Source organism: Ipomoea nil, unplaced genomic scaffold, assembly GCF_001879475.1.
Source record: "Ipomoea nil cultivar Tokyo-kokei standard unplaced genomic scaffold, Asagao_1.1 scaffold0019, whole genome shotgun sequence".
NCBI lineage: Eukaryota > Viridiplantae > Streptophyta > Magnoliopsida > Solanales > Convolvulaceae > Ipomoea > Ipomoea nil.
In genome coordinates this window covers 1353285-1425373 of record NW_017616447.1, presented here as the reverse complement: position 1 = coordinate 1425373, position 72089 = coordinate 1353285, and the positions used below count along the sequence as shown (strand labels likewise).

The 72089-nt window shown below is 34.3% G+C and overlaps 3 protein-coding genes across 3 annotated transcripts; 1 reads left to right on the top strand and 2 right to left on the bottom strand.

Moving 5' to 3' along the window:
- Positions 1-13582: 13582 nt before the first annotated feature.
- On the bottom strand, positions 13583-15089 carry LOC109174250. Its single transcript, XM_019323522.1, has 5 exons — positions 14829-15089; positions 14556-14719; positions 14021-14465; positions 13838-13932; positions 13583-13755 (listed from the first exon to the last, which is right to left on the bottom strand). The coding sequence occupies exons 1-5, from the start codon at positions 15078-15080 to the stop codon at positions 13638-13640; spliced, it is 1074 nt and encodes a 357-aa protein (XP_019179067.1). The 5' UTR covers positions 15081-15089; the 3' UTR covers positions 13583-13637.
- Positions 15090-17194: 2105 nt separating this feature from the next.
- Positions 17195-17680, bottom strand: LOC109172426 (F-box protein At1g61340-like). Its single transcript, XM_019321613.1, has one exon. It carries the CDS (start codon positions 17678-17680, stop codon positions 17195-17197), a length of 486 nt encoding a protein of 161 aa, XP_019177158.1.
- Positions 17681-30351: 12671 nt separating this feature from the next.
- On the top strand, positions 30352-42917 carry LOC109151506 (zinc finger CCCH domain-containing protein 37-like). Its single transcript, XM_019299543.1, has 14 exons — positions 30352-30750; positions 30857-30919; positions 31338-31606; positions 33065-33312; positions 37131-37184; positions 37287-37352; positions 37458-37520; positions 37645-37848; positions 38620-38657; positions 38796-38842; positions 40471-40565; positions 41828-41881; positions 42163-42306; positions 42396-42917. Exons 3-14 carry the CDS (start codon positions 31441-31443, stop codon positions 42576-42578), a joined length of 1362 nt encoding a protein of 453 aa, XP_019155088.1. The 5' UTR covers positions 30352-30750; positions 30857-30919; positions 31338-31440; the 3' UTR covers positions 42579-42917.
- The last annotated feature ends 29172 nt before the right edge of the window (positions 42918-72089 follow it).

Genomic DNA, 72089 nt, shown 5'->3' with positions numbered 1-72089 from the left:
TTACTTGTGGCTCTGTTTATGAATATCCGCACTGGCTTAGGGGGAACATAACCCAATCCTTTCCATTCATGCGGCTCCTGCTGATTTGACTTGCCTTTACCACCAGCTTCTGGGATGAGCTTCCCTAGATTTTGTGGCTCTTTAGGATCATATCCAGCTTTGAATAGAAGTTTATATGCATTAGGGTCGAAGCCGCCAGTGTGCTTAGCGGGCACTGTTTGACTTGCCCCAACTTGAGCTTCATCTTCAAGCAGTTTAACTGGAGCTGCTGCTTTTAATGTTTCAATCCTTGCGAGTGGGAAAACAAGTTCCTTGCCGCGATGAGCTTGGTCTACAACTTGCTTGCCTTTCCACCTCGGATCAAGAGGTGTGTCAACATTGCTTTGCTCAGCCTCCTCTATAACTTGTTTCTTCAAGTAAAATTTTGCATCTGCAAAGTATGATTCTGCTTCAATGAAGGGAGTTTCATCAGCGACTACCTTTTCTATCACCCCGCCTTTTTCAAACATGAGGCATTTGTGCCAAGATGAGGGAACTACTCCATTCTCATGTATCCAAGGCCGGCCCAGCAGCAAGTTGTACGACGTCCTTGCATCTATCACATAACATAGTGTACTTGAGTTTAGTGTTCCGATCCTGAGGTCGAGTCTGATGGTACCCAGTGCTCTTTGTCCGCCTTGATTAAATCCTTGAATCATTAAGCGGCTTTGAGAAAGCTCATCCGTGGAAATGTCGAGTTCCTTCATCGCTCAGAGTGACAGAATGTTCACACCCGACCCTTGATCAATCAAAATCCTTTTAATCTTTTGCTCACGGGCATAACCTTCAACAAACAACGGACGATTATGTGGTGTACCACCAAGCAACAGATCCTCATCTTTAAAAGTTATCTCGGCAGTATAAGACGCGGCTTTGTGGACTTGAACCTCGTCACCTCCCTCAATCACGGGGAATGAACATTCCTCCTCTTCAACATGTCTCTCTTTAATATTCAAGCGAGTTCCAGGAATATTTGTCCCATGCGGAGGAAGTGCCTTCGGCATGTATTGAGCCAAGGCAACTGGTGTTCGAGACGTGCCGGGACGTCCTCTAATCTTTGTGTCATAGGCGAGGTCCCTTGCTGGCTTTCTCTCAACCCATCGCTTCGTTATTCTCTTCAAAGATCTAACATGTCCAGCATTGTTCCTTTGTTTTTTGCGGGTAACAATTACCCAATCCTTCTCGCATACCGGGTTGACCTGTGGTAACTCCGGCTGTTGCCTCGTAGCATGTTTCACAATAAATGGAAGCGGGCGTTTGTATTGCTTGCCCCCATCCTCTTCATCACTCTCCTCAACTAACGGAGCGAACTTTCCGCATGAAATTTTGTTGGTGCTGGCAGTTGCATCAGTCAGCTCAATCTTTCCATCACGAGCAAGTCTCATCACCTTATCTTTAAAGACGAAGCATTTTTCAATCGGGTGTCCGAGGAGACAATGATACTTGCAATAGTTGGGGTCGTCCACCTTAGAAGCTTCTTCGGGACGCTTCATCTCTGGTAATTCAATCAACTTAAGCTTTAACAATTCATCAAACATGGGTGACACATCAGAGTCCAAGAACGGATACTATTTTTGCTGCATCTCTTCAATGATTCTAGTACCCCGAGATGGGCGGGAAAATGACCTTAGCCTGGGATTTTCAATTACTTTGGCGAAAACCCGCATTGGTGTTGTTTTTACGTTCATGGCCTCTTTCTTTTCTGGTTTCGGGAAGGGCTTGCCCCCTTTCTTGAATTCTTGTTTTACAGGTGTCTTGGATGAGCTAGGGATACTTGACATGCCGAGCCCTCCATTGGCTTCAATACTCAACTCCATGTCGTGAGCACGACTGGATAGTTCTTCAAATGTTCTAGGCTTGATTCCCTGCAAGATATAAGAGAGCTCGAAGTGCATCCCTTGGATGCACATTTCAATTGCGGAGCTTTGTGATATCCTCTCTTTACAGTTAAGGCACAATTCCCTCCATCTCTCGATGTAAGTGCCCGCACGCTCACCCTTCCATTGGTGGGTAGTGGTGAGTTCCAAGAAGCTGACAGTCCTCCTGGTGCTGTAGAAGCGGGTCAAAAACTCGCGCTCCATATCATTCCAGCTATCAATGCAACCATGCTCCAGATCTGTGTACCAATCAAAAGCAGTGCCCTTCAGAGAGCGGACGAACTGCTTGACGAGGAGATCTTCGTATGTTCCTGCATCATTACAGGTTTCAACGAAGTGGGCGATGTGCTGCCTCGGGTTGCCTTTTCCATCAAATTGCTGGAACTTGGGAGGTTGATAGCCCGGCGGCATCTTCATTTCTTCAATTCTCTGAGTATATGGCTTAGTGTAAGTATATGAAGATTGTCTTCCCTCGAGCTTCCCTTTAATTGCTCCCATGATGTAGTCGTTCAACTGCTCGACGGGTATCATGCCCTCAGAAATTGGAATACTCTTCTCAGCGGGTGGTGGACGAGAGATTGTCTCTTCCATTCCTGGCCTACTTTGATGGCGCGGGGACTCGACATCAATCTCATCTCCTTGGGTTTGAGGTTGCTTCCCGGAAGCCCGACTTGTTTCGCCGTTTCTTCCGCTTTCAACCTTTTCGCTGAGCTCATTGATCCGCCTTTCTTGGTTATGCATGAGTGCAGCTATCCCCTCGAGAGATTTAGTGATGTTTGCGAGTTGTTCCTCCACCGAAGCCGCGTTCGTTGTCATAGCGAGCATAACCGTGTATATATGATTCCATTCCGGTGAGGTTCTCCGCAGAAGTGACGACTGTGATGAACTTCCACTGCTTGGAGTTTTATTCAATGGAATAGGGCTCGCAGGACTCTTGTTGTTTGGAGCTCCCTCACTTGTAGGATTCTGGTCAACAACAGTTTCCTTTGTAGAGGATGATCCTTTGTCATGTGTAGCTCTCCGTGACATAGTGGAGTTTCTGTCAATCCTTTGGACGATGTGGCGGGCAATGTCCTGGGCCTCGTGGAGCTGCACCCCTAGGTTCCTCACTCGGCTTCGAGTCATTACTCCTCCCACGCTTTGGCTATCACCGGAACCGGCCGCAGATGATGCCCTGGAGCGGGTGGCCTGAGCATATGTCATCTTGGAGGAGGGATTTCTTGATGCCATTTAGATTCCTTTCCTTATAGAGCTCGCGAATCAACAATGAAGAGATGAGAGGCAGAGTTGTCCCACTGGGCGTGCCAAAATCTGTAAACACAAAAAAAGTAAACTTTGTATATATTCACAAAATTCCGTGTACCGCGTGTGTATAATTCAATGCAGGTAAAAAATCTCTGTCTAGTCCTCTGATTCGTCACTGACGTTATCTATGGAAGTGCCTCCGGGATTCAAATAGCGTAGCCTCCGGGATCTAAGTGGCGTGACTTCCAACAACGAGCGTCAAGAATTTAGAAGTAATCAACCCTGCAATGGATTCAAATTGCCTGCAAAATCAATAAAAATGCCTTCAAATCTTCAAGCATTCTTCAATGCCTTCAAGCTCTTCAAATACTCTCAACTCCTTAAGTCTTCAAGTTCTTCAAGCTTTCAAGTGTGTTTTGGAATGAAAACGAAGGCCCTATTTATACCAAAAAGCTTAACCAAAATTCCTCAACCAACTCCCCTTTTTAGTTAACTAATTAATTAATTAACTAATTAGGAAAATGAACATTGCCCAAGATCAAGTCCAGGTTCATTATTGTATAATCTAATTCAAATTCAAATTAAATTATAATTATCTAATTCAAATATAATAAAATTAATATTATATTTAAATTATAATTATAATTTAAATTCAAATATGAAATGGGCTTGGGCCAATTAATTAATTAATTAATTCAATGGCCCAAAATCAAATTTAATTGGACTAATTAAATTAAAGTAGTTTTATGGCCCAATTAAATTGGTCCAATAATCTGTCTCAACAGCGGCCCAACAATAACTTTATCTGTCCATTTATCGGGTTCAAATTTTGGTGTCTACAACACCAACAGTGTAAAGGAATCACATCACAATGAAATGCAAAAATACACTAAAAATACGCTACTTTATAATATTATAATAGAAATTTTAACATAGAATGATAGTGCGAATAGGAAAATAGAAAACAATATATTTTTATTCGAAAGAAACATTTTGTAGGAATTGGGCGCAAAGTTCAAGTTCATGATTTTGTTTTTATATATAGTATAGATTAGAATAGGAATTGTATTACACTATTTTATAATATTAGAATAAAACTTTTAACCTAGAATTATAGTACGAATAGGAAAATAGAAAACAATGTATTTTTATTAGAAAGAGAGATTTTCTAGGAATTGGGCGGGAAGTTAAAGTTCAGAATTTTGTTTTTATATATAGTAAAGATATAGATTAGAATAGGAATTACACTATTTTATATCATTAGAATAGAAATTTTAACATAGAATTATAGTACGAATATGAAAGTAGAAAAAAAAATATTTTATTAGAAAGAGAGATTTTTTAGAATTAGGCGGGAAGTTAAAGTTTAGGATTTTGTTTTTATATATAGTATAGATTAGAATAGGAATTGTATTACACTATTTTATAATATTACAATAGGAATTTAAGCCTAGAATTATAGTATGAATAGGAAAGTATAAAACAATATATTTTTATTAGAAATAAAGATTTTTTAAGAATTGGGGGGAGGTAAAGTTCAGTATTTTATTTTTATATATTGTAACACCCCCGATTTTCGTGCCATTTTAAACTTAAATATGCAAGATATCTAACCACAAAACGTAAGCAAAGCACAGCGAAAGTCTATATTATAAAACTGGAAAAACGGAGAGTGTTATGCCACGCTCACACCATCGTGAACGCACAGGCAAAAACACCATCAAAGGCAATCTAAAAAGTCTAGCAAAAGGGGCACACAGGCCCAAAACACAACTACAAGAGTCTGGGAGACTAAACTAGCCATCACTATCGCGCTCGCCAACTACTCGGAACCTGAAAAACACATAAATAAATGGGACGACGCCCGGTCAGCGAATGATGCTGGTAACCCACCAATACATGTCAAAAGCATATATAGATAGATAGTATATACAAAATCATTTCGAAACGGAATAATGTATATAGCGGTTCAAAACCAAAGATAAAAGTAATCCACAAGACCCTATATCACTCACAACAAGGACAAGGGGAAACACATCAAGACACGAGCAACAACAGAATAACTCAACAGATAAAGATAAACATCCACACACTGTCACTTCATGCCACAATGACACTTCATGTCACAAGATCAAGTACCAAGTTCCAAGTTCCAACCTTATGCCATGTTCCAACCTTATGCCTACTGTAACACCCCCCAAAAACAAGACCTAAAAACAAGTCTTAACACATGCAGATTAACAACAAAACACTAGCACAGCGGAAGATAAAAAGATAACTGGATAAAAGGAATCCAAAACGGGGTGTTATGCCACGTATACCACACTTGGCATATGCTACGGCGACAATCTGCAAGTGTATCACTATCCCAAAAACAACAAACTAGAACAATCTAAAGACATTGGCACACATGCCTCAACAACATTGTCTAAAGATACAGGTGCTAAGCTACCGGCTCTGGACATCGCGCTCGACTACGCATCACCTGAAAGATACAAAGATAAACATCGGGGCGACGCCCGGTCAGCGAAAGATGCTGGTAACCCACCAATACCGTTAAGTATCATAAATAAGTAGATATATAATATGAAAACCATTTTCGAAACGGAATACATATATATAAGTCAAAAGCCAAGATCAAAAAACAACACAAGACTAACCACTCACAAGGATAACACCGGGAACACGTCCCAACCACAAAGGTTAACCACGCACAAGGATAAAGACTCACCCAACGGCAACACATGCCAAAACACCACAAGACTCCGTGACTACACACGTCACGAGAGAAGAGAACTCACCACACGGCTACACAAGCCCTCGTGACATCACCCATCACGAGTTGATATGCCTTCCTTATGCCCTGTTCCAACCTTATGGCTACCCCCAACCTTGTACCTTCAAAGCCAACCATTACCTCCGGAAAACCCCTGTACAGCCAAGTCCAACCTTATTCCGCCGGGACTGTCGTCCCCCACTTATAACCACCAACGAAAACCCACCAATTCACGGCAACACATGCCCAGATAACACAATGTTATCCCCCAATCATGTGGACTCAGCCACAACTCCATAATCACGTCACGGCCACCACGAGGACCGCTGCAATACCTTGGTGACTAGCGTCCCATACCACTAATCGTGCAATCCAGGTAGAGCCACACACGCACCACCACTCACACGAAACAAGCAACGGATTGCAAAAGAGGTAAGAAACATACTCAATCAAGAGACGGGTCACCACCCAACGACAACAACGACGCTAGCATTAAGATAATAACTAGCAAGCTCAACAACGGGGAAACTCAAGATAGTTCCGAGGAACACACAAAACACCACACGGTTCAATGAAACACAATGTTGAACACTTAGCACGATACACAACACCAAAGATCCTACATGGATACCTACCATAAAGCTCTAGACCTACGAAACATCAAGAAGACGCTCAAATAGTTCCACAAAAGAACATCGGGAGGCCAAAAGATCAAAGACCGAGACAAACAAATCACGGGGAACAAATCTCATCTCAACACCATTGTGTTCCCCGCGGGTGGACCCACGGGTAGTGCCCCACCCGTGATCCCGCCCGCAGGTACAACACCCACAAGGCAACACGTTCCCGCGGGTAGGCCGGCGGGTGGTGCCCCGCCCGCCGTTCCGCCCGCGGGTACGCCCCTGTACCACAACAAATCCCTTCGGGGATTTTCTCCTCCAAACACAAATTCAAGTCCAAAACATGCCAAATCTCACCAAACACAACAAAATGACTTGAACCAAGGAAAATGTCAAGCAATGGCACAAAGGAATCCTAAACACAAGCTCTAGATATGCAATATCACAAGATAAATGCATAAACTCTCACATTTCATAGCAAAACACAAATAGAAGCCAAGAAATCATATATAGGTAAGCAAAATAGGTTTTGTAGACCATGGGTTACCTCTTGAAGACCAAAAGACTCTTCTTACACCACAACAAGCTCTCCACTAAGCTCACTAGCCAAACCCACTTCAAGATCAAACCAAAAGATCATAAAGATCCAACCTTTAAGAAAAAGACAACTAAGATGGAACCAAAAAGCCTAGACAAGCTTAGATCTTACCCTTCTAGATGCCAAAATAGAGGAAAGATTGAATCTTGGAAGCAAAACTTGGAATCTTGACAAAGGCTTCTTTTGGCTTGAAGAACAAGCTACTCTTCTATTCTAGAGAGAAGGTAGAGATATTTTCTAGGAAATGTAAGGGAATGAAATGAAGAAGTCTTCTAGGTTTAGGTTACAAAACTAGCACTTGGTGAAAAGACAAGGATACCCTTACTAACTCTTAAAAAGTGTAAGGAACAAGGGAACTCCTCTCAAAGCACAAGGTGCAACACCATTTAAAGATTGACTAGTCAAATACTAGTCCTTGAGTATCAAAAAATCAGGATTTTAGGAATCAATTCCTCAAAAGAAATAGAATTAATTACTCAATTAATTCATGGTTTGGAGTGTGGATTTTTGGGGTGTCACACCTACCCCCGACCTTATTACGGTTCCAACCTTTACCTCCGAGTGCCACCCTATACTTCCAAGTCCAACCTTTTGCCTCCGGGAACCGTCGTTCCCCCTCCAACAACCGCCAAACAAAACCGCCGAACGCATAGTACACGAGGGTACATTGCAAAGTCACATCACAAAACCGCCAAACCGTGTGAGCTATACTCACGATAATAAACCACCAAACTCATGCATGGCCACCACGAGGACCACATCTGTACCTTGGTGATTAATGTCCCATACCATTAATCGTGCAATCCAGATACAGCCAACACACACATTCATCATAGGAATCAATCAACGGATCACAACGAAGTTATGAAACCATACTCAACAAGAAAGGATCACAATCCGACAACAAAGATGATCAACACAAGTTATCATCCACAATAGGAAAGGACAAACCATACACGCTAGCATTTCAACATTAAACTAGCATGATTATCAAACGGGTAAACAAAACATAGTTCCGAAGAACGTACAAGACTCATCATGGTTCAACGAATCACAAGGTTGAACACTTAGCACGATTCAAGACACCAAATCCTACATGGATTCCTACCATATAGTTCTAGATATACGAAACATCAAGAAGACACTCATAAAGCCCAACAAAAGAACATCAGGAAGTCAAAACATCAATTACCGAGTCAAAAGAATCACGGGGAACCAATCCCCAAACATCACCACACACGTACCCGCGGGTGGAGCCACGAGTGGACCCCCACCCGTGGTTCCACCTGCGGGAACCACTCCCACGAACCACCTGTACCTCGCGGGTGGGGCGGCGGGTAGTGCACTACCCGCCGTTCCGCCCGTGGGTACATCACCTGTACCAAAATAATCCCTTCGGGGATTTTCAACTCCAAGCTCAAATTCAAGTCCAAAACATGCCAAATCTCACCAAATACAACAAAATGACTTGAATCAAAGGAATAGCCAATCATTGGCATACAAGAACCCTAATAACAAGCTCTAAATATGCATTCTCACAAGACAATGCATCAAATCTCACATTTGATAGCAAAATCACATGTAGAATCCAAGAAATCTTCATATAGGTAAACACTTCCCAAAGCCCCTACCAAGGTTCACCTTCAACACCCACTTCAAGAACACACCAAAAGATCATAAAGATTTCATCTTTAGGAAAAGATAGCTTAGAAAACACTAAAAACACAAAAGGAACATAGATCTTACCCTCCTAGATGCTCAAGAGTATGAAAGGTGGAATCTTGGAGACAAACTTTGAAGATCTTGGAAAGCTTCAACTTAGCTTGGAAGAAAAGCTAGCTAACTTTTAGAGAGAAGGAAGAGCATATGTTTTGAAAGTGTAAGGGAAAGAATGAAAGGTGTCTTCTAGGTTAGCTTGTAATACAAACATGAGGTGAAATGTCTTCATTACCTTTACTAAGATGAAGAAGTGTAAGGGAACAAGGGAACTGTTCTCAAAGCTTTAGTTACAACACCTTGACTTGGGTTGATTAGTCAATTACTAGTCCCCGACTATTGAATTTTCAGGAATTTAAAGAATATTTCACCAATTAGATTAGGATTAATTACTTAATTAATCCCTAAATAGAATTTAGATTTGCGGGGTGTCACATATATAGTATAGATATAGATTAGAATAGGAATTGTATTACACTATTTTATAATATATATATATATATATATATATATATATATATATATATATATATATATATATATATATATATATATATATATATATATATATAACAGAAAAATAGAAAACAATATATTTTTATTAGAAAGAGAGATTTCTAGGAATTAGGCGGGAATTTAAAGTTCATAATTTTGTTTTTATATATAGTATATAATAGATATAGATTAACCAGGACTATGTGGTCTAATGGTATCCAGGTTGGACTTCCATTTGGAAGATTATGAGTTCAAGCCTCAGTGGAGGCGTTATTGGTTCTTTGTGTTTCAGTCGGTTGAGAAAGTATATGAACAGATACTACAATGTAAAAAAAGATATAGATTAGAATATGAATAGTATTACACTATTTTATAATATTAGAATAGAAATTTTAACATAAAATTATAGTATATTAAAGTAGAAAACAATATATTTTATTAGAAAGAGATATTTTTTAGGAATTGGGAGGGAAGTTAAAGGGTCGTTTACTAACTGGAAATTTGGAAATTTCCGGAAACTGAAAAATAGAAAACAGAAAACATGTTTACTAACACAGTTTCCATTTTGAAAACTAAAAATAATTTCTGGAAATTTCTGGAAAACTGAAGCACACTTAAAAATTGTTTTCGAAATGGAAAACAGAATCATCTATCATCTATTTAGTTATATGTCACTATAACCACATTACAATGATTACATTCATTATCATCTTATTTTACTTATCACTATCTTCTATCTTTTCTACTTACTTTACTTATTTAAACATAATTTATTTGCTTACACTTTAAAGTTAGATATTATTACATTATCAAAATTAAGAATTAAATTCTATATAATGTTTTAGATTTTGATTGAACTCAATAGATTATTAGTTTCAATATTTTTAATTATGTTATATCATAATACAAGTTTGGTCCAGATAAATCTCACATATATTAGTATTCAAAGTAAAAGTTATATATATTTATATACATGTCATTCAAATGAATATATCCAAAATATATATATATATATATATATATATATATATATATATATATATATATATATATATATATATATATTAAATATTAGCTCAAAAAATATTAATATTATCTAAACTAAATTTTAAGTGAAAAATGAAAAATTAGAAAACAGAGAACAATTTTCAATTAGTGAACAATTTTTCTAAACAGAAAACTGAGAATGGAAAACAGAGAATGAAAACTGAAAAATTAGAAAACTGAAAAATTAGAAAACAGAAAACAGAGAACAGTTTTCTGTTAGTAAACGGACTCTAAATTTCAGGATTTTGTTTTTATATATAGTATAGATAGATTAGAATAGGAATGGTATTGGGAGAAGAATAGGAATTGCATGTATTACACTATTTTATAATATATATATATATATATATATATATATATATATATATATATATATATATATATATATATATATATATATATATATATATTATTAGAACTTTTAACCTAGAATTATAGTACGAATAGGAAAATAGAAAACAATATATTTTATTAGACAGAGAGATTTTCTAGGAATTGGGCGGGAAGTTAAAGTTTAAGATTTTATTTTTATATATAGTATAGAAGTATAGATATAGTTTAGAATAGGAATTGTATTACACTATTTTATAATAATATAATAGGAATTTTAACCTAAAATTATAGTACGAATATAAAAGTATAAAACAATATATTTTATTAGAAAGAGAGATTTTTTTAGGAATTGGGCGAGAAGTTAAAGTTCATTTTGTTTTTATATATAGTATAGATTAGAATATGAATTGTATTACACTATTTTATAATATTATAATAGGAATTTAAACCTAGAATTATAGTACCAATAGAAAGTAGAAAACAATATATTTTTATTAGAAATAGAGTTTTTTAGGAATTGGGCGGGAAGTTAAAGTTCAAGATTTTGTTTTTATATATAGTATAGGTTAGAATAGGAATTGTATTACACTATTTTATAATATTACAATAGGAATTTAAACCTAGAATTATAGTACGAATAGGAAAGTAGAAAACAATATATTTTTATTAAAAATACAGAATTTTTAGGAATTGGGAGGGAAGTTAAAGTTCATTATTTTGTTTTTATATATAGTATAGAAGTATAGATTAGAATAGGAATTGTATTACACTATTTTATAATATATATATTAGAATAGAACTTTTAACCTAGAATTATAGTACGAATATGAAAATAGAAAACAATATATTTTTATTAGAAAGAGAGCTTTTCTAGGAATTGGGCAGGAATTTAAAGTTCATGATTTTGTTTTTATATATAGTATAGAATTAAAGATAGATAGATAGATAGATAGATAGTATAGATATAGATTATAATAGGAATTGTATTACACTATTTTGTAATATTAGAATAGAAATTTTAACATAGAATTATAGTACGAATATAAAAGTAAAAAACAATATATTTTATTAGAAAGATAGATTTTTTAAGAATTGGGCGGGAAGTTAATTTTCAGGATTTTGTTTTTATATATAGTATAGATAGATTATTCATAGTTCAATGTAGGATTGTCGTTAGGCCAAATTGTTCATCAAACAAACCACCATTTTGAAGCAATATTGTCCAGAAACATAGTTTACAAAACATCATCCAAACCATCAATCTTTTTTTTTTAACTTTAACAATACTTTATTTGATCTTCTTGGCCCCCTTAGATGATGACAACACATCAAGCAAACACCTTTTGAAAGTTTCTGAATAGATCTCAACTACACGACTAATGACATACTGAAATACAACGTGTTAAATTTAGTTTGCTTAGGAATTTAGTTTTTGCATACTGAAATACAATATGTTTTAAATTCATATACCTCTACATCATGGAAGCCGACTTCTATACTCTTGATTTCGGATGACCATTTTCTTTCCTTCATCCTTTATTGTGCTTCTTGTTTTGAAGGTTGACAAATCATGCATGTCCAAGAATGAATAGACCCATGATGGGAGAGAAGATTGAAGAGCACAATAAGCTACTGGTAATTGTATTTCTAGTGTTTGTATTCCAAGTTAACGATGTATATATAGTGGGTATAGGGTACAACTGGAGAGTTGCGTCTCGATACGATAACCTTCAGCTTTTAATGGCCGCTTTTGGATATCGTTTCGAGTGACTAAACAACAGAGATGCATTGCACATATATTATTTCCTTTCACATTTACACTGTCATAATATAACCTAGATCTTAGGGATTCATCTAGGACGGTGGAATTAATATTTGATAAACCCAATGATTTTTAAAATCGACTGATAAAATTTCGTATGTCATATTTTAAACGGCACCGTTTTTTGTAGGCTGGAAGTTTTTGCAATTAAGCATTTACTGCTTCTTATTGCTATTTTATATTAGAAGACGAGTTATAAATTATTTATTTACATTTAGGGTGTTCTTTGGGTTATGGCATACAATGCAATAAATGTATTTAAAATTTAAGAGATTTTGATGTTAAAATATCTTTAAAATAAACATTATGTGTAATATATTAACATTTATAATAAAACCTATAATTATAGATTATTTAATTTGTAATAAATATATAAATAATAAACATTAATATTAACACATAAGTATTCATAATGTTGTATAAAAAACAATAATTATAGATATTAATTTAATAAATGTTGTATTAAAATTTTAATATAGTTTTTATTTGTAGTAAGATTTAATACCATTTGGGGTCATCCGATTATAATAGTTCTGTCACATTTAGTCTTAAATTTTCAATCCACGACATGATGCTATTTTTTGTAATTGTCATTATTGATTATCTTACAAAAATTGTAGGGAACAATGATAGTTTAAGTGTACGCAATAATGTGTATATGCTCCCATAAATATCATTACTCACCTTAAATATCAATTCTTATTTTAATTCTAAATATTTATAGCAAAATTTATAAAAGAATAAATATCATATTCCCTTTTTATATATGAAATTTAATAACATTAATAGTTCTTTTAATAATATAACATGATTTAAATATTTCAAATATTTAGTCCGTGCAATTGACATATTAGTTTTCTTAAAAAAAACAGAAGAAGATTTAAAACAAAAAAAAAAAAAACAAAACAAAAAAAACAAAAAACAAAAAACAAAAAACAAAAAACAAAACAAAACAAAAAAAAAAAAAAGATGTGGGCAATAGTCATGATAGGCAAAAGATACAATAATGGTCTAAGAGACAAATCTTCATGATATATTCCCACTACTAGCTCTAGATCCACACTAGCTTTCATTCACTATTACTTAGCTTTCTGCTTTTCTTGGCGGTGACGGAGACATACTCCGAATTTTTCAATTCACTCAATGACTTTCCAAGTTGTCTTTCATATTCCTTTACAAGTTCAAACCTGAAAAATGATGAGAGGCCGGTGAGATGAAAATATTTAATATCCTATAGAAAAAGTAGTTGTAATTGAATAATTTAATTACCAATATGCTAAGCAATGGAAAGGACTGTAAGTCTCATAAAGCATTTTGATATTGGATGCAACACTTGTTTTGGAGCAATCTTTAATTCCATGAAACTATATATCAAAAACCGCAAATTAAGTAATTATAGAATGCATTGTATTATTAATCTCACGTTAAAAGAATATCTAAATATATATATACCTCTTTCAAGTGACGAATGGTCTCGGTGTCACAAGGGATGAACTGATAGCAGCCAAGACACATCATGATATTGGCACTAGCAAAGTTGGAAACTCCTTTTATTGTTTCAAGGGATGCCATGATTTGTGTTATATTTTTGGTATTCTCATTTATCATCATCTCATATTTTTGTAGTGGAAGTTTCCCATTGACAATGCGTTGAGCAAGGCAAAAGATGAAACGGGCTCGAAACCCCAAATTGCAGAATTTGTTAAGCTCATCACTTCCACTTAGCCGTGCAATCTCCTCACAGCTTGGAAAGTTTCCTAAGCTATTGCATGCTTGTACTACTGATGATCGTTTCCTTTTCAATTTTCTTCTACCATTTCTCTTTACAAGAACACCTTTGTCAAGCTCATATTGAAACTTGCAAAGCGCTTTAGCCATTTCTAGTGATCGCCCCCAACTACATATATATAATATATTACGGATCGGAGTAGTATATATATATATATATTAAAGATCCAATTGAAGATCAGAATATATAATTACTTACTTGCAATTACAAAGAAGAAGAGTCTTGACAATATCTTCAAAGAGTGAGGGAGAGCGAAACAAACGACCAAATCCTTGGTTTCTTGCGTCTAGGTGTAACTTATGGAATTCTTGTATGGCATTTTCATCTCCAACAGACAATCTAAACATTCTCGCCACCTGAGCCTACATACACATATATATATGCACGTGATGACTACATATGTAAATATTGATAATATATATATGCATTATGTATGTAGCTAGGTACATAATTAAATATATGTATATATACCTTGATGGCATGTTGATCTTGAGGAGAAAGTAGAGTTGCATGATGAATTTTGAGAAGGAGATGTTGATTTTGTGTTGGTGGTTGGGAGACGGAAACGATGAGAGAGAGAGAGGTGGTGAGGCGCAATGGGCGAGTGAAGGTTTTGGTTAGAGTGTCCCAATGGTTTGGAGCCATCATGAAGAAGCCATGATTACATACTGCTTTCTCCAACTGGAACCTATTGCTATTCACCCCATAATCACTCAACCTCATATGCAAAAAACAACAACTACCCGCTGACCTTACCATCATATTACCGCCCTCAATCTTCACTTCACTTCACCTCGATCTATATATATATTGTAGAATCTAGCTTGTTAATTAATTAATGACCTAGCCATAATAATATATTAAAAGTAATGCAAAATCAGAGCTACACTTTATCAAGTAGTATTAAAAAATAGTAGCCTAGATCATAATAACTCACTCTCTGGATCGACCCATATATATAAGCATGCAATGTGATGAATCAACAATTATATTTTATCCATCGAAAAGATGAGATAGATTAAGCTAAGTTCCAAATTCGAAAAGATATATTATTAATGATGGAAGAAAAGCAACAGTCGTTGGTCGTACCAATACATGCAAATGATCTGTTTAGATTTGTAAAACAGTAGGTACAGCTCAAGAAGGGTGCCTAGCTTTCTACATAGTACATACATACCCTACGTAATAAGAATAATAAACTTAGCTTAATGGTAACCATGCATTTAAAATCAGTACAAATTAAAAGGCTTACCATTATTATTATTATTTTCTTTACCAAAAAAAATTATTATTATTATTTTAATTTTAATTTGAATTTTAATTATTTTATGGATATGGATAATGAATAGTTACCAATTAAAACAAAATGCTAATAACTAAGTAGGTAGAATCGGTAAATGGAATCGGCAAGATTTTAATGCAAATAAAAAAAGCCAATTCAAAAATGCATTAAAAGCAAACTATATATATATATATATATATATATATATATATATATATATATATATATATATATATATATATATATATATATATATGCGTCTCTTCAATTCCTTGGCGATCGAACACTGAAAAACGCATTGCATTGCATTGCTTGCATGCAGCAACTAATATTAATAATAATTAACACCGTATAGTATAGTACGTACCGGTAAACTAGCTAACTGCTCCAGCCCCAAAAAACCGTTCCATTATATTGCTGATTTCCCATATGGCGGCGGCGGGCGCTAGCAATCATATCGTCACAAACCAAATGCCGCGTGCATTCTATTATTATTATTTACGGTTACCAATTCCATGCATCATGGTGGAATTGAAATTAAAGAGGTGATGCATGGTACATACTGTGCTTCATCAGCTCTTTTATTATTATAATCCAAATAACAACTACGGAGTATAAATTACAGTTTGAAAAGTATTTAATTTGGCATGATTATTATGAATTTAAATAAAATCTTGGGCGATGCATGTCATGCCTGTACTCAAAACAATACATACCTCAACAGGGACATGGCCGGACAGCACCCACTAGTGAATTCCGGTGAGACACCAATATAATTAGACAAAAAAATATAATGCAAGCATTCAATAAGTGATTTAGTAGGCAGTGTGGGAATTGATTTTAAGAAATTAATATTAACAATCAATTTACACCATATCACCTAAAAAAAAAAAAAAAAAAAGTAAAGGCTTCCATAAACAAATATACACATTCACACAGTTAAAGAATATGATAGCATGCATTATTATGTAGTTAATTGTTAACTCTCTTTTTTTTTTTTTTAATTCTTTTGTAGGAAAATCCGAATGTTAAAGAATTTTAATTTGCAATCCACTATGAATCCTCACCCAAAGCAATTTGTGAATGATGAAGAAGGGAATAGAGACATTGAGGATGATGATGATGATAAAGAGAATATATATACAAGTAGGGAAGATGAGTATGTATGAAAATTATGATTCTATTCTTAGATGAGATGAGGAAATAAACAAAACATGCATCATATCGCTTCTAAACCGTACCCATTCATAAATAATTTGATATACATGAAAATGGAAGAGCCTAGCTAATAAATCTAATCATTTTGCTTACACACAAGCAGCAAGCTAAGCTTGCGGTAAGTCTTCAACAAGTACAGAAGGTTGAAGAAGAAGAAGAAGAAGAAGAAGGATCAGCTAGCTAATTAATTAAGCAGCACGTACTGCAGCAGTGGAAGTTTGGCAAATTAAAACAAGCTTGAATTGTCAGATCCAAATTAAAACAAAACATGCAGCGAGCTGAGCAATACAATTCTCGCTGGCTCATCACCTCACTGCATGCACTTAATAATTTGAATTCATGGAAACAGGACTACGGCAATAGAAGACAACTTCTTATGGCTTAACCGAAGCTCTGGAAGTCTTGTCGTCTGTCTTGGAGCATTTGGTGCTTCCAATTCAACTGAATCCTCATCGTCATCGAGCAGCTGGTGGTTGGTTTTTGTGGGTGTACTATACTCAAAATGCCATTTCTTAGCGATCATTGTCACTTCTCGAATGGTCTTGGACACATGAAACAGCCTGCTCAAATCATCATGATCAACCCCCAATATTATCCTAACCACAACATCTGTAGGCAAGGATTCCAGAGGAGACAACCACATCTCACAACTGCAATGCTTCTTTGTTTCTGTGCCTCGCCCTCCGGTATTCAAATCATCCATCTCCTCTAATTCTAACTGTAAACCACTTGGAATTGACACCACCACCCTTTTCCTCCCAAAACACTGCCTCTTCACTATCCCTTCGCCCTTCTTCTCCAAACTCATTATCTCTTCCAACATTTTCTTTACCCTCTCTGTCTTGGATTTCTTTCCAATTCAACCCGGCCCCTTTAAATAATTAAAACAATTCAATACAATCTTCGTCTTAGTTCTGTGGTATATATATATATATATATATATTTACTTTCCAATATTAACACATGCAATGCAATGACCCTCCTTTATTGTTTGAATTTATTTCAGACTTAAATGCTCTTTTTAGCTTCCTCACCACGTTTCTTCTTTAAATATAATCTTTAATCTTTATTAAATATAATAAAGCTGGAAATAAAAATGGGGAAAAGGTTCCCCACCAATATAAACGATCGATATGATATCGTATTGTGACTTATGGGGATTTGAAAGTGATTTTGTTAAATATTGGCGTTTCACAATACGACTTTTGGCTTTACCATCTCCAACATTTATTTGATTATCCAATTGTTTGCCATTTATTGTAAGATCCAATTGCATTAACTACTATATGGGCGGAGTGAAAGTCTTGATTAGGGGATCAAATTTATACTTCGTATAAAAAATTTATCATGTTACTTCACATTAATTAATACCCATCATACAATATTATTATATATATCATATCATATATGATTGTGCCCATTATTATTCATAATTATAATTAAGGTTATCAAATATTACTTTCGAACTTTTCACATAACACAAAATTTATATAATAGTAAAAAATAAGGAAAATTATAACTTTTATCAATAAGTTATAGGGTAATTGTAGAATTCGTCTCTAATTGTTGTTTGTTCTCACTCTTCGTCCCTAAGATATACTCTGTAATTGATGTTGCAAATTTCGTTACTTTACTAACAAAACATTAGGGATGAAATTTGCAATGTTAGTATAGCTTATGGACAAAGATTGAGCACAACTTATATTATTAAAATGAAGAAATTTACGACATCAATTATAACTTAGGAACAAGAAGTGAACACGACAAACAATTATATATGGACGAATTATACAATTACCGTATAACTTATGACGAAAATTTGTAATTTTTCCTAAAAAACATTTACATTTACTTAAATATACATTGTCACTCTTTTTATTCTTTTATCAAATAAAAAGTTGTCAATTGTTTGATCAACAACAATTTTTTTGATAATAAATTAATATTCATTTTACTGACTAATTGCATATATATTTCAAAATTTAAGCGATGAGGACAAAACCAATATCACAAAATAAAGAATCATTATTAATTTTTGTAAGGTTTAAAGCTAATCATTTAACCTAGCAAATTTACATCTTAAAAGTGTAAATAAATAATAAAAACATACAATAAGTTATCAACTAATTAGGCTATGTTTGGCAAATCTAGTTGAAAGCTGAAAAACTATAAGTTATGAGCTGAAAACTGATCGAAGAGTTGTTATGCTTGAAAGTGTTAGGTAAAATTAACTTTTTGATAAGTTGATAAATGTAAAAAGACAAAAAAGGACATCTTCATAAAATTTAGATTAGTTTGTTTACATATTAAAATTTAACATTTTGAAATAAAATTATTAGCATAATCATGATCTAACATCTCATAATGAAGTAACAATATTGTTGCGAATCTCCTTCATATAATGATAATAATAATAATAATAATAATAATAATAATAATAATAATAATAATAATTATTATTATTATTATTATTATTATTATTATTATTATTGTTATTATTATTATTATTATTATTATTATTATTATTATTATTATTATTATTTGACCAAAGTTTATGTTAAATTTCATAGGAATAAGTTTATGTTCCGGCCATGGAGACGAATAAAATCTTCGTCTTCAGCCATGGCTGTGGAGACAAAGAAATCGACCGAAGACGAAGAAGGTTTCTTCGTCTCCGGCCGGAGTCTTTTTTTTTTTTAATTTAAATATTTAATTATTAAACTTTATTTTTTAAAAAATAATTAATTTGGGATGATGACATGTTGACCTGTTGGAAATCTTCAAATTGAAATAATTGTTTGAAATTAGTTAGTTTAGTGACCTAATTGTTTGTTTTTTTAGGTTCAGTGGCCTAATTGCATTATCGTGTGCAGTTTGATGGCCTATTTGACCCTTATTCCAATTTTATATTGTATTTTTTAATATATTTTAACATATTCATAATATATGTTTAACAATCAAGCCAGCTCTAATTGGGATGTGGTTCGAACCTAAAACCTTTCTTATATAAATTAATGAGTATGTTGAGAATAATAAATAGTTAACGGAATATTCCGTTATTAAAGTTTATACTAACGGAATTTAGAGTTATTTAAGGAAATAAAATAATATAATAGAGGTTAAATAAGGAAAATCATTAAAAGATACTAAAATCAAAATAATATGAACCATTCATTTTAAGAAACAACTACTACCGACATTTTTTTTTTTGTTCCAGTTAGGGGCCTAACATTATTGGCTCTTATTAGATTTGTAGATATATATATTAGGGTTCCAATGAGAACACTTGCTTAGGTGAGAACGTGAGAACAAATCGTGTGCATCCATATAATATTTTTTAATGGATACACACGATTTGTTCACATGTTTTCACCTAAGCAAGTGTTCTCATATGATCATATATATATATATATATATATATATATATATATATATATATATATATATATATATATATATATATATATATATATATATATATATATGCATGTGTGTATTATTGATAACATTATAGTAAATTGATCAATACCTAAAATATAACCCTTAATTTAACAAGTGAATTGAATATTATATTCCACAATTCAAACCAAACACATAAGTTAATACCAAAAGCCCTTGATTAGTATATACAAAATGAACTTTATGTCACCGATACCTTCAAAGGTGGACCATAGTCAATAATATAATGATTGTCATTTGACGACTGTATTCATTTGAAGATTTTTATTCAATATTTAATTAATTAAAAAAAAACACTCGTACTTTAACCCACATGGGCATCTTAACTAGTCATAGAGGTGAAACTTTGGAGGAATGACTAGAGATCGAGTCTCACAAGCGGTAGTGTGGGAGCAACCTCGAAAGTGAGGGAGGGGAGTTCCTTGTGCGCAGTGAGCAAAGATTCAGTCACTGTCATCGAACGAAATTTCACCTGGCAGTTGAGTTGTGATTTTAATAGTAAAACGACGTGGCCACCCCATCGTTTAATTAATTCTTTTTTTTAATTTTTTCAGTTTTTTTAGATTAATTATTAAAATTTGTTAAAATTTATTTAAAAATTATTAAAATGCCAACTCAGCTGCCACGTAAGCAAGTAATATGTTAAAATTGATGGTAACCTTCTATATGGTGAAATTGCATACATTTGGAGTGTTCAGTGGCCTAATTGCACGTTTTTTGCGTGTTCAATGGCCTAATTGTAATTTTTTTCGTTCAGTGCCCCAATTGCATTTTCATGTTACGTTCAGTGGTCAATTTGAACCTTATTCCATTATATATTCTTACAAAATGGTGCAATTGTATATACTATTAAGGACAATATAGTAAATCAATCCATATAACTTAAAATATAACTCTTACCCGACAAACCAATATTATATTACACCATCCAAACTAAACACAACTACACAAGGTAATATCAAAAGGTCCCTTATCTCTACAAATCTAATAAGAGGCAATAATGTTAGGCCCATAACATGCACAAAAAACTGTTGGTGTAATTGTTTATTAAAATGTTGGCACAAATAAGGTCATATTATTTTGACTAGTTTTTTCTATGCTCGATGCGCAAAAACATATGCCTAATATTTATATTTTTAAAAATAACTAACAAATCCTTAGTAATTAAAATCTATATGAAACCAAATTTATTTGTTATATTAATCCAATATATAATATGTATAAAGAATATGAGAAAATATATGGTGGATGCAAGTGCATGATAACAATAATGGAAAATATAACGGAAGTTATATCGGTAAGGAGTATTTTTGTCCAAAAAAGTATATAGTACAACTCTAAAAGCATAATGTACAAAATGATTAGCACTAAAAACATTGATATAACTTTGATTGAGACTTATTATGTTTTTATTTTATTTAGATTTTAGTATTTTTTTTATGATTTTTCTTATTTACCCTCTCTTATATTATTTTATTTCCTTAAATAAAACTGCAGTCTGTTAGTATAAACTTTAGTAATGGAATATTCTGTTAACTATTTATTATTCATAGCTTACTCATTAATTTCTATAAAAAGGTCTTAGGTTCAGACATCTTCCCAATCAGAGTTGGCATAATTGTTAAACATATACTACGAATATGTTAAAATGTATTTAAAAATTACAATATAAAATTTAACATAAACTTTGGTCAAATAATTAGTCAAACTAAATACATAGCATTCAAAGTTGAGGTGCATTTTCTAAAGGATTGACAATGTTCGGCATCTCACGGGCTCCTATTGAACAAGTTTATACATTTCTTAGAATTTTATCAATGCATAAAAACTTCTAAATAAATTTGTAAGTTAAATTTTAATATATCATTATAACAATATCTATTGTAACCATATATTTCTAATTATTTATTATCATCATTTATTGATAGCAATTGTAGCAATTGTCATTGACAAACTCTCAAAATAATTTGTATCAACAACAAATGGAAGTAAAAAAAAAATTAATGACTTCATTGTTTTGGATGAAAAATATGCACGTCACTTATTACTCTTATTAAATTAAATAAATTAGTAGCTACAATACAAAATAATACATATATACATTTAATTAATTTATAATTAGATGTCTATACTGTCTTTATTCAAAAAAAAATTCATTATAAAAAATTTAAAAAGATATATAATTCCATTAATTATTTACCATTCAAAAGTTCATTACCTTCAACTGCATTTTTTTTTTGAAATACTCTGAATTATTTACAAGGTAGTATCTGTTCTGTTCTATATTTTCTCAAATATTTTCCATTATCTTCCTTTTACATTATCTTGTAATTAAATATCAAAGTTATAATACAAAATATACTATATATATATATATTTTTTTTTGAATGTAAATATACTATATATTTAATTACCAAGTATTTTATACAAATATAATAAATATTAATATTTTGTTCAATATTTTTACATGATAATCTACCACACATATCATAATACATGAAACATGTAAGGGAAAAAACTACTACTGAAGATGAAGACAATGACAATGCTACCCAAAAGAGAATTAAGAAGACTTAGATAATTTTAAACCAAAAGATGTATTTATTTAGATTATCGTTTTTAGACTAAGTATTTAGACTAGCGATATTACAAAGTTGTCAACATTTATTTTAATTACAATTATAATCAATATCTTATATATTAATTTGCATTTATATAATTTGAATTATCGATTTAAATAAACAAATTCAACTTCTAATTACCTATGCATGGACATCTACTATACTAATAAGAGCCCAAGAGAGTTAGGCCTATAATGGGTAGAAAAAATGGCGGCAAATTATGCTGTGCATCCGTATGCACCATGCATGGTGCATACGGATGCAAAAACGACGTCGTTTTAATAAAACACGCGTCTCCCCTTAAAAAAAAAATCAGGTTCGATTCTCAGCAACAACATATGAACTAAAATTCCATAATCGATGAACTATAATTCCATAATTGTTGAACTATAATTTCATAATCGATGAACTATAATTCCATAATCTAATCTATGAACTAAAAATTCCAGAATGAATGAACTAAAATTTCATAATCTATAAACTAAAATTTCAGAATTGATGAACTACAATTCCATAATCGATGAACTATAATTCCATAATCAATGAACTATAATTCCATAATCTATGAACTAAATTTCCATAATGAATGAACAATATAATGTTGTTGCTGGGAATCGAACCTGAATTTTTTTAAAGGGGAGACGCGCGTTTTTTAATAAAATGACGTCGTTTTGGCATCCGTATGCACCATGCATGGTGCATACGGATGCACAACATAACGATTGAAAAATGGCGGTCAAAATTTTTAATCAAATGAATGGCTCAAATTGATCATATTTTAATTTTTCCTTAATATTTTCTAATTTATCCTTAATGAATATGATTATCCGTTAACTTTTCCGTTAAATATTATCTTTTCTGTTAATTTCTGTTAGTTCACCGTTAACTTACTCATTGATTTCAATAAGAAAGGTCTTAAGTTCGAACCTCATCCCAATCAAAGTTGGCATAATTAATACTCTATTTTACTCTTATTAAATTATATAATAATTTAGTAGCTACAACAAAAAATAATACATATGCATTTCTTTAATTTAGAATTATGTGTCTACAATGTCTTTATTCAAAAAAAATTATTCAATATCAATAAATTAAATGAGAGAAATAATTTCATTAGTTATATTGTATTTATTTTTCTCAAATATAAAAATTCTTTACATTCAAATTCATCATTATATTTGTTACATTGTCTCTACAATGTCTTTATTAAAAAAAATTATTCATTATCAATAAATTGATTAAGAGAAATATTAGGACTATATGGTTTAATGGTACCCGGGTTGGACTTCTATTTGGAAGGTTATGAGTTTGAGCCTTAGTGGAGGCGTTATTGGTTCTTTGTGTTTCAGTAGGTTGAGAAAGTATATGAACAGATACTACAATGTAAAAAAAAAAAAATTAAGAGAAATAATTTTATTAGTTATATTGTCTTTATATTTCTCCAAAGAGTCCAAGAGAGTTAGGCCTATAATGGGTAGAAAAAAAGGTGGTCAAATTTTAATTTTTCCTTAAGATTTCCTAATTTATCCTTAATGAATATGATTATCCGTTAACTTTTTCGTTAAATATTATCTTTTCCGTTAATTTATGTTAGTTTACCGTTAACTTAATTACTCATTGATTTCAACCAGAAAGGTCTTAAGTTCGAACCTCATCCCAATCAAAGTTGGCATAATTAATACTCTATTTTACTCTTATTAAATTACTAGTTTTTTACGCGCATTGCGCGATTGGGATAATGCCCAATGTTTTTTTTTAAAAAATAAGTACTTTAAAGTATATTAAGGCAGGATTATATTGAAATTGTTCATGTATAGATAATTGAAGGTTGAACTTGCGTATTTAAATAGGTAATTCTTCTCCCAAAGGTTGAGTCCCCAACCCCAAGGGCCCCCCACACTCTGACCCGACAGAGCATTGTGGGAAGTTGTAAATCACGGTGACTCAATGGTTCAGCAGACAGGACCAAATGCCGGTGCGAAAAAGGAATCTGCCCACTTTGGACATAATTCCCGCACTGCCGCCACCGAGGTTCAAACCTTGGTCTCTTCTCCCAAATACTGCCCACTAAACCATTGAGCTAAGCCCGTGCGAGTTAAATAGGTAATTCTAAGTTTACAAATGCAAGATAATATAGTCAAGATTGATTATAATTGTCAATAAAATAATTGTATAGGTATGGTTGAAACCAAATACGGGACATAAGGGAGAACAAATAAAAATTAGGGCATAAAATATTAAATATATACTAATATTGTTTGAGGAGATTTCGACATTAGGATTTGTGGTTAAGTTCTATTAAGACTTTAATATTATAATTAGATTAATGGTGTAATTATAATTCTATATTAGACATTAATATTAGAATTAGACTAACGGTGAATTAACGGTATTTAACGGAAAAGTTAAATGGATAATCATATAATTAAGGATAAATTAGAAAAACTTTAAAAAAAATTAAAACCTGAACAATTTGAATCATTCATTTGATTTAATAATTTGTCGGTCATTTTTTCTACCCAATGTTAATAATTAAATAAATTCGTTGGTCAAATCCGCTAACTGCTGATTGTCAAACAAGGACATTGCAAGGTAGTTCTCACTTCAATTTGTTGTGTGATTTGAATACTCTCTTTGTCACAAAATCTCTCAAGTAGTTAATATGGTTGGCTTTATTAATTATATTTTTTTTTTATTTTTTCATGGTATTAATAAAATACTTGGTAAATAAATATATAGCATTATTTTGTATTATAACTTTGATATTTAATTAGAAAAATAGTGCACAAAAAAGATATTAGACAATGTAGTGAATATAATCAATTGATGAATTTGAATATAAAAATTTTTACATTTGAGAAAAATAAAGACAATATAACTAATGAAAATATTTCTCTTAATTAATTTATTGATAATGAATAATTTTTTTTTTACTGCATTAAGACATTGTAAGGACAATGTAGCGAATATAATCAATTAATAAATTTGAATATAAAGAATTTTTATATTGTAGAAAAATAAAGACAATATAACTAATACAATTATTTCTCTTATTTAATTTATTGATAATGAATAATTTTTTTTGAATAAAGGCATTGTGGACACATAATTCTAAATTAAAGAAATGCATATCTATAATTTTTTGTTGTAGCTACTAAATTATTATATAATTTAATAAGAGTAAAATAGAGTACTAATTATGCCAACTTTGATTGGGATGATGTTCGAACCTAAGACCTTTTTTTTATTGAAATTAATGAGTAAGTTAACGGTGAACTAACGGAAATTCTTAAAATTTTAACGGAATTAGTAACGGTGTGTGTGTATTTTAGGAAATTTTAGTGTAAAATTTAAATCTTATCAATCTTTTAATCAATCTGAGCCATTCATTTGATTAAAATCTGTGACCACCATTTTTTCTACCCATTATAAGCCTAACTCTCTTGGGCTCTTATTAGTATAGTAGATATAATAATTTAGTAGCTACAACAAAAAATAATACATATGTATTTTTTTAATTTATAATTATGTGTCTACAATGTCTTATTCAAAAAAAAATTATTCATTATCAATAAATTAAATAAGAGAAATAATTTCATTAGTTATATTGTATTTATTTTTCTCAAATATAAAAATTCTTTACATTCAAATTCATCATTATATTCTTTACATTGTCCCTACAATGGCTTTATTAAAAAAAATTATTCATTATCAATAAATTGATTAAGAGAAATAATTTTATTAGTTATATTGTCTTTATATTTCTCCAAATTTATCCATTGATTATATTCACTACAATATCTATTATTTTTTTACACTATTTTTTAATTAAATATCAAAGTTATAATACAAAATAATGTTATATATTTATTTACCAAGTATTTTATTAATACCATGAAAAAAATTAAAAGAATATAATTAATAATAATAATAATAATAATAAATGTTTTAAAAAATAAAAAAATAAAAAATATAATTAAGCCAATCATATTAACTACTTGGGGATTTATTAACCAAAAAGAGTATTTAAATCACACAACAAATACCAGGACTATGTGGTCTAATGGTACCCGGGTTGGACTTCCATTTGGAAGATTATGAGTTCAAGCCTCAGTGGAGGCGTTATTGGTTCTTTGTGTTTCAGTAGATTGAGAAAGTATATGAACAGATACTACAATGTAATAGAGCCAGTAGCTTTCCAAAAAAAAAAAAAATCTCACAACAAATTGAAGTGGGAAACTATATCGTAATGTCCTTGTTTGACAATCAGCAGTTAGCTCTTCAATATTTAATATTTTATGTCTTAATTTTTATTTGCTCTCCCATATGTCCCATATTTGGTTTCAACCATACCTATACAATTATTTTATTGACAATTATAATCAATATTTACTATAGTATCTTGCATTTATAAACTTAGAATTGCCTATTTAAATACACAAATTTAACATTCAATTATCTATGCATGAACAATTTCAATATAATCTTGCCTTAATATACTTTAAAGTACTTATTAAAAAAAAACATTGGGCATTATCTCAATCGCGCAATGCGCGTAAAAAACTAGTATCCTATATAATATTGCACTAATATACTTTGAAGTATTAATTTAAAAATAATCATGGGACATTGCGCAATGCACGTAAAAAGACTAGTATATTATATTAGTATATATACAAAATAAATTTTATGTCAACAATCTACTTTTAAAGGTGAACCATTAACATGGTGTTTGGTTGGAGGGAATTTAAATTCCATTCCCAGTCAATTCCAATCTAATTTCAAAGGCCACTAAATTTCTTAGTTTGGTTAAAAGGAATTGCAATTTCCTCAATTTCATGGAATTAGAATCCCATGACCCTCATAGGATTTTAATTACATGTATTTTAGGAAGAAAAAAAAAAAATTATGAGACAAAATTACCTAATTGATGTCTGACCTTCCCTTCTAGGCGTCGGTTGTGTGTTTGTTAATTTTGATTATAATATCAAATAAATATATGCAATAGTGAATGAGAATTTACATTGTTTATAATTTTATGTATAACAACTATAATTTGCATTATGAGTGACGTCAAATTTATAATTGCATTCTGTCATTCTTAAATTATGAATGACGTGAATTTTATAATTACATTCTGCCATTCTTTATATGCATTTTTTATATACAGCTGGTATGTTTAATAATAATAATAATAATAATAATAATAATAATAATAATAATAATAATAATAATAATATATTATTATTATTACTAGTATTTGCACCCGTGCGATGCACGGAATGAATTTGTTGTAATATATTAATAATATATGAATCAATATATAATTATTTAAATTAGAATATCAAATATAATATAGTACAATTAAAGATATGATTTGGATCGTTTATATATTTTGATGTTATCATTGATTGAATTTGTGCAAATAATTGCTCAAATTGATAGCTATATTTAGATGTACGCATGTTGTGCTATATTTTGAAGATTTTATTTATCATTGTTTAGTATTTTCATAAATTAGGCAAATGTGCCCGTTATCTAACAACTCAGTTATAGAAATGAATTGCTATCATTATTAGGGAAAATGACACTTTTTCCCCCTAAGTTATATACTTATAGCACTTTTTCCCCCTCAATTATTTATGTAAGCACATTAGCCCCCTCAATTATTTTAAAAGTGGTGGTTTTTCCCCCAAATATATTAAATTGACATTTCTACCCTTAAAGTAAACATTTTATTTATTTTACTTCTCCAACAAATTATTGCGTATATGTAGCGATTACCACGGTTCGATTCGAACTGAACCAGACACTATAGCAATCGAATTAAAAGTTTTCAGTTATGATTCAGATCTAGAACCCAATATTTGGATTTCAATTTATTAAATTTAAGAATAAAAAAAAACTGGATCATGAACCGTGAACTGGCGGTTCCGGATCCAGTTCGTGATTTTGAACCGTCTTTATTTTAAAATTTTATTTTTTATTTTAAAATAGTCTAAATTCAACAATAAATGTATTTTATTTTTTCAGTTCGGAACATGAACCGGTCATTCTGGTTCGCGATTTTAATAAACTCTAAATATCGCGTTTTGATTATAAATTGTAATTGGAATATTTTGGTTTGGTTGCTATAGTATCTGTTTGGTTTGAACCAAATTATAGTAATAATTTGTTGGAGAATAAAAATAAATGAAATATTTATTTTAAGGGTAAATATGTCGATTTAACATTTCAGGGGAAAAAAAGTCACTTAAATAATTGAGGGGGAAAAAGTGCTATAAGTATATAACTTAGGGGGAAAAAGTGCCATTTGCCCTTATTATTATTAATAAACATTTTAAATTTGGGAAAATGACACTTTTTCCCCCTGAGTTATATACTTATAGCACTTTTCCCCCCTCAATTATTTAGGTAAGCACATTAGCCCCTTCAATTATTCTAAATGTGGTGGTTTTTCCTCCTAATATATTAAATTGACATTTATACCCTTAAAATAAACATTTTATTTATTTTACTTCTCCAACAAATTATTGCGTATACGTAGGGATGACCACGATTCGGTTCGAACTGAATCGGACACTATAGCAATCGAATTAAAAGTTTCCGGTTATGATTCAGATCTAGAACCCAATATTTGTATTTCAATTTATTAAAATTATGAATCAAAAAAATTGGATCCTGAACCGTGAACCGGCGGTTCCGGACCCGATTCGCGATTTTGAACCGTTTTTATTTTAAAATTTTATTTTTATTTTAAAAATAGTCTAAATTCAACAATAAATGTATTTTATTTTTTCAGTTCGGAACCATGAACCGTCCGTTCCGGAATTTTAATAAACTCTAAATATCGAGTTTCGATTCTAAATTGTAATTGGAATATTCCGGTTTGGTTGCTACAGTGTTTATTTGGTTTGAACCAAATTATGGTCATAATTTGTTGGAGAAAAAAATAAATAAAATATTTATTTTAAGGGTAAATATGTCCGTTTAACATTTTAGGGAAAAAAATAGCCACTTAAATAACTGAGGGGGGAAAAGTGCTATAAGTATATAATTCAGGGGGAAAAAGTGTCATTTTCACTTTAAATTTTGTACTACTTATTTCTTTTCAATTGTTATGTATACTAAACATCAGAATTGAAATATTCAATAATTTTATTTTTGTAAACCATATACTGAAACTTAAACTTTCGCTTTATTCCCGTATTGTTCTTTTTTCATGAAATTACAATTCCTTTTCAATCTAATTCTTTCATTCCAATCAAAGCCATGTAAATTGTCATTTGACGGCTGTACTCATTTGAAATTTGTTATTTAATATTTAATTAATTTTAAAAAATTATTACTCCCTAGTTTTTTTTTTGAAAAAAATTATTACTCCGTAGTTTATTTCATATTTATTCTATTTTTTAATCGCATATAGTTATATACCGAACTATTTAGATAATTAGATTAGATTAGATGCGTCCAGAAAACTGAGAGGAAAACAGCAAAAGCCGAAGAAAAGAGATCGAGAAGGGCATCTAAGAACGACTTTGATGCTATCCTGGTTTTTGAATATATGTTTATAATAAATCAGAATTATCATTTTCATATTGCCGACAAATACTCATCGAATTAGATTTTGCAATTTCTTTGTATTCTGAAATTAGGGTTTAGTTATCGCCCTGAGTAAACAAAATCCCTATCGTATCAGCGTTGTCGTCCACTGCCGAAGTCCCATCCCATTGTTGTTTCTGTTCGTCTGTCGTCACTGAGTTCTGTTCATTTGCCGCTGGAATCTCCACAGGCCACAGCAGCAGCCTTTAAGGTCAGATTGAGTTTATCTTTGCTTGTGCAATGGTATTATTTGGTATCTCTAATGTTATATATTGTCACTTAATAAGGTTGTTGATACAATTATTTGTATGTGCCAGCCATATTCTGTTTTATCAGATGGAATGAAATTTGGGCTACTGAGGAAGTCTTAAAAGTTCAAGGTTGGTATTCTAATGACTTGAATACATTTTGTTAACATTAATTTGTTCTATTTTTTGTTTATCGGGCCAAAGTTTTGTTGCTTTGTTGGGTTTTTATCATTTATGTTGAATTTCTGATTTATAAGCCAATATTCAAGGTATGATAGACATTTCTATTTAGTTTTAAAATCCGAATAGATCAAATTAATCATTGCATTTTTTACTTTCATTCTAGGTGGATCCGGATCATGTATGTATCTAGTGAAATGAAAATTCACATAGCATCATATATTTTGTTAATTTTGACACTATCCAACTATCTTAATTCATTTAATTTTACAGCCTTAGATGGTTCTTATTACAGGCTGAAAGCTTGACTTTGTTATGCTGGAAATTTTGGAATAACTTGTTATCAATCATTTCTTTTTCTTGTTTATAGGCTGAAAACCAGGCACGTCATTGTTTGGCTATTATCTCCGTGCAACCCACTGCTTGAACCGCTCTCCGGCTACAAGTTCTCTCGTACTCATCACTGGTCAGCCATGCTATTTAATCGTACTAATAATAGTTTCTCCTCTGCTGGCACTAGAATTCCTACAGCCCCTCAATTGGCTTCTCAGTCATCGTGGTCTGGTCCTCCTGGTGTTGATATTGGACCAGCTGTTGCTGACCCATTTCTTTCTGGGTTGAAGCGTCCCTCGTCTGAAGGTTAGGTTCTTTCTCCCTTTCCCTTCTTGTTGTATTCATTTCTTAGGCTCTCTAGCTGGCTTTGTCATGTGATGAAATGACCAATCTAATTATGAACAAGTGGTGGTGCTTTCCCGAGACTGGTTCTTAGGGAGATAATTACTTTCTGTGGCAATGTAACTTTTTCCATTTTCTGTTCAGTTATTTCTCGGTGTAATATTTATAATTTTCAAACTTCTAATTATCCCCAATTATAATGATTTTATGGTTTAAAGTGCATTGCTGGTTTGTAGTTGGGTTGTCTCAGCCTTTATTAATTTCCATGTAATTGGAATCTGTCTAGTTGCATGTAGTAGTAGTCCATAAACTGCCTTACGAATCTACTTTCTGCACGCTGATTGAGAACTTCAGCTAGAATGCTAGCGTATTCTTCCTTCACTATGTACATTTAGTAAATGAATGTGGAGCCAATATAGGCATAATTTTTCTGTTCTTTTTCCTTTTCCCCTCTTTATTCTTTCTTTATCAAAGGAATAAGAGATGCCAAATTATTAAGTTTTGGAAGGAAAGCAAAGGTTTGGGATAATTCACTTGGAAGAGAAGATTTCAAAAAAATCATTTTCTTTTTATTTGACTAGTGACCCAAGTAATACCAGCAGCAGCCTAAATGGAAATATCGTTGTAACAAACCTTTTGTTGGTTAAAGGAGACTAATATTAGTTAATGTAATTTTCTATCAGATGCCTAAATCATTTGCCGAGTTTCTTTAGCATGAATGAGTGAATGACTAGCTAATGTCAAATTGTCAATTGCATTATGATTCCAACTGTCAAAGTAACATAATAAAGAGGAACAGGCTACTCCAAACGATTTGCATATAGCTTTTAGCATTTCATTATTATGAATATTTCAAACTCCCTGGGCACAGTCACTTCTTAGATCCATGAAATCTTCTGCTGGTTGCTTGGATACTGGATTTTAAAACATTAATTTAAGACTGCCCTTTTCTTTTCAGCACATCTATTTTTAAACCAAAACCTATTAAGATACTCTGTAGCGTACTGTAAATTGCTAGTCATCATGCTATATACAGTCAAATGCCGCCTCTAATATTGTAAGAAGATATGGGGCTGAAACTTCTTATCTTTGTCTTGTCAATATATTAATTCTTTCATACAAACATATATGTATGTATTTATGTATATGTATATATTAAAAAAAAAAAAAACTAAACTGCATTGTGCTCAAACTCAAAGTATCTAACAAACTGCATATACAATTTTCTATGTTTGAAAACTATTTTGTGGTTTCCACTTTTACCTATATAAACATATGATATATAAAGTTATAGTACTGATTTCAGTCATTTGAGTTTATTATAGCTTGTCTTGCTACTTCTTATATATATGTAAGGTCATATGTCTAATAATACACTTTTTATGTGGTTTGTTGTTTGTATGTTTATATTATATGTCATAGCCCTATATCATCAGACAGTTTTGGGTGGTCATAGTACAGTTGGGCAAACTGAATCTTGGTTTTCAAGCAATCCTTTAGCCAAGCGTCCTAGATTTGAGACTGCCTGCAATTTGCCCATCTATCCCCAGAGGCCCGGAGAGAAGGACTGTTCCCATTACATGCTCACAAGAACCTGTAAGTTTGGAGATAGCTGCAAGTTTGATCATCCTATTTGGGTTCCAGAGGGTGGAATCCCAGATTGGAAAGAGGTGATCATTTTTGCTATTAACATTCTATGAAAACATATAATGTTGTCAAAGCATTTGTGACTCGTTGCCTCTACTTCTTCTATTTCTACATATCTATTTATTAAATTTTAATATTCTTTTACAGGAGCAACGTACTCCTTGTACATGCTATAATATTGCTAACTACCTATATGCATTAAGTTGATCTTTTTTTAATTATCGAAAATATTATGTTATAAATAATTTTCTAAAGTCAAAGGTAGAAAATATGATGCTATATTTAATCAATGCAAATCCTTCTTCCTCCAATATATGAATATATCCCTCCCCCAAGAGAAAGAAAGGGAACATCCTAAGAAAGAAACCAAAATAGTATGCAAGTTTAGTCATTAGTGAATTCTGAGAATTTGGGGTTTACCTGGCAAAATGGAATTGGGGTCAAAACCATCATATACCAATCTGTTCCACCTTTACTTGGGAATCTACTATGGATGCCACCTGTCTTAGACTCTCAGATTGTTATACCACTGGGCAATTCAATCCCAGAACATGGTAAGGTTAATGGCAGTCTCTGCTAAAGTGAAAATGCTAATTTTTAAGATAATGTATTAATAGGTAAAGTAACAACATTTAATGAAATTAGAAAACTCCTTTCATTTAAAGTAATGGAATTAATGATGATTAAACCTTGATATCCCATAAATCCCTGTTGCTCTTCTTACGAGTGCCATGAGATATTGTATTAGACTGCCTTCTTTAGCAAATTGGATATCTTGGTTGTTTTCACTGGACTGTTAAAAGGTAAAAAGTGTTGATTTGGCATGGTTATTGACTTCAACTTTCAGTGTGCTGGAAAAACAATACACTAAAGCAAACTTAGATCTTAGTTCATCACCATGAAGTCCAATTGTCTTCCAAAGATGTGTTTAAAAGATTAGTCTCTCCTTTGAACAAATGTGACATTATTTTGGGAAAACTAATATTGAATAAGTTGGGCACTCCATTTAAGTTATTATTTCCTCCTAACAAGAAAATTGTCTTTCAATTTTGTCAGTCTGGAAAGTTGAGGTTGTGTTTCTACATTTTAAGCAACAAAGCATGAGTCAAGCTCAACTTTTTTGGGGCTTATAGGGTTTGGCTGAACTTGAGTCAATTCAATGTCATTGCCTTTATTACCCTTAAGCGTCTGTAGCTCAAGTAGGCTGCAAGAGAGCTTGTTATGTACTTATGTAGGCACTGGCAGCAGTTTGTTGTTGTCAAGCTAGTTTTGTTGAAAGAATATATAAAATGTGTTAAACTTAGCACTTAGGTACCACTGATGTGTTAAGAATGGGATAGGTGCTGGTGGCTCTGCCATGATGAGATGGATAATATAGATTGTATTTGTTCATCAGGGAGGTGTTTCCAAGTTGATATAAATCTCCATTAGTTGGGAAACATGGTGCCTCTAGTATCTTAAATTTTTCTCTTCATATTATGAGGCCAATAAGTCCAATTCACTTTAGAAGCTTTGTAAACTATTCTATTTAGAGAATCCATAACCTGTGCTATCTTCTGTTTTTTGTGCATATTTTGGCATGTACTATGCATAATTCTCTTTCAGCATGTATTTGCTCCACTGCTGGGGTGAACCCAAACTTGGCCTTGGTTCATTGTGGGGGGTGGAAATTAGATGAAGTGCTTTGTTATTTTTGATGTGTTCTAAGCCCATAATGTGTGTAAGAATCTAATTAGCCATTGAGTGTTAAAATAAGACATGTTGGCTGCATGCATAATGAAAAAGGGATGTAAAGACTATTTGGATAGAAATTTAACCTAAACCTTTCAGTATATAAAAAAAAGTAAATCTGTTTATAAGCAGGTTACTGGTGCTGCCAATTTAGAAAGTTGCTTTTTCATCTCTCATTTCTTTGTTTCTTTTTGGGTACTTTTTTAGTAAAGGATTTTAGCATAGTTATCACGACGCCCTGTTAAGTCGCGGCGCCCCCCGATCGCCTTGACAACTAGGCGACAAGTCAAAAATAATATATATATATATATATATATATATATATATATATATATATATATATATATATATATATATATATATATTCTATTGTTTAAACAATTAAACATATTCAAGTATTCAACATACGTCAAGTCACCAACTACTCCAATTACATAACTCACACAAGTAGAATCATATCCAAATTCCAACATCCAAGTTAACACACATCAATCCACCAATAACACAAGTAGAATAATCAATAATATCCAACATCCAAGTTAAAACTTTCAAAGATCCATCAAAAAGTCATCCATATTTCCTCCCCCTTCATTGTAATCATCTTCATTCCCTCCCGCTTGGTCATTATCATCATCATTTGGAAAATGATCTTCTTCATTTTGTTGTTCCTCACCCCTAGAACTAGAAGTATTGCGGCATCGTGAATAGCTCAAGATTGGTGCACTCGAGCCTTCCCCCATGTGAGCTCTCATAGGAAGATTACGACCCTCAAGGTTGTTTGATGCACCAATTGCTTCATCAACATGCCGCCATGAAAGATCTCCCCCGGGATGAACATCATCACTAGATCCACTACCATTAATCCATTCATTGTCCCATTGGAACTCTTCTAAGACCAATGGATTAAAGTTGGATCCTTCTTCACGCATCTTTTGAAACCTACTTGCAATTTTACGGCTGTATTGAACATATACCAAGTCGTTCAATCTCTAGTGCTCTAAGCGGTTTCTTTTTTTTTTTTTTTGGTATGGATCTAAAAAGTTAGCAAGAGAGCAGACTTTAGGATGCAATTAGCAGTCAAGCAACAAAAAATCAAAGACTCCTCGTAAGTAATACTAACTTAAGTAACTAAATAAGTACTAAGTACGAAGTAACATAAATGAAGAAGAAGATCATTTTCCAAATGATGATGATGATGACCAAGCGGGAGGGAAGGAAGATGATGACAAGAGGGGGGAGGAAATATGGATGACTTTTTGATGGATCTTTGAAAGTTTTAACTTGGATGTTGGATATTATTGATTATTCTACTTGTGTGTTATTGGTGGATTGATGTGTGTTAACTTGGATGTTGGAATTTGGATATGATTCTACTTGTGTGTTATGTAGTTGGAGTAGTTGGTGACTTGATGTATGTTGAATACTTGAATATGTTTAATTGTTTAAACTATAGAATGTTTAGACTTTATCTAAAAACATAATAAGTCTCAATCAAAGTTATATCCCTCATTTATGTCTATGTTTTTAATGCTAATCATTTTGTACATTGTGCTTTTAAAGTTGTACTATATAATCTTTTGGACAAAAATACCCCTACCGTTATAACTTCTGTTATCTTTTCCATTATTGTTATCATGCACATGCATCCACCATATATTTTCTTATATTCTTTAATAATAATAATATTTGTAGACATTATATATTGGATTATTATAATAAATAAATAAATTTGATTTCATATAGATTTTATTTAGTAGGGATTTGTTAGTTATTTTAAAAATATAAATATTGGGCATATGTTTTTGTGCATCGCGCATAGAAAAGACTAGTGTATATATATATATATATATATATATATATATATATATATATAATATTATTTTTTGACTTGTCGCCTAGGCGACAAGGCGTTCGGGGGGCGCCGCGACTTAACAGGGCGCCATGAAAACTATGGTTATCATTTCCTCTTTTTCATTTAAAATTCCTATTACAAGGCAATCCTTTAAAATGATTGTTTTATGATGATGTTTATGTGTATGCTTAGAATATTTTTTCTTGTCTACTAATTTATGCTTTCATTTCAATCATACCTTTCTCTTGTCAAGTGCAGGTACTCATTACAAGTGAATCTCTTCCAGTGAGACCGGGAGAGCCAGATTGTCCGGTAAGCAAACAACCTTAAAGGATGATTGTACTTGTGAATTTTTTTGATAATTCAAATAGCTGTATGCCTTTTTGTACCTTATTGCCTTGTACATTGTTTCAGTATTATCTAAAGACTCAAAAGTGCAAGTACGGCATTAGGTGCAGGTTTAACCACCCAAAAGTTAAGGTAGTTACTCTGATTGGGTTATATGGATAGTTTTTTGTTTCCATCAATTATGGTGACTAGATTTATTTCAATAATTGATTATTTGTTGAGTGACTCTTGCTTTAGGATGCCTTTGAAAATACTGATGTTCCTGTCTTACCTGAAAGACCTTCGGAACCTCTATGTGCGGTATGATATTGCTTATTGAGGATTAATTGTTTAATTATATGAAGAATGTGTAGTATATGTACACACAAGTGTACGTATGTTATAACTGGTTCATCATTAGTTCATTTCGGTATGTATTTATCAGTTTTACATGAAGACGGGAAAATGTAAATTTGGTTCCACCTGCAAATTTCACCATCCAAAAGACATACAAATACAGGCTTCTGCACAAGAAAATGGCAGCACTTTAGAGACTGGATTAATTGATAATAATGAAATGATTGGTGATGTGAAGCAAACTGTCAGCCCAGCTATGCTGCATAATTCCAAGGGTCTCCCTATCAGACTGGTAATACATAGGTTTTCTCCTTCTCTTTTTCCCACTCCCTTCCCCTATCTCTTCCACTCTCCTGTTTTGTCTTCTAGTTTATTTATATGCAGTGACTAGTGGTGGACTCCATATTCATCATCCTTTAAAAACTAGTTTGGCTTTTACTACACTAAACTTCTCGGTTAGTAACACTTTACCTCCCTAAACCCAAAAAATTTAATATAAAATGTAATATTATATAATATATCACTTTAACCCTCTAACATTAATATAGTTATTGGATGTATAATTGTTCCTGTTATGCCTTGTACTGGATTTTGTTTGTACCTAATTCTTTTTTGTTTCAATCTCAAGTAACGAAGTTATATATCATTGTGCCCACAGTGAGTACTGAGTAGTTTAGAAAAGATAAAAAGGGCATTGCCATGCTTCTAGATAAACCCTAAAGCACAAAGTAGTCATTCAATAATTAATCTAGTGCTAAGTGTATATTGTTTGGGTTTATTATTGAAAAACTTCAGCCTTTAACATTGCAAAGTGTAATTTCCCTTGATCATAATTTGGCTCATCCAAAATCTGTTGAAGGTTTTTCTAGATCTATATGTTAATGTAGTATTAGAACTTTATCATTATCTCCTATGGTGCTCAGGAGTTTTCTTTTACTCAACTTCCAAATAATAGATATTTTTTTCTTGAGTTTGTAGTTCGATGCTTAGATATATGATTTTTCTAGTATACATCAGAGAGCACTACTTTCTACTGTTTATTTATTTCTTTTGTCTACAACAGGGTGAAGTTGATTGCCCTTTCTACTTAAAAACTGGAAGGTAGGTTCATTGTCTGTGGGCAAGTGTGAATCTTTTCTTTTTGGTCCTTCCAGTTCTTCATCTTTTGGGATTACATACTAAAAATGATTATACACCTTTTTTTTTTTTTTTTTTTTTTTTTTTTTTTGCATGAAACAGCTGTAAGTATGGAGCCACTTGCCGCTACAATCATCCAGACAGATATAGTGAGTTGATCTTTTTTAGATTTGCATGTGTTTTCAAGTATACATGACTTTTTGAGGTGCTTTTATTATATATTCTTTTCACCCTTCAATTTTATATTCTTTCTTCATTATTGCTTCTTTTTGGTGTTATTATTACCCCATTGCTAGTTGTTTTATACTATTGCAATATTTTTTCTAAGTTTAAGAAGTTTGAAAGGTTTTCAACCCTGAATTTCTTATTCCTTTTATTTATTATTTATTATTATTATTATTATTATTATTATTATTATTATTATTATTATTATTATTGTTATTATTATTATTATTATTATTATTATAAGGGAAGGGGGATACCCACATATACAAGCTACTTTCCTCCACCGTGGCTCAAACCCACCACCTCCCACATAGGGGAGCAACTTGGTACCATTGGACCACAAGGTCCTTGGTATTTATTATTATTTTTTAAATTTCTGTTTTAGTTTCCTTTGTGTAAACTCCTAAACTTGTCTCCAAAGTGCCTGAATTTCAACCCTGTTTATCACCCATGTTCTCCACCATTGGGTTACATCTTTTTTTTCTTCCAAAAAGAGAATGCTAAAGACTCAACTTCACAAGACTGAAGGAAATAAGGAACGGATGCGTTCTATCCTGAAAATAGTTTATCCATATATTATCAGATGGTAAATAATTTAAATCTCCCCTTTCCCAACTAGGTACAACGTACAAGCTGTTTATAGACTAATCATACCACAATGGAGCACAATTAGGATATTAAATGAATAAGATGAAAACTAGAGGCCACTACTTCCAAGACAACTTCCTACATCTCACTTTAGGGCTTTGTAACTCCCAGCACACTTGGAATCTGAAATCTGAAAATGAGTTATGATTCATTGGGAAGCTATATTAGTTTAGTTTCCGATGTGGTCACGTGGCCAACCATACAAGAAAGGGAGATTTCTGAATAATGTTATGACGAAAATACTAAACACTGCCAAGAGAAGGTGGAAATGCTATTGTTTTGATTTGCCACATCACTTGCACTCTTGGTTGCTCAAATCATGAAAATCATGGTACTGTGTACCCCCTACCACACACACACACAGATTCCTCTAGCACACACCATTTCTCTAAGTTCATCCGCATTGCTACTAAGATGTTTATGTTCTAAAATAATGTTTACTTTCCTTATTTGAACACCACTCATTTTACTTTTCTCAAATCACCCTTTGTTCCTTTTAACGTTTCTAGTTCGTTCCCAATCACATCTTTTTACAAGGGCAAATTTAGGAAGGCTATCACATCTTCTGTGTGTGTGTGTTTTAATTTTTAAGATGTGACAAACCCAATTGATCCCTTACAAAATGGGATAGAAGGAATTAAATACATGTTCTCGAAAGCAAAAATATGTATAAAATAAATTTCAGTATGAACTAATTTCTTTCCTTTCTTGAGTTTCACCAGATGACTTGGTGACTAAATTGTACATTTTCTTCTCAGCTTTCCTTCTCCACCAAAATATGAAATAAAATATAAGAATGTCAGATGATAAGGAGAAATGAGATAGAACCCTAAGCATTTTACTTTTTTCTTTCTTTATAGTTTATGGCTTATTCATTATTTGTTTGTTTATTTATTCTTTACAGCAATCAATCCACCTGCAGCACATCTTAATGTTGGGGTTGTTAATCCAACTGCCTCACTTTTTCAAACATTTGACCCTAGATTGACTCAAACAATGGTAAATTTGCATTCCTTTATTCCATGGCTATGCAAGAAATTTCTTGACAGATTTAGTATGCTGGTGTGTAAATATGGGTTTTAATTTGTGCACTTTCATTTGATGATGGCTTTTTGTTATGTGTAGATCTTGGTTACTGTAGAGTGATTGTTAATTTTCATATGTAGTGCTAATTAACTTGGCGAATTATGCTAGTTCTAGGATGGTAGTTCCGCAAAGAGCATGAAACTTAGCTGGAATCGATGGATGTGATCTTAATCAGAGCTGTAACCAATTAATTTACCCGTTGTGTCTCACTGAATAAGTTACTATCTGCTAGCCTTACTAAACTTTTACTCTTGTTCTCAATATTGATATGTTTGTAGAACTGTAGAAGCTGAAAACATGCCTGTTTAGTGCATTTTTCTGTTTCCTTTTTCCACAGTTTTCCCATTTTTCTTTTTCCATTAGAAAAATGATAGAAAAATATAAAATATGTTTATCATCATCTATTTTCCATATTATTTTTCAAATGAGAAAATACGGAGTTATTATGGTGACACAAATAATGCTCGTGAAAGGTGACAATTTCATGAATGCGTGTTGGACTAGGTCGGTTCGAATATTCAAAATTTTTATTGTTACTTATTGAGTTTTATTCGGATGATAGAAATAATATTCATGGATAACAATGGATAAAATAATATCGGCTACCTGACCTCCTAAACCGTAATAGGATAGGTTTGGATAGTTGATAGTCGAGTTTGAAACAAGTTCGGGTAATAGTGGAATTCTTGTGCCTGATACTCAATTATGTGTGTGTATGAGCATGCGCGTGCACTAAATAAGTCTCGGGGTGATTTTGAGTACTATATGGGTAGTATCAAATAGGTTTAGAATGGGTATGGGTAATATTCATTCATGTTCGAGTAGTTCTAAATATATTATGATTCAAATTTGATAATGGTTAAACAGAGAAGTACCTACCTATTGTTATTCCTAATAATATGGATAATATGGATTGAGTAAAAATAAAAAATATTATATGTAGTCTTAGTGGTGAATATATAGATTGATGAATAATAGTGATGATGGTAAGATAAATAGATATATGTGGTGATAGGGTAGGTAGATGGTGGTAAATGTATTTTGATATGTGGATGGGTAGATGATATGAGTAGATAGATATGTGAAGTTTGTATGTAATAATAATAGTGATTATAAGTGAAGTTATGTGTGGTTTTGATTGACAGTTGATGAAATTGTTTGTTTGTTTACTACAGTTTGGATTTGCCACAACTATCTACCCACAACGGCCTGGACAGGTTGAATGTGATGTACGTATCTACTGAGCTTTATGATCCAATTTGAGATTACATGCACTTGAAAACTAAATTCAATCCAGATAACCTCATCGTTGTTTTGGAATCCAATGTATGAAGAATAGGTTCTATATTTTCAATTTGACAGATTGGTGTGGTTTTCCTATTTCCTTTTCTATTCACTTTTTGATGTTCTATTCGAAGATTTTAAAATGCCAGAACTGACACAAATTGGCTATATTTGCTGATGCTGCCTTTCACTATGTCTTGCTTTTCTGTATCATGACACTTTGCAGTTCTACATGAAAACTGGGGAGTGCAAATTTGGAGAGAGATGCAGGTTTCACCACCCTCTTGATCATTCATTATCTGTTACATCCTCAATGGAAGGCGAGCAGCAAAATTTTAAGCTCAGTCTTGCAGGGCTACCTAGACGTGAGGTGCGCCAAAGATTTTACAATTTATTCACAAGTTCTGTTCCAACCCAAAATTTGACTTCAATTTTTTGGGGTTGTGTTGATATTGGCAGGGTGCTATACATTGTCCGTATTATATGAAAACTGGAATATGCAAGTTTGGAGCAACTTGCAAATTTGATCATCCGCCACCAGGGGAGTTAATAGGTGGTACTTCACAGGTAACTTCTACATCTGTTGGTGAAGAGGAAGGATATGCGAAATTGGTTGAAGCCATTCAGAAACAGCAGCAATAAACATTTTGTTCTGTTCAGCAGAGGATTTGATCCGCTACCTCTTCTAGCCCTGACTACACTCTGAGGGAACTAATAATTGTTTCAGATTTGGTTGATGAGTTATTATATTTTATTTTCAAATTCTGAAGTTGGATTGCCTATGTTGTATTCCTTGTAACTGGCGGAGAATAGTAGCTAGCTTTGAAATGCGTTTATATAGTTGGTGTTATGTCTTTTCTAGTGGACGGAGCTCTATAATGATTTGCTACTCTTCACTGTGTTTTGACGTTGGTGTGCAGGATGATGACGATTGTGCTATTTTTTTATTTGGGAAAATGGTAAAATAATCAAATGATTAAATGGGAATCACCCTTAGTGAGAATGTAAGAATCCGTTAGACGGCTCTACATAAACAAAAGTAGATTGTGTGCATTCATGTATAAAAATATGTGTATTTATGTATAAATTTGCAGGTTTTCATTGGAACATTACTACTGTTAAATATTTCCAAGTATACGGTCAAATATTTCTAAGGGTACTGTTAAATATTTTTAAATGTATAATTTTGTGTAAATATTTTTAAATGTACAATTGTAATGACAGGCTTCTAGTGCATTGAGATCAAACATAATCAAATGTCGAAAATTAATATAAAAAAAGAAAATGTGGTGACATTATTATAATTTTTTGATCACTTAATTATTTGCAGATGTACTACTAAGCATTTATGCATGCATTGACAAGCAATTGCAGGCTACGAGAATAAGATAGTGCCTCCATCAAGCATTTACAGCTTTTGCACTAAAAATAATTTTTAAATGCATTGCTGAACATTTTTAATGTATTGTAAAATATTTCTAAATGCGCAATTTCAATTTTTTCCTAATGTGTGGTCAATCATTTTTAAATGCACAACCGTAATAACATGAAGAGGAATGTGATAGAAATTATAAAAAATGTCACTACGTTTTTTCCTCTTTTCAATGATTATGTTTAGATGGCAGATCTGTCTGCATGTTATATATATATATATATATATATATATATATATATATATATATATATATATATATATAGGGCGGGTTCAGGTGCGACAGTGTCTTACGGTGCGGCAACACCAATAGTTCACCAAATATGCACCATCAACGTTAGGAAATACACCACACAAAACAGAGTAAACAGAGCCTTGTATCACCAAACACACACCATTAGGTGTGAGTAAAAACACCATACACTGTTCGGAAATACACCATTGGGGGTGGTGAGTTATATGGTGTGTTTTCTTGAGTCTGTGGTGTATTTTGTAATGTTTTATTACATTTCGTTGGGGTGTGTTTTTATTACACTGTTGGTGCATATTGTTAACACTGTTGGTGTATTCTGAAATTTGACCGCACCGCCGCACCGTAAGACCCCGCCGCATATGAGCGCTCTTCTATATATATATATATATATATATATATATATATATATATAGGGTGCTTTTCTGGTGCACACCACTATTAGCATGTGAACTTGTGAATTAACGTGGTGCATTGATTCTTGTAATCTGGTGGCTCATATTTTAAGTGCACCCCATACGTTGTGATCTGCGCAACAGGCAAGGATGGGGCCAGTTACGTAAATCCAACTTAATTGCGTTTGAATTAACGATCACCTACGCCAAACCCGTGCATGTGTATCGTTGTTCGTCGTGAGTCCACCGCCGGCGTCCGAGATTTGCAGAGCGTGGCGATAACAACGTAGTGCAATTCCGATGAGCGGCATGTCAGGTTAGACCGATTCTCCCCTATGCCTTGTTTCTTACTCGTCATTACACGCCTAGCGCTGCAACGGTTGAGAGTTACTCCCTCACGGCGGCTGACAGTGATTGGGCCGGCGATTTCATTCTATATTTAATTTTTTTAAATGGATGAACTGGTACATTGTGCATGTCAATGATTGGGACGGCCATTGCACTTAATATATTGACTTGCACGTTGCTTCCTCACGGTGGCAATGCACAAGGCTCCCTCCCCTAACCGATGTCCCCAGGGGTGGGTCGTCGGTGCATGTTAGTGGTCCTCCGCGTCTGTACGGGTGGCCGCTGGAGTAATCATGGACCCGCATAGTTGCCGTTGCTACACTCACCTGGGCAGTAGGAGTATACAGGGATGGGAATATGGATTGATCAATACAGGTCAATGTGATGTTAATCCAATATCGCTTGATAAATGATGTGAACATTATACAGTGGCTAATGAGTTAGAACGGTTGAATGGGTAGTATACCCATCCAAAGTCTGTGGTTTGTAATGTGTGGGAGCTTATATCATTCTATCAGAAAATTGATCTTTGGATTATTCAATTCAGCCTTGCACCATGTATTGTTATGTTGTAGTCTGAGTTTATTTTACAGTAATCGTGTCTTGGGTACGCACAAGGCTGTGTTTTTAGTTTGTTTTCATGCGTATAGAGTGTCGTCTAAAGGCTTGAAAGCGTAACAATTGTGGTTGCACACCTGTTTAGCGTTGCAGTGAATTCTGCAAAGCTAAAATACATCCACCAATAGTACCAATTCATATAATGCCGGGTGCACTTGCGTTCTGCAAATTTATGTAGTGGTGCTTTACCGGTGTGCATTCGTACTTAATTTACTTTCGACCTGTTAAGCAGTCCACCCCTTGAATGCCCCAATTGTATTGGTTCTGTTTTCAAATATATATATTTATTTATTGTAGTTCAATCTGTGTGTATGTGTTGTGTGAGACTAAATTTTTATATGTAATGTATGTTTGCATTAAGTATAATTGTGTACATGATATTTATAGATTTGTATATAATATTAAAGAACGTGTTTTGCACATTAAGTATAATTGTGTACATGTTATTTTGGTTGCACTGCACATGTTATATCTGCGTGGTACCTCTCACAGGTGCCAATGAGGGCGAGACACCGTATGTGCTCCGAGACGTCAAAGTTATTTATGAGAGTTAATCGGAAGTTGTATGTGGGACAACTGGTCTTTGCAGCAAATTACATTAAAGCGAATATTGGTTCTTCCAAAAGTTTCAAGTTATACAGGGAGGTGACCGGCTCGTACACAAACGTTGGCGCGACAGATACGGAGTTTCACAATTTTAAACGAGACCTACATGCATACGTTGATGGAAATGATGGTGAGATGATTATAGAAAAGTTTAGAACGAAGCGCGATGCTTGTGAAAACTTCTTTTTGAATTACTACCTGGATGAAGAGAATCGGGTTGCACGGCTTTTCTGGGTTGACCTCAATGGTCATCGCAATTTTTCCTTATTTAGTGACGTAATTTCGATTGATGCAACCTATGGTACAAACTTACTATGAATGCTTATTATTAATTACGTTTTAGCAAAAAATTAAGTTGTAGTGCATTTGTGTGTATAAATTAGTTATATGATGCATTTAATTTGATTTCACAACTGTAAGTTTCAAAACACATGTTTGGACCCATGAGTAGCGTTATTAGTTAGATGAGAATGGTTGTGGTGTGGCCTTTAAGTGCATAAAATAAAATTATTGAATGTTGGGTGCATTCAATTATACATATAGGCTGTGTTCAGATTATTAGCATTTGTGTTGCAACAATATTGGTTGTGCAACCTGCTTAGGTGATGGGACATTGTAAATTTATATTTTGTATAGTAAGACTGTTGCATACTGCCATACCTTTAGACCTAAACTTGATTCACCTTGCTTTCATAATGTAAGCAATCTTCTCTAATGATTTTGGTAGTTTTACGATGGAGAAATCTTAGTCCTAATTGTATTATTTGTAATTGTGGGTTTCGCCATTTCTTCTCTTGATACCCATATCTTGTACTCCCTTGCGAATCCCGGAATACTGTTTTACTTTCTATTCTTTTGTATTCTTTAATCACTTTTTTCATTGACTTCTTGAGCATCACCACCGTACTGGTTTTTTTTTTTTTTTTTTTGCCATATTTTGTTTTTTAATTTTTGGTATTTTTCTTTCTTATAGTTTTTGAACTCTTTATTATTTTGATTAAGATTCCAAAACGTCTGTAGCAGAATGAATTACGTTAGCAAAATAAATTACGTTAGTTATTTCAGGATGAATGCACTTGTTGATTACGATTTCTTGCGTTTTGAAACAGATTTTAAATGTTAAGAATTAATAATAGGTACAACTTGGCGTATAATCTATAGAGTATAGACAATGGGGAGGTTTTGTTATACTATGATTGGTAAAAATAAAAACCAAGCAATAATTAGTAATGATAGGCTGTTTGAATATCTAAACGCCAGGCAAATTAATGTCGCTGATAATGATCACAAACTAACGGACTGCACCATTTGTGTGCTTATATAAAGGTTTTATATACACAATCCAAAAGTCTTCCAGTGAGCATCATGACTAATCCCTACGTACCCGTTCGTTCGGTGCACGCTTGTACATTTCTGTGCCTGTGTCAGTTGCCGGTGAGCTATCAATGATGTTGAAGCTAGAATGTTTGAAACTGATGCTCATTACATAGTAGCGGCCCCTGTGCATTATTGGGAATATATACTGCCACAAACAAAGTACATTAGTTGAGATCAGTGCAGTTTGGGATAGTAAGTCATCAGCGTTACAAGTTTACTTGTGAGCATAATAGTGCTGGGCACATGTGGAGTGTGTTATTTGTGGTGGTTGTGTGAACTTAACAATGTGCCCCTCCTATGTCTAAAATGCACTAATCGTTACCATGTCTAAAGTGGCCAACCCCACATGTTTTGAATCTTGCACGTCGGCATCAAGTCGCCGTGTGAACCACGCGAGCCTCTCATTCCGGCTGGAAGAAACACTCCCCACAGTCCCCATCTGCATGTACACAGCATTATAACCTGGCCAAAAGCGGGGATTCCAAAAGTGAAGTACTCAGGGACGGAGCCAGAAAAATATTTGAGTGGGGGCGAAGTTTAAATGACGTTAGAATATCAATTACAAAATATCACACAGTCATCATAAGATTAAAATACAAAATATATTATAAATAATATAATGTTTTTGATATATTAAACGATATTTAGAGTCAGAGTAAAAAATATACTTGAGTGAGGTAAAAATGTAAAAATATTTATGATAAAATATGAAACATAATCAATTGAATAAAATAATTTGAATACAATGGAGTATAATATAAACTTGTATACTACATTAATTTAATGATTCATAGAAAGTAGACTAAAAAAAATTTTAATTTAGAGTCGGAGCCAAAAATATACTTGAGTGAGCTGAGGTAAAAATGTAAAAATATTTATGATAAAATATGAAACATAATCAATTGAATAAAATAATTTGAATACAATGAAGTATAATATAAACTTGTATACTACATTAATTTAATGATTCATAGAAAGTAGACTAAAAAAAATGTTAATTTGTTAATTGAATGATTCATAAAAGTCGGCTAAAAAAATAAATAAGTGAAGATAAAGAAAAATGTTTTGAATGGGATTTGAACTTATGACCATACACATTTTTCAAATGTAAATTTAAAGATCTGCCGACTAAGCTACTCTAATTATTAGTATTTTGAACATAAATATATATTTTATACAACATTTAATGCTATACATGTCGATATATACATACATATATATAAAAGGGTAGGGTGGGGGGAGTGGGGGCAGCTGCCCCCACTGCCCCCATACTGCCTCCGTCTCTGGAAGTACTAGTACTATTCATAGGTACATACCGTAACGGCAATCGTGACAAACATGCGGGAAGGCACACCCCGCCTCCTAAATTTCTCTCTTGCTTTGCGGGTGGCGTGTTGGAACAGATGTTCATTGCTAACAAAGTCCACGAACAATGCTTTTGTTACACACTGTTTATGTTCTGAAATCCCTATGTTTTCTAAATAGGGTGTATCCTACTTAACGATCACCGTGTGGGGAGCTAAAAAGCCACATCCAAACAACGTAAATGGGTGGGAGGGGGATTGAGGGGTACCCTGACGCGGTGCTGAAAAACATGCGAAAAGGTTCGCTCCCGTACCCAAGGGGGCTCTTGCCTTTGCGGTCTGCCCCAATCCTCCTTCCCATGGCTACATACTGGGCTGATGAGTCCACTATGTTTCCCCTTAGCTGCGCACGGAGATGTACCTGCATGTGTTAATCATGATATCCATGCGTAACTACAGTAGTGTACAGAATGGGGGATGTTTAAACCAGGACCTGCATAGTTGGTGTGGCTACACTGGACTGACCAGCCGGTTCCGGAGTGGTCTCCCTCCCCTGCAGTACCTGCAATGGAAATTAAGTGCATACATTAGTAATTAGCCATCTAAAGGTATACTTCAGCTGAATGTTATGATGGTCCTTGATATGTATTATTATTGCACAGATAAAATATGTGTAACCGTAGATGCTAGTGAGTGGTGCATTTCAGAGTAATAGCAACAATGGGGTGGGATACTGCTGTGGATGTGCACTATTAACAATGTTAATAAATCCAAACCCCCAAAGCACAGGCATAAGTGCATATCACTACTTCTGATTAAATTTGGTGCACTAAATCTGCTTATTAAACCTTCGTGCACAAATTAAACTTTGGTGCACTCAGCGTGTTGCTTTCCTTTTTCTTTTTTTAGGTGCATGATTTGTCGTGGTAATGCAAAACATTAGTCAACAAGGCAACTAAGGCAAAACTCCCATCAGAGGAACATAGCAATATGATTAAACAATTGACATAAGGTGGCAATATGATTAAACAATTGACATAAGGTGAAAACAAAAAAAAAACCAATAAACCAAACCAAGTGCACACCCACCTATATGGGGTCCATCACTACTAATTGAGCATCAATCAATGATGCACACAATACAAAGCATTTCAGGACTGCGATTAACTGCCAGATTACAACAAAATAACCATGCATCCTGCATTTCCACACTAAAAATATTTAAAAAACCACCAAACTCCATCACTCAAAACCCCATATTAACCCACTTTGCAATGCCTATTATTCCATAGCCAAGTGCACCAAAAAAAAAAAAAAAAAGACCAGAACAACACATTAGATACAACATATTAATCTTAATAAAAGCCAGGTGCATGCAGTTACGTGGCAACTCTTCGGGTTCACGAGGGGGAGTGTGGAACTCCACATCCGCCTCACTCTCGTCGTCGTTTAAAACGATTGGTTGTTGGGCATCGACACCTTGACAACACACAATGACATGCCGCATTTAGTTAGTGCAAATGTAACTTACTGCAAATGTAAACTTTAGTGCATCAGGAAGTCTAGGGCTACTCTAGTTGGGAGAAAATGGAGTAATATGAATTAATAAGAGATGTGATAGTAAAGTATCATAAACCTTCAGGTAGAAATGGGTTTAGTAAGAACGTAAAGAAAGAACTAATAATAATAACTTGATAAAAATGTCATTTGGTATTGATACTTTATAGTGTAAATCACCTCTAATTCTGTTTCTTTATAGTGCATTTTGAATGGTGGTTCACAACTAACTCATTTAGATGTAGTCAAGTTATGTTCTTGCTATAAATTCTGTTTGTGCATTCAGGGGTTGGATGCATCTATGGACTTAATCTAATGTTTAATGCACTAGTGCCATGCAACTGATCCAATTCTAACCTCACACCCACAAATTTCAGTCCAGACAGTATCAACAGTATCAAAGTTCTCATCTTTAACTAAAAACTTAAAGATTAAACAATACAAGAAGTGATCAGAAGGAAATTTAAAAATAGCATAGAAGGCAGTTAATTGATAAAATATAATGCATACATAGTGTTACTGTTAGTAGATAGGCATCTAAAACTCTTGTTCTTCAGAGTGTTTAGAGGCTGGTTTAATTAAAGAATAACACAATAAGCAATTAAAAAAAAAACAGAAGGCAATTAACTAATAAAATAATAACCAAAACAGTAGGTGATTACTAATTAGCACCTTACTAATGCAAGAACAACACAGTAGGCATAGTAATAAACATCTCGGTTCAATTAATTTCCTCGTGCATACAGTGACGGTGAGTTTAGGTTGTTTAAGGTGAGGTGCATTACACGAATGCACACCGGTAAAGCACCACTACATAAATTTGCATACCTCAAATGCACCTGACCCTAAACCCTATATGAATTGAACCGTAAACCCTCAAATGGAACCCCAAACATTCTGTTCCAAAATCGATAACAAAAACTCCCAAATCGCATAAAACCTAGGAATTTAAATATAACTACACACCCAATTTTCTTTCTCTGCATGCTGTAATACATTACCAATTAGTGAGCTGAACCGCAGTCAATTTTGATGGTGTCAGTGACAAACCCCTCTCCCCCCAGCTACGTACTCACCCCAAGCACACCCCCTAGCCCCATAGCACTCCCAGTACACAATTACAGAGGTTGAGCACATGAACTAACCTGCCTGATCCCACCGGTGCGCCGCCTGATGCCTTGCAGAAACCCTAGCCGCTATCCTGGATGTAGACCGGGCGACACCCCCAACAGCCGTCAAATACGGCTTACGGTGGCCGGAACGACGTTTGAGTGGCCGGGACCCCGCAGCCACTCTGTGCGACCCAGACGACGGCGGAGTCGCAGGCGATAATGGCGGCCTCGACCTACCCCTCCCCTCACGGCGCCCGCCACTGGATCGAGTCATCTCGCACTGGAGAATGCACGATGTTGTCACAATTGACGTGTCGAGCTGGGAAACCGACTGTGAACGCAACAAAAGTAAAACACAAAACAAAACCCCCTAAACGCGCTCCAGCAGTCCTTGAGAAATTATCCAACCGCCCCTATCGCACGCATCCGTGCAAATCAGTGTAATTGATTGGGTAACCGCAGTGCACCGGACAAGCGTGCACCCCCATTTGTGACTATTGATCATGCCACACGCACCGCTGGTAATAGTGCACAAATGCACATGATAAGAAGAATTCACACCTGAACAGTTTTCTATATATATATATATATATATATATATATATATATATATATATATATATATATCAGCGGCTTTGCTACTGCTCAAGACGCGGTGGAAAAATTGTAATTAGACAACAAAATATCATCAAATCACACACATGAAGGGCATTATCAACATAACTCTACGCTCAAAAAGGTAGAAACCGCTTGTTTCCTTCCAAAACCCTCACGCGACGACGGCAAACAAAGCGAAAAAACTCTCACAAAAGCGCAATCTTTTGCTACAAACACTCTGACTTCTTTGATTTCACTTCTAAAAATGGACGAACAACAAAGCCTAGTGGTTCGTGCAAAAGAAACACCAACTACTAAAAGAGGTAAATGAAAATTATATTTGTTGTTTCTTCCGCATTTTACTGGTAATGTTTGCTATAATGCTACAATGTGCAAGTATTTTCAACAAATTGAGAACACAATACCCTATTTTTGCATATTCAAAACTCTAATCACACATATAAACAAGTTGATTACTTTGCATGTTAAGAAATAATACTATTCTGAAACAATGACGCTGGGAAAAGTGTGAGCTAGTGAACATATATGCATGCATTTGTGTTTACTTCACTTGAAATGTCTATAACACATTTGAATAACTATTCGTGTAAATATTTTAGGCTATATGTGCAAGTAATCCTCTGTATTTGTGCACTTAGAGTTGCCTACATACTGTGTCAGTTAATGAGTATTCTGCAACAACTTTGGTCTATTGTTGCATTTAGTTGTCAACATATGACAATTCTAACTGTGCAATCGCATATACTTATGTGTTAATGTAGAACAAGCACTGTTAGCATACAATGAATGCTATGTATGTTGAAAACTATTTTAGGAAGAACAAGGAAGTCTTTCAGGTATTTTCTCAAACACTTTGTTATAGAATATTCTGTGAGATTAAGTATCCTACACATTAGGAAACTGAAGATTAGGGTTCTAGTTTATGGAAACTGATTACCATATCAGTTGTTCCCTAGCTTGTATTTAACGTGTGGTGGACTAACCCTAAGGAGCATGAGACAGAAAGTTCTTCAAGGTAATCGATCTTCTCTAAATTTAACATGGTATCATAGCCATTGCAATAGGTTTTATTTATTTATTTATTTATTTATTTATTTATTTTTTTTTTCGACGTCTCTTGTCGTCATCGCCGGTGCAGAACTCCTCGCCGTCATCGGACGACTGCGTCTGGAAAGTTCGCCGCCGATCTGCCCTACGCGTGGGTCTCACGTGCCACCGCCACCTCCGTCACGCGCCGGCGCGTGTGGCGTCTCCAGCGATTGGAAAGTTTTTCGGTCGGTCGTTCCAGGGTCGCCTGAGTTCAGAGGTCCCGGTTCTGGACTCAGTTTGGACCAGTGCCGCGTCGGTATCTACGGTTCTAAGGTCAGGTTGTTTCGTAACCCTTCAGGCTCCATTTTTTGCGTGATCTGTGATCTGTTTGGGGTCAAATAATATTGGTGCCTTGGTGGGTATGGCTGAGAATAAGTCTGTGGTTGTAATTGATATCGTTCCTGTGAATTCTAAAATCACGAATTGTAAGCTTAATGACTCTAATTACTTGGAATGGATTCACGTCATTAAACTTTATCTCACTAGTTTGGATAAAAGTGACCACCTATCAAAATCTTTGGCTGACCAAGATGCTACTTGGGTACGGGATGATGCCCGTTTGTTTCTGCAAATCCATAATTCCATTGATGAGGGTATTGTTGGGTTCACTAGTCATTGTGCCTCCGTTAAGGAGTTGATGGAATATTTGGAATACTTGTACTCTGGGAAGGGGAATATCACTCGTATTTATGATGTTTGCAAGTCTTTTTTCCGTGCCGAAAAACATGATTTGTCTCTCCCTGTTTACTTTATGGAATTTAAGAAGACTTATGAGGCACTTAATCAGCTTATGCCATTCACTGCTAACATTAAAGAGCAACAAAGCCAACGTGAACAATTGGTTGTTCTAAGTTTTTTGGCAGGTCTCCCTTCAGAGTTTGACACGGCTAGGTTAACAATTCTCAGTAGCTCTGCAATCCCTTCTCTTGCCAATATGTTCCCACGTCTGAGTCGATCGGTGCAATCGCAACCAAGTATGCCTGAAGCTACCATCCCAACAAGCAGTGCTCTCGTTGGTCGTCATCCTCGCAGTGGGAATGGAATTCCCAGGGCCCCACTTCTGGCGGTATTGTGTGTCATTATTGCCATAAACCTGGAAACATAAAGAGGGATTGTAGGAAATGGTTGAGGGAACGGGGAAATCCGACTGCTAATGTTGCATCCACACCTGAGGCATCTTCCAAGATGATCACTGTATCTACTGATGAGTTTGCCAGGTTCTCTCAGTAAACGTTCATCCTCTTCAGTCACCGCTATTGCTGACTCAGGTAACGCAACCACATGCCTTCTCTCATCCTCATCCAAATGGGTTATAGTCTCGGGTTCTACGGATCATATGACAGGTAACTCTAGTCTGTTTTCCACGTTGTCTTCCCGCCCACATAGTTCCCCCGACACCTTAGCAGATGGTTCTACCTCCCAGGTTCTTAGGTCCGGTACCATTGCACCAATCCCCACGCTCCCCTTTTCTTATGTCTTGCATCTACCTAATTTTTCTTCAACTTAATTTCAATCAGCTAGCTTACCCGTGCTTTAAATTGTTCTGTTACGTTCTTCCCTGATTATTGTTTGTTTTAGGATCTTATGACGAATAGGGTTATTGGTAAGGGAGGCGAGTCTGGGGGCCTCTACGTTCTTGACACCACGAGGCTGGAGTCTACTGCTTGTTCGGGTAATGTCACTCCAGTAGAAGCTCATTGTCGTTTGGGGCATCCTTCTCTTCCCTTATTGAAGAAATTGTGTTCGCAGTTTTCAAGTTTGTCTTCTTTACATTGTGAGTCGTGTCAGATGCCCAAGCACCATCGTGTGCCTTTGAGTCCTAGAGTTTACAAACGAGTGTCTGCTCCTTTTGAGTTAGTACATTATGATATTTGGGGTCCGTGTTATGTGACATCTAAACCTGGTTTTAAGTATTTTTTTACGGTTGTTGACGATTTTTCTCGAATGACATGGTTATATCTAATGAAATCTCGTTCTGAACTATTTGATGTGTTTTGTGGGTTCTGCGTTGAAATTGAGACTCAATTTGGTATTCCTGTCAAAATTTTACGCAGTGACAATGCTAAAGAATACTTTTCATACCCCTTTGTCTCTTATATGCGTACGAAAGGTATGTTACATCAGTCATCTTGTGTTGACACACCTTCCCAGAATGGGGTCGCTGAGCGCAAAAATCAGCATATGCTTGAAACTGCAAGGGCCTTGATGTTTCAAATGGGGGTTCCCAAGCAGTTTTGGGCTGATGCTGTTTCCACAGCCTGTTTCTTGATCAATCGCATGCCCTCTGCGGTTTTGGGTGGGAAAACGCCTTTCCATACTCTGTATCCTTCAAAGCCTTTGTTCCATATTGACCCGCGTATATTTGGCTGTGTATGCTTTGTTTGGGATGTCCGTCCCCATGTTACCAAGTTAGATCCCAAGTCTTTGAAGTGTGTATTTCTTGGTTATTCTCGTGTGCAAAAGGGGTATAGGTGTTACTCTCCTGCGCTTGGTAGGTACCTTGTTTCCGTTGATGTTACCTTTCATGCGGATGCCCCTTTCTTTCCTTCATCTCTAGATGCTATTAGTCAGGGGGAGGAGGATGATATCTTGATGTATACGGTCACGTCTTCTGTTCCTACTCCTCCTGTCTTACCGGTGTATTCTCGTCGACCTCGGCCTAACGCACCCGTTCCGGCACCACCTCTTGCTTCCCTCCATACTCGATACTAGCTCAATGCCCTGACACCACCTCTGTGTCATCTGATCCGGTCTTAGCTGATGAGCGTCCGATTGCTCTCCGGAAAGGTAAACGTAGTTGTACTTATCCTATATCCTCTTTTGCAACATATGATAGGCTGTCATATGTCTCGTGTTCTTTCATTGCTTCCCTTGATTCTATTTCAATTCCTAAAACTGTTAAAGAAGCCTTGTCCCATCTTGGGTGGCGAGATGCCATGATTGAGGAGATGAACGCTTTGGATCACAACGGTACCTGGGAGTTGGTCACTATGCCTGCAAGTAAAAGACCTATTGGTTGTAAATGGGTGTTTACCGTCAAAGTTAATTCTGATGGGTCTGTGGCTCAGTTGAAAGCACGTCTTGTGGCTAAGGGATATGCCCAAACTTATAGAGTTGATTATTCTGACACTTTTTCTCTTGTGGCTAAGCTTACTTCTGTTAGGTTACTCTTCTCAATGGTTGCCATTCAGGATTGGCCTTTGCATAAGCTTGATATCAAGAATGCATTTTTGCATGGGGATCTTCATGAAGAGGTGTACATGGAGCAACCTCCTGGGTTTGTTGCTCAGGGGAGTCTGTGAAAGTATGTCGTCTTCGGCGATCGTTGTATGGGTTGAAACAAAGTCTACGTGCATGGTTTGGAAAATTTAGTCAAGCTGTTGAGAGCTTTGGGATGGTGAAAGGTAAATCGGATCATTCCATGTTCTACAAGTGGTTCAAAACAGGCATCATCTGGTTGGTGGTCTACGTAGATGACATTGTCATTACAGGGAGTGACATCGAAGGGATTTTGTCTCTCAAGTTATTTCTTCATAGTCAATTCCCAACAAAAGATTTGGGACCACTGAAGTATTTCCCGGGTATCGAAGTTATGAGGAACAAAACAAGTATATTACTATCTCAACGAAAATATGTTCTTGACTTACTCTCTGAAACGGGAAAACTAGGTACTAAACGATGCAATACTCCCATGATACCGAACTTGCAATTGTCAAAGGAGGGGGAGTTGTTTGAAGATCCTGAGAGGTATAGGAGATTGGTTGGGAAGCTAAACTACTTGACAGTAACTCGTCCAGATTTTGCATACCCAGTTAATGTTTTGAGTCAGTACATGGCATCTCCAACTATTGATCACTAGCAGCTGTAGAGCACATCTTGAGTTACTTAAAGGGAGCCCCGGGACACGGAATCTTGTATAATAATCATGGTCACACTCGGATTGAGTGTTTTACTGATGCGGATTGGGCAGGTTCCAAAGAGGATCGTAGATCAACAATTGGATATTGTGTTTTCTTTGGAGGTAATCTGGTTTCCTGGAAGTGTAAGAAGCAGAATGTAGTCTCTCGTTCGAGTGCAGAGTCTGAATATAGGGCGATGGCACAATCAACGAGTGAAGTGATGTGGATACACAACTTTTTGTATGAGTCTGGTTTTAAAGCTCCATTTCCTGCAAAGCTATGTTGTGATAACTAAGCCGCTCTTCATATTGCATCAAACTCGGTGTTCCATGAACGAACTAAGCACATAGAGATTGACTTTCATTTTGTGCGTGAGAAGATCCAACAAGGGTTAATCTCCACAGGATTTGTGAATACAGGAGAACAACTCGGGGACCTATTCACGAAAGCTCTTACTGGAACCCGAGTCAGTTATTTGTGTAACAAGTTGGGCATGATCAATATATTTGCTCCAACTTGAGGGGGAGTGTTATAGAATATTTTGTGAGATTAAGTATCCTACACATTAGGAAACTGAAGATTAGGGTTTCTAGTTTATGGAAACTGATTACCATATCGGTTGCTCCCTAGCTTGTATTTAAAGTGTGGTGGACTAACCCTAAGGAGCATGAGAGAGAGAGAGAGAGAGAGAGAGAGAGAGAGAGAGAGAGAGATAGAGAGAGAGAGAGAGAGTTCTTCAAGGTATTCTTCTCTCAGTTTAACACACTTAGTGAGCAGTAATAATATTGTAGTTGAGGAGGATAATCTGTGTATGTTATTTGAGTTATTCACTGACCAAAGCCATTAAATAGGCTAGAATACAATAATAGAAACAACCTGCATATCTTGCTAGAAAATAGGATCACTAAAGAATAGGAACTAATTTATGACTAGTTCAGAATATAGAAAATACTATAAAGAAACAGGGAAACATTTTAACATGTCTTCTCCTAAACTGAACTCTCACATGTTCAGTTTAATCTTCAGTAGACATCATGTTACAAACTCCTAGCATCATTCTTTGTTTCTCAAATGTTGTTGACTTGAGTACTTTGGTGACGATATCAGCAACTTGATCTTCACTTCTGCAATACACGAGTTCAATAACTCCTTCCTTAACAAGGTCCCTTATAAAGTGTCTCCTGACATCAATATGTTTGCATCTTCCATGTAGAACAAGATTTTTGGCAAGCTTTATAGTTGAACTATTATCACAGAATATAGTAATAGGTTCTTCTTCTTTGAACTGACTGTAACATCCCTGATTTTACGAAGTAAACAAAACAATTAAAGCTTAAGGATAAGGATTAAACTAGCATTAAGAAGTAAAAGATCGCGGAAGCTAACGGTCAATCGGGAAATGCTATGCCACATCTAACTAAGCTATTAGATGCATAGGCTAAAAGTCAAAGTACTTTAATCCCAAATCTCCAACATCAAAATCACAAGTTTAAAGTTTAGGCACACAGGCCATAAAGACTAGGTTAAGAGATAAAAGAGGCTACGCTAACTACGTCTTCATCTAGCGCATTCGGAAGAGAACTAATCTGTACCTGTAAAACATAAGGGGTAGCACACGTTAGCGAATAATGCTAAGTAACCCACTACTACGCGTTGAGTACATTATAATATAGATATAAGAAAATCATTTGAGACTTGGAATACATAGATATAATCTTAGCAACACTAGCTTTAAAAACGAGAGATAGACACATCGTTTGACTTGTCAAGAGATTCACTCATAATCAACCGACCATCATACGATAAATCAAGAGATCACTACAATGACAAGGACACAGAATAATCATCAAGATACGATAATCAATATCAATCAAAATATAACATCATAACATGCTCATAAGCAAAAGAAAGTTAAGGATCACAATCAATGACCGTTTCCAAGTTCCAACCTTTACACTGCTCCATCCTTATTTCAGTTCCAACCTGTACCTCTAGGCCACCCTGTATAACCAGTCCAAACTTATTCCTCCTGGAGCCATTGCTCCCCGCCTGCTTTACCGCCTGCTTGCCGCCAGCTTTTCATAATGATCATGATCATGATCATGATATATAATAACCTCTTTCATTGAGCAAAGCTCATAACTGCCAGCTTTCAATCACATAGTCACATAGTCATTGACATAGACAATTGAGGCTCAACGATAGCCCAATCAAGAACAATCAATAAAGTACAACATTTGTACAAGCTCATAATAAGAGATTCAATTGAAGGATTTCAAGAGAGACATGAAGGCAACATTTTAAGACAATGGCACCATAACAATAAACTTCAACAAAAGATCACAATGATTGGTGAACACAAGTCACCAACCCTCATTGAGAATAATCCATATTCTTTTGTTCCTTGGAGATATCTAAGAATTCTTTTTGTTGCCGTAAGATGAACCTCCTTAGGATGCTCCATAAATCTGCTGATAACACCAACTGCATGCATGATATCAGGACGTGTTGCGGTTAAGTACATCAAACTAGCCACAACTTACTTATAAATGGTGCTATCAACGAATTTGCCTTCTGGATTCTTCACTAGCTTCATACCGGTTTCCATAGGAGTTTTAGTAGGATTGCAATTTTCCATTATAAACTTCTTCAAAATGTCTTGGACATACTTCTTTTGACACATAAAAATACCTGCAACAGATTGTACTACTTCTATACCAAGATAATAGTGCATCAATCCAAGATTAGACATGTCAAATTCAACCATCATATTTTCCTTGAATTTATCAAACATAGCCTGATCATTCCAGTGTAGATTAAGTCATCTACATACAAGCAGCTAATCAAAATTTTTTCTCCTTTAGACTTTGTGAACAATGTATGCTCATAAGGACATTTTTTAAAACTTTCCTTCAGAAAATATGATTCAATCCTACTATACCAAGCCCCCGGGGCTGGTTTTAGCTTATACAACACCCCTTTTAACTTGAAAACTTTATGTTCATTACCGGGAATAATATAACCAGAAGGTTGATCAATATACCCCTTCATCCAAGTTTCCATGCAGAAAGGCAGACTTGACATCAAGTTGGAAGATGGGCCATGAGTTTTGTGTCGCCAACGAGATCATCAATTTAACAGTATCATGCCTTACTATTGGAGCAAACACTTCTTGATAATCAACACCAAACTCCTGCTTGTATCCTTTCGCAACTAGGTGCGCCTCGTACTTGTCAACTTCTCCATTTTCTCTTAGTTTGGTTTTGTACACCCATTTCACACCTATAGTCTTCTTTCCTTTTGGGAGCTCAACCAACTCCCAAGTATTATTTCTTTCAATGGCAGCAATCTCTTCATCCATTTCTTTTCTCCATTTTGCATCTGCAACATCATCATCAAACATTACAGGATCACAATCTGAAAATAAAGCAAAATATGTAAGCTCATCATTAGATTGATCAACCCCAGGGACTTCATAATCTATCATCCAGGCAGGTCTCTTTCTGTTACGTTGAGGGCGACCATCATTTGTTTCATGTATAGAGGATGTGATATTTTCTAGTTCAGTTATGCCTTGGTTTGGTACTGGTTGAACCGTTTCAGCTTCTTCTTTATCCTCCTCATCACCCAAGTCTACTGGAACTTGCTGTTGACCATGAAATAGCTCTGATACCAACTGTTTAAAACTGATTTAGGAAGAACAAGGAAGTCTTTCAGGTATTTTCTCAAACACTTAGTGAGCAGTAATAATATTGTAATTGAGGAAGATAATCTGTGTATGTTATTCACTGACCAAAGCCTTTAAATATGCTAGAATACAATAACATAAACAACCTCCATATCTTGCTAGAAAATAGGATCAAAATAGGATCACTAAAGAATAGGAACTAATTTATGACTAGTTCAGAATATAGAAAATACTATAAAGAAACAGGGAAATATTCTAACAATGTATGCAGATAATGTTCTCTATTTTTGCAATTAGAATTGCCTACCTTATTTGTCATTTAAAAGGAATTCTGCAACAACTTTAACTATCTGATGCATTTAGATTTCAATATAAATGCACCCAATGTGGCTAGCCTACATTTGTAATTACTTTATTATATGTGCAAGTAATATTTTGTATTTGCGTAAATAACTCTTGCAGGGAAAAAGAGATACACAGAAGGGACAAGAAAGTCTCAACGACAAGCAAAGAAATCAAAGCAACAAGTAGAGAATTTAGTAGTTCATACCTCACCTGGTAATGACTTGGCAGAGAGTGAACAACCTGAAAAGTCTCAACCTGATGAGTCCCAACCTGAAGAATGCCAACCTGAAGATAATGAACCCTTTGAAGAATCTCAACATGAAGAACCCATCCTGTTGAAGACACAAACACAGACACAACAGAGAAAACATACAATGAGGTTACCTACTTATCATTATCAACAAGAACAACACCATACCAACTAACGCAGGTTTTAAATCAATGAAATGATGCATAATGGCATAGTGTAGAAGAAAGGAGGTTTCAGCACCTACGTCATCAACAAAATATTTCTATCTGTGTAACATTATTCTATTAATACATGCTTCTACTAATTGCAAAATCACATGTGTGCTGCAAAAGAAAAAAGAAAAAAGAGGAGAATTATATGCATAGATTTGCACAAAAGATAAAACTTCTTCCAAAAACAATGCTTGAAGTGATGGAAATGGCATAAGAAACACCCCAGCCGATGATAAGGATTTTAAACAAATGGTGGAATCTGCACAGAAATTGCTAGGGATTCCGAACCCTGAAATTAGATTGACACAACAGAATGAGGAATTCTGGAACAACCCAGAATTCATTGCTGCATTTGATGAGATTGATGGTGCAATTACTAGGAGGGAGCAGTACAGGAACAGGCTGACAGAAGTACCAAGTTTCAGCTTAGGCCTAACTCTAGAAGAAATGGAAAGGGAACTGCACAATGTCTCAAGAACTGCAGCGTAGACAAGCTTTACAACCCCTGTTAGACCTTCTATAGATGAGACAGCCCCAAACCAAAATATAAGAGAAGAACAAACACAAGGACTTGGAAACCAACAAGTGGATGTTGATGAGGTAATTAAACTTTAACAACTTATTTGCATTATTAATATATACTTATTGCACTTTGTGGTAAATATAGTTGCATTGTATACTAAATTTATTTGCATCAAATACTGTATTTGATTGAAACACATGTTAACTTTATGCAAAAAAAAAAAAAAAAATGAAATCATTATAGATGCTGTCAGAAAAACCACAACCACATCAATGAGAGCTACATGTTACAGAACCTCAGGAGGTACAACCAAGGGTGGAAAAATGACAAGTTAGGATCACCAATCTTTTGAAGTCCCACTTCTTGACAAGACAAATTGATGTTCAACGACCGTGGAATGCAAATGAAAAACTCATTGCCATTTGGGTTCACCTTTATATTGAAATGGGCTAGGTTATGGGAAGAAAGTCGCATCCGTCCCATCGCAAGCACCTACAATGTCTACTCCACTAGACTATAGAATCTTGATGATATCTATCTAATTACATCCGGCGTATGATTCACTTCTACATAATGCAAATGTTGAACTGTAAGACTATATAACTAAACCTGTGTTGGTCATCAATATACTAACATTTCCAATAGATATATATATATATATATATATATATATATATATATATATATATATAATGCATTTAACTATATCTATATGTGTAACTGACCTACTAATTATATGCATTCCAACAGTTTATGTTCCCAATTGCCCATGCTGAACACTACTATGTCCTTACCATAAACCTGAAGAACAAATGATTTGACATCTTGGACAATTCATCAGTTGACAGCCCAAACGACGCAAAGTATGGGGATGTCCCGAAATCACTGGTAATGTTACTAAACAAACTTCATATGATTCAATACATTTATTAGTTTGTATACTAACAAGTACACATAATACAACAAAATATGCTGGCAGACTACTTCCACTCCAAAAAAGATGGTGCAAAATCCAAGCTTATACGGGGATTGGTACCATTCAGACTGAGAATGAGTTGGAGAGACGCTGACAACAAAGTTGACTGTGGTGTGTTCGCTATGCGGCACATGGAAACATACATGGGTATAGGTATAAGAGGCTGGGAATGTGGGATTGAACAGGGAAACAAGGAACAACTGAACAACATGAGGGTGAAGTACCTTGCAGAGATAGTCAATTGCCTCATTAATGAAAATCGTGGAGAATGCTTGAAGCTGGCTAAGGAGTTTCAAAAGGCCTAAAAGGCCAAGCAGTAACTAACCGGTAGACTTATGAATTGACAATTGGATGTTTTTTTTTTTTTTTTTGGAAAGTTTGTGAATGGGTTTTGGGTGCAGGCAACTAGATCTATGTGCACATCAATTTTTGGGTTGCCTATGAATGTAGAAAGTATTTTTGAAATCTGAACAATATGAACTCATTACTTGTATGTAAGTACTTGTAGTTTAAAGTACTTGTAATCTACTGTAACACTGTGCTTAGTTGTCTACTTGTAAACGGAGTGCAACCAGTTCTAATTGTAAGTGCACGTAGTTGATTGAACTGGTGCACCTAAATTTGCCTTCATGTTAATGCAACCTTCTTCTTTACTTGCATGTATATTTGTCTAAAATTGCATGTAATTTCATGACTGGTGCCTTCAATGCATGCTTACACCCCTTCAAATATTAAAATATATAACACATCAAACTTGAACATTTGAAATTTTGTGCGCTTAAAAATGACTACAAGTGTACACAGAATAATGGAATGCAACAACTTTTACTTGTTAAAGTAAGTAATTATTTCTACAAGTGCAATTAGATATGCTTTTAATTGCATATAATCTACTACACTATTATTGCTCGTATATTTGTATGAAGGTGTGCACAAATTAATGCTTTGCAACCACTTTTCGTTGTAAATGCATGTAATTGTTTATATTATCTCAATTAGATTTGTCATCAAAGTGCATGTAATCTTCACAAGTAATGGTGCATACAGATTTGCCTAAAACTACATGTAATCTTCTCTATTAGTGCAATAATTTTATACAACATGTTCACACAAATTTTTAGCACTGGGTCATTCCGTTTATGCTAAAAACTACTTCCATATCTACTAAACCACAAGTATAAAGAATCCCTCATAGTCATATTTTGACAATAAAATGTAAAGATAATTGCATCTAAAGTATCTATAAGCTGCACTCTTTATCCTTCATTTTCCTCAGATAATTCCTACTATCATGACCAGGTTTGTTGCAAGTCTTGCAAGTCCTCTCCTTACTTTCTTCAATAACAATCTCCTTGAATCCTTTAATGCGCCTACCACTACCCTTGTTCTTTGCTTTCTTTGGTGGAAGAACAGAAACTTCGGAAGGGACCGAAGAACCACATATTGTCTCAATGATTGACCTCTTATCAACAATAGAAGAACAACCACCCTTATCAGATAAAAACATATCTTTATGCTCCTTAATGATATGAGAAAACATTTGCAAATAATCCATGTCAGACTGAACCATACTAATACAACATTGAATATCTGACCAAACATTTTTCAATAACACCAACTTCTCATCACCACCTTCCCATTGATCAACAACAACACCATCAATATCAAAAGTGCGACTCAAGGATGCATCCTTGGTCCACCGCTTAACTACATAGACAAATGGAATTGAATCCAAGTTCAGATCTTTAAAAACTACAAAAATATGCCTACACAGCAACCCTACCCTTTCAAACATTTTGCACCCATATGAATCATTGACTTCAGCAACATTATGCACCACAATAAAAACTCGATCATTTTCATCTTTAATATCATAATACAAAAAAGAAGAGTTTACAGACTTGGCTCATATGGTACATTAATTCGTAGTCCAATAAATGCTAATACATCGGACAATATAGAATCAACCTCGTAGCTATTAGAGAATGCCTAATTCTGCAAAGATCCTAGATGAGATTGAGAATTTGAAGGTTTCTATGGTTCTTATGCAGCAAAAATTAAATTCTCTTGAGAGTGAGAGAACTGTACTTCATCATCACCCTCATCACGACCGAATTCACCTTGATTTGATTTTTCTTTTATGAATTACTATATTGTTGTTTATACATTAATTTGGTATTAAGTACAACAAATTATATTGTATTTTAGTTTTAACATTAACATTTTAAATACAAATATTAGAATTTTAACAAAATAATAATAATTACAAAAACATTAAAATAATAATTTAGCAGAATTGTGATGAAATATAATTTTAGTGAGGGAATATTCATTGTAATTATGGCGCCGAAAAGATTTTTGTCATCCAAAACGCGACAGAATCACGACAATGATTAGTTATGTTATTATTTTACGACGAAATTAAGTCACGGAAAACAAATTTTGCGATGGAATATATAGCGATGAAATTACTACGGAAATTTGTTCCGTCATTTTTTTACGACGAATTTGTGCGACGGAAGACAAAATTTGCAACGGAAAAGTTTGCGAAGGAATAGCGACGACAATTTGTTTCGTCATTTTTTTACGACGAAATAAAAAAGTTGCAACGAAAATGTTAGCGATGGATTCGCGACAATAATTATTTACGTCATTATATTTCACGATAGAAATATGCAACGGAATATGAGTTCTGCGATGGAATATTTTTTCACGCAATGGCGGCAGAAAGAAACATTTCCGTTGGCAAAATCGCGACGGACTCGTGACGAAATGACTTACATCGCCAACTTCACGACGAACCATTCCGTCGCCATTGTTCGTGACGGATTATTTCTGTCACAAATTGAAATACGACAAGCCTTGAGACTACAGAATGGATTCCGTTGCGAAAATGAAAAATTCCGTCGCAAAACGTGATTGCGACGGAATTTAGCGTTTTCGCGACGGAATTTTTCCATCGCGAATCGCGATTTGAAAATCTCATCCTCTTTTTAACCGAACACTCAGCACCACCATCCAATTCTACTTCTGAAGATTTATCCCTACAAACAACATTCTTAAAACCCTCTCGATTACAAAGAATATACCTCCAAACAATCACCCATCATCAGATTTTGTCACGGTACCTAGTCGAACATCAAACTCAACAATCGATGCATATTTAGTATAAAATGCAACCCTAGTATCCAAATCAGGAAAAACTTTCCCAACAAAAGGTTTAATTGAATCTACACACAAAGGGACGTAATATTTCATCAAAACAGGAGAAGTATCCAAACGATAAGAATCCCTTTCACCTGTGTGTCCAAGTAATTCAAATTAATGTACCATTATATCCTAAATGAACAAATGTACAACTACTAGTAATCTACCATAAACTATATACAATTAAAAATTATCGCAAGTACATAAACCGTGGTGTGCAAGTAAATGATATATATGGTGCATCCAGTATGCAGAGTTGATGCAACTACTCGAAATCAAATAAAAAAACTGACTCGATTACAAATGCAACTACAATTGTGTTTGCAAGTATTCTAACATAAACCAAATACAATTGAAACATCAATGCAATTACCTAACACTCCATGTGCACGTAAATTGTCTACACATTGCATCCAATACGCAAAAGAGATGCAACTACAGAGAGAACCATCAATGCAAGTACCTAAAACTCCAAGTGCACTTAAATTGTCCACACAGTGCATCCAATGCACAAAAGTGATGCAACTACAGAGAGAATTGAATGACTTACAAATGCAACTAAAAACTATATCAAATATGCATCCGATATTAGAACACATAACAACAATGCATCCTAAAATGATGAATATAATACAAAATCACTCAAACAATAATAATAATAAAAAAACAATACATGGCTCCATTACGATCGTATGAACGAACAACATATGATGGATAACTTCGCAGAAGACGAACTGGAACGCCTACATGATCAATAAACGAACTAGAACACCTAAAAATAAGAAGAAAAAAAAAGGTATCGGATATAGCAAAAAATACGAAGAATGATCACTAGAGATGTTGATATCGAATGAGGAAGACGACTAATAAACCGGAATAGATCACAATACCATAACATATTAGGAAATAAACGTGTAAAAAGACAAGAAGGCCCTTACAATCGGCGAAACGCGGAAAAGTTATGACTACAAAGCTTCGTTGGATGTAAGATGATCAACGGATAGTAGGCATTTGCATTTCACTCCTGGGCACGTCGTTCGCACCAGAACGCGACTCTATATATAAAGGGGTATCTATTTCTATTGGGGGTATTGAACCTACAAGCTCCCACTTAACAACACAAGTACCAAACCACCAAACTACTCATGATCTTATGTACTAAATTGTAGGAAACTCCACTTATGCATGGGAGTGCGCTAGAAGCAAAGTAGTGGGGCGACACGTGTGTGGCCAAGAACAGAGGTTGCCCGATGCCGTCCATTTGTCAACCATCTGTGAGTTCTTCAACAAAATAAATAAACACCCTTCCCTCTGTTTAAAAGGCATCCCTTGGCTCACTAAATTGCTTTTGGTTCATTGGTCTGAATCTCTTTCTTTCTGTTGGTACACCAGGGTTCGATTCCTAGCGGTAACTTTGTTATTTCTATTTCATTATTAGTGTTATAGCTTATATTATTTATTATTCAGGCCACTATTTTGAGCCATATTCCAATCTTTAGGGCTATAGTATTTATTATTCTATAGGTTGCCGTTTTGGGTCAATATCTCGGGTTTTGTACATACTATTTTGGGGCTAGCGCCCTGGGTAATAAAGTTATGTGAGATATAAATATGATCTAACCACAGAGAATAATCTACGAGAAACTTAACTCGTAGTAGCAGAAGCGAAAGCACGGTAGATCTCTAACCATAGTTGATATCCTGTTGTATTGCCTCTCGGACGGTAGATCTGCATAATAGGGTTAGCCATTTTGTCTCATACTTGACTCAGAACCCTAGATGGTGTACTGGTATTTTCTGAGTAGCATGAGTACCATAATAATGAAAAAAACGTATCCCATCAATACAGGCTTTATATAGGCACATTGGTGGAATACAGACTTAAACCTAAATGTCCAGTCCAACCAATCACTTAATGGGCCTAGTCCACTTGCACCACACAAGTAAGACCCATAATATATAATATATATATATATTATATGAGAAAGTCTTATAGTCTCCCACTTGGTGCAAGTACTAGCAAACTCTCATCAAAGAACAAAACACACGAACCATAGTAATATGTCCTCTACTGAAAAAGTGAGTAATATCTTCTATGATCACATGCATTTTTGATTCCCCAACTTGAATCCTTTACGAACAAACCCAACATTTATTCTTGGTACGGTAAGGGATGTTTCTCAAAATAAAATATATATGCGCAACTTAAGAGAGAAAACCATTCAAATTGTACAAAAGAGTACACTATATGATCTCTAAGATCCTTAAAATCATGCCTTTAAGTAGAGATCTCTTAATGTTAGATTAATGCTAACTATATTCCATGACTAGTGACTTAACTTAAACACTACATCTACCAGCTAAGAGCTTGGAGTTGACACGTGTGTACCCCTCGTTTTTTACTTCTATACCCGGTTTATGGTGGACCCGGTTCCAACAGAACCATCAATATATATATATATATATATATATATATATATATATATATATATATATATATATATATATATATATATATATATATATATATATAGTTGGGATCATATGAGAACATGTGCTTAGGTGAGAACGTGAGAACACATCATGTGCATCCATCTAATATTTTTTTAATGGTCTAGATTAGATTAAGTGTGTGCGAACGCGCATTAAATGTGTGTAAACACACTAAATCGCGTTTGCACACATTTAATGCGTGTTCACACACACTTAATCTAATCTAGACCATTAAAAAATATTAGATTGATGCACATGATGTGTTCTCACGTTCTCACCTAGGCACATGTTCTCACTGAAACCCTACCCTATATATATATATATATATATATATATATATATATATATATATATATATATATGTGTGTGTGTGTGTGTGTGTGTGTGTGTGTGTGTGTGTGTGTATGTGTGTGTGTGTGTGTGTATGTGTGTGTGTGTGTGTGTATATATATATATATATATATATATATATATATATATATATATATATATATATATATATATATATATATATATATATATATATATATATATATGGACTAGATGAGGTGCGAAAGTGCGAATAACACAAAAGGACACACCTTAAGTGTATAATTGACGCACTTAACTTTAAGCAATAAAGTGGCGCACCTTAAGCACACAAACAAAGCACCTTAAGAACACAAACCACACACTTAAAATTTTAAAATGACGCACCTTAAGTTTCAACAACTGGCGCACCTTAAACATACAAATCACGCACCTTAAGAAGAAAAATCACGCACCTCAATAAGTAAAACCATGCACCTAAAGCATTAGATAGGTGCACATTAAGTTTCAACAACTGACGCACCTTAAGCACACATAAACCGCGTACCTTAAGAAGGCAAACCACGCTCCTTAATAAAGAAAAACAACGAACCTTAAGTTATCAACTAAAGAACTCAGCACCTTATGCACAGAAACCACACACCTTAAGTTTGACCAATATGCAAAAAGACCAAAATGTCACCACATTATTTTTTTTTAAATCTGTGTTCAATCTGGACAGTTGATTTTAGTGAAATCAATGGCGCAGATTTAACCCCACAACCGCATCTTACTCACCAAATCGCACGAGAACCGATTTATATATATCTTCTTATTTATATATATAAAAAAACTGATCAGATCTGTTGAAATTTTACAAGATTGAGATTGATTCTTATTTATCTTCTATGGTACTGCTCTCATAGGATCCTTAGCATATATATATATATATATATATATATATATATATATATATATATATATATATATATAGGCGGGTTCAGGTGCGGCAGTGTCTTACGGTGCGGCAACACCAATAGTTCACCAAATATGCACCATCAACGTTAGGAAATACACCACACAAAACAGAGTAAACAGAGCCCTGCATCACCAAACACACACCATTAGGTGTGAGTAAAAACACCATACACTGTTCGGAAATACACCATTGGGGGTGGTGAGTTATATGGTGTGTTTTTTTGAGTCTGTGGTGTATTTTGTGATGTTTTATTACATTTCGTTGGGGTGTGTTTTTATTACACTGTTGGTGCATATTGTTAACACTGTTGGTGTATTCTGGAATTTGACCGCACCGCCGCACCGTAAGACCCCGCCGCATATGAGCGCTCTTCTATACATATATATATATATATATATATATATATATATATATATATATATATATATATATATATATATATATATATGAGAATCAATCTCAACCTTGTAAAAATTCAACGGATCTGATCAATTTTTTTTTTAAATGCGGTGACATTTTTATAATTATGCGAACTTGAATACTTAATATATAATTTTTGAAAACTAAATATACTAATCTGATAAATTTTATAAAATCAAAGAAAAAGCTAAATTTTAAATTTAAAAATGCTAGACTTTAAGTAGTAAAATTTCAACCGAACTTTTATAACCAACCGACCAACCTTCAAAACTGATATAACCGAAACTGACAATTTTCGGTCCGTTAAATATAACCAATTTTTTGTTTAGTAAAATAACTATTTTTTTTACTCTATGGTCTAACTCTCTATTTCATTTTTATCACGGAAATAAAAAAACACAGGGTGGTTGAGAAATGGAAAATTGAGCACCCAATCACCGTGAATCTGGTGATGTAAACCAAGTCAACTTCCTGCATGCTGCACGGAAAGATTCCTCCCTCATTCCCATTTCCCAATGATTCCTATTGTCTTCTTCATTTTGCTTTGTAATTCACTGATTCTCAGACCCTCAGATCCATCTTACAAGTTTCTCTCTCCATCCCGAGTGTGGATTCTGGCTTTTGTTTCATTCTTCGAGGTTGCATTCCTGCTTACCCTCTTCTATGCAAGAGACTACATTCTCACAACCTCTGCTCCTGTTATAGAATCTAGTAATGCAATGTTTGGCTTTTTCCAAGGGATAGAAAGAGTAAAGCAGTATGAAGTTCATTAGGTGACATGATGAGAATTGTACTTCAGAATAGCTGTGCAACCCAACTTCGCCGCCTCAAATTTATTTTATTTATTTGACTAATGCTAAAAGACTAAATTATTAAAGGAAAAAAATAATATCTTAATATTTACAATCAATTAAAATTAATGTCTCTAGTACAATAGTAGTTTAGTGAGATATAAATAAAAGTATATTTATGCATTATATGGTTAACAAATATCGTGTAATCCAATAAATGATTAAAATTAATGTGATAGGCTATGAACTTGTAAAATATAAATGGGATGGGGTTAGATTTTTGTTTTTCTTTAAATTAATCTTTAGTTTTTCGGCCAGTTTTCAATTTTCTCTTGGAAAATCAATAACCGACCGAAATAATCGATTGTTTTTGACTTAATAATTGAAACCAGACTAAAAATCAAAATATCCGAGCGATTCAATTTTCGGTCGTCGGTGGTTCAATCGGTCTAATTTTTTGCTCACCCCTATTGGTGCACGTGTGTGGAATTTTAGATATGTAATAAAGGGATGAGAATATAATTGTGTTGTATTCAATAATGATGTCTGAGAGTACAGGGAGCGAATATATAGAGATGCTAGATAGAATCCTAGTCTAACACGAATAATATAGTCCTAGTCTAATACGGATAATAGAGTCCTAATAGTCCTAATACTCCCCCTCAAGCACAAGGTTGGTCAGCCAAAACATTGAGCTTGCAACGGAGTAAATTAAAACGTACAGATGAAAGAGACTTAGTAAAAATATCCGCTATCTGATCTTTGGTAGAAATAAAATTGACTTGTAATTTCTTCTTCGCTACTTTATCACAAACAAAGTGGTAGTCGATCTCAATGTGCTTGGTGCGAGCATGAAACACCGGATTAGCACACAGATAAGTAGCTCCTAGATTGTCACACCAGAGTTTGGGCACATAAGGTGGCGCAAACCCGATTTCCTTCATCAGAGATACGAGCCAAGTAACCTCTGCAGAGACATCAACCAGTCCTTTGTATTCAGCCTCAGATGATGAACAAGCCACAGTACGTTGTTTTCGACAAACCCATGAGACAAGATTGGTCCCCAAAAATATAGCAAAACCACTAGTAGATTTGCGATCATCAGGATTGCTAGCCCAATCCGAATCAGAATATGCATGCATATCTAGAGAAGGAGAAGACATAATCTTATGACCAAGATGTAGTGTCCCATTTACATACCGTAACACCCTATTGAGAGCCGCCCAATCCACAGTAGAGGGAGAGTGCATGTGTTGACACAAACGATTGACTGCATAGGAAAGATCAGGCCGAGTTACCGTAAGATATTGCAGAGCACCTGCAAAGTTGCGATACTGAGTGGGATCAGCGTATGGTACCACAGCATCAGTCTCGGC

What these genes read in the sequence shown, in the direction of transcription:
- LOC109174250 (XM_019323522.1), bottom strand. Translation starts at nt 15,080, where the DNA reads ATGAGGTTGAGTGATTATGGGGTGAATAGCAATAGGTTCCAGTTGGAG. An exon ending in CTTCTTCTTTGTAATTGCAA is followed by an intron (nt 14,466 to 14,555) that starts GTAAGTAATTAT and finishes ATATATATGTAG; the next exon opens with TTGGGGGCGATCACTAGAAA. An exon ending in TTCCATTGCTTAGCATATTG is followed by an intron (nt 13,756 to 13,837) that starts GTAATTAAATTA and finishes ATCATTTTTCAG; the next exon opens with GTTTGAACTTGTAAAGGAAT.
- LOC109172426 (XM_019321613.1), bottom strand. Translation starts at nt 17,680, where the DNA reads ATGTTGGAAGAGATAATGAGTTTGGAGAAGAAGGGCGAAGGGATAGTG.
- LOC109151506 (XM_019299543.1), top strand. Translation starts at nt 31,441, where the DNA reads ATGCTATTTAATCGTACTAATAATAGTTTCTCCTCTGCTGGCACTAGA. An exon ending in TTAACCACCCAAAAGTTAAG is followed by an intron (nt 37,353 to 37,457) that starts GTAGTTACTCTG and finishes CTCTTGCTTTAG; the next exon opens with GATGCCTTTGAAAATACTGA. An exon ending in CTAGATTGACTCAAACAATG is followed by an intron (nt 40,566 to 41,827) that starts GTAAATTTGCAT and finishes TGTTTACTACAG; the next exon opens with TTTGGATTTGCCACAACTAT.